The following is a 72089-nucleotide window of genomic DNA, read 5'->3' as shown; positions in this document are numbered from 1 at the left end:
ATTAGCATCTCCAATGTTTTAAACTTCATATGATTCATCCCCAACCATATGTTCATGCTTGTCCATTAAACATTGATGAGGAATCATAGATGTGATACAAAGATACCCATCCAGCATAGACGTGGCACATTGAATAATGATTGACAGTTGAACCTTGTAGTAGTTTTGGAATCCTTGAATATAGGCACAACAAGAAAACCATTGACCATTTGCCACGATTCAATGCATGAGTTTGGTCACAGGTACATAAGTTGTTTCGCAGAATGTCTTGAGAAATCTGGTCTCATCCAAGAGTTGGAAGCGTTTTGAGGAATGAGAGCAAAAACTGATATTCAAAATAACCGCCGACCAAAGTAAGCATTTAAATATTGGTTACATAAATTCTTTCATTGTGTTCATTATGTTATGGACAATTTACAGGAAAGTCCAGTAAATGCAATACTTTTTCAAGCATTTAAGCTACATATAGATGTCTAGAAGAGGAAAATGGAATGAGAGAGGACGACATTATCTTGTATGGGCAGTCTGTAGAAAGGGGTCCAACTGTGGATTTGGCGTCATGGCTTTCTCAACTGAGAGATATAGTTTTGCACAGTCCATTACGTGTGATTGTATCCTATCAAGCATACCTATTGTTTTGAAATCCACAAGAATGTTGATAAAATTGGTCAAGTGAACTGCCCTTGTACTTATCATGCGTGGAATTTCAAATGAGGTTGTCTATGGTGGTGGTCATTGCAATTTGGAGCTCTATCCAGATGAATGGCTTAAACATCACACACTAATGCTTCATTCTTAGAATAAAAGTGTTAAATAGTCAAAGTTTGATTTACTTTTCCAAGCTTAATTTCTTGGTTAGTGTGTGATGTTTAAGGCTGGCCCTATTCAAAATATATAAGGCATCTGAAAAAGTTTATTTCGACAATGGGAAATGAAGTTTAAAATAGTTGATAGAATGAGTTCCTACATGCATCCTCATATGCTTAAGATGACAGTAATCAATTTTATTGTTATAAAATATGGAATGAAAATTGATGAAGAAACTGAATAGCTAAGAGACAGATATTGAATGAACTCCCTATTCCAAGGCATTAATGTAAATGTTAAAGAAACACGTTATTGTTGTATTTTGAAAATGTCATAGAAAAAGGAGCATCATATAATGACACAAGATTGAGAAAGGATTGTCTCATTCAAGTGAATCAAAAGTTGTGTAAGGAAAGGAGATGGAGAAAGGATTACCTCATTCAAGTGAATCAAAGTTTGTGTAAGGAAAGGAGAATCATTCAGTGCATGGGGTAGGTATATAGGGGACTAAATGACCATTTGATTGAGATTGAGAAGACTCACTGGGTGCTTCATCAAGATGAACTATCTAGTTTTTGTCTCAGAAGATATAAGTTTCAATTCATATATTGTAAATCATGACTTCGATTACTTTGGGTTAATTTTTGCAAGGTTAATTAACCTCTCCCAAAAAACATAATTGGGAGGTAGTTAATAACCATGAAGGGGTAGTTCTTAACCTCGGTGTCTTTATAAGGGTCTATTTTGGCTTTGTAAGCGGACTTTTTGGATTTGGAAAGAAGGGGACACTTTTGTTAAAGTTTGATAGCAAAGAAATTTTTGGAAAGTGCGTACAATTCTTCCTCTTGTAATTAGCAAATTTCCTCATTTTCTTGGTGCAAAGAAATAAAAGGAAAAACATTTTGTGTTCTCTTTTCTACAAAATATGAATTGTTTGAGTGTTGATTCTTGTTGTAATTAATATTTTCATGGTATGGTGTAAATGTTAGTGAGCCATCAAATCATCACTGAGTTAATGCTAGTCTTCAAGCGTAGTTCTTGATCATTCTTGTTAGCAATTAAAGTTGATTTAGAAAGGCTTGGAAGTTGTTTGGTGCATTCATTTTCATATATTTCTTCATATCTTCTAAGTTGAAATTGTCTTTATTTTAAAATCCAAATAACATCGTACGAGGGAGCGACCCCTCTAAATGCAAAGGAAGGTCATATACCATGGGCATGTCCAATTGTTGGAGAAGTTGATTTGTCGCACACATTTCCATTGGGTGAAATCATACTTTTCATAGTGACAAATTTGTTTACCAACACAACCCTATCTGGCTAAAAGGTCTGTGTAATGCAGTATTCAACATTAATCATAAAATGGAAATTTCATTTCCAAAATTATATATGGACTGACCCATTGGCAGTCTTAAGTGGGCCAAGGTTGTTATTTTTGGGTCGGGTCCTTTTCCTCTTTTTTGAAAAATAAATCTCCATTCCTGTTAATCTGTCTTATACTATCAATTTTTTTGGTATTGGAAATTCAACGTCAATCATAAAATGGAAATTCTATTTCCAGAATTTGATAAGGGTTGGCCCATTGGCAGTCTTAAGTGGGCCAAGGTTGTTGTTTTTGGGCAGTGCCCTTTTCCTTCTTTTTGAAAAACAAATCTTCGTTTTTATTAATCTATCTCACAATATCAATTCTTTTGGTATTAGAAAGTTTAGATCATTTTATTCTATAATCTAAAAATTACAAATGTCATCATAGAGGAAATCACTTAGTCCTCATGCCTGAATATGTGCATTCCTCAACTACACAAACTTTAATTTCTTATCTCAAGTTTGTTTGTTAAGTTTCATGTAGTCTTTGGTAGGAAGTTGCGATTCAAGGATTGTTCTTGGAGTTCCTGTCCTAAGTAAATTATCCCCTCTCATGGATTCTACTATTGTACTTTTCCACACTCAGGAAAATGGAACAATGGCATTTAAAGGAACTGTTAAACCAGAAAGGTTGAACAATATCTTGCAAACTTAGATGACATGGTTTGGCTTTCCATAGGTAGAACATTAGGTGAAAAACATCTTTGATTATAGCTTCTCCTAGATAACTAACAATGACATTATAGGTTGCATTATCATAACCCCATACATATTCAGCTTGCCCCTATGGATTACTGTGACACTAAAAGCACAAATCACACAATCAAATACAGTGAATATTTGTAAAGGTATTTTCAACCCTACATGGTTGAAAGGTCTGCATAATGTTGTATTCAACATCAATCATAAAATGGAAATTCCATTTCTAGAGTTATATATGAACCAACCATTGGCAGTCTTAAGTGGGCCAAGGTTTCTTTTTTGGGCAGTGCCCTTTTCCTCTATTTTGAAAAACAAACTTCCACCACTGTCAATCGGTGTCAAGATATCAATTTTTTTGGTATTGGAATTTAGAGCATTTAATTCTATAATCTTAAAAGTACAGATGCCATCATAGAGGAAATCACTTAGTCATCATGCATGAGTATGTACATTTCCTTAATTACACAAACTTTAATTGATCATTTCAATCTTGATTGTTAAGTTTTATGTAGAATTTTTGGTAGGAAGTTATAATTTAGGGATTGTTCTTGGAGTTTATGGCTTAAGTAAATTGTGTCCTCTCATGGATTTGGGTATTGTACTTTTCCATACTCAAGAAAACATAACCATGGTGTTTAAATGAAGTGTTAAACCAGAAAGGTGGAATAATATCTTACAAAATTAGGACAACATGGTTTGGTTTTCCAAAGGTAGAGCATTAGGTGAAAAACATTTTGATTGTAGCTTCTCCTGGAGAACTAACAATGACATTATAGGTTTCTTATAGCACATAATATTAATATAGTTGACTAATATGTCAGTTTCTACATATAGATTATTTAATTTTTTTGGTTAATTTACATAGTCACAAGTGGTATATGGCCCACATGCCAAGTGCACATTATACAATGTACTTGTAGTCTACCAATCCATTCATATTCAATCAATAATATGTCATTTTTTATTGCTGGCTTGGTCGTCATCACTTTTCATGTTATCATTTTTATGGTGAAAGGAATTGATTTGGACCATCAATGTAAGATAGATCAATGGCACTGGCTCTATTTTGGGCCTAATTAAAAACGTTATGACATAAAGTCTAATTCTTCCTGAAATTAGGACAGGTGTCCCAAAGCCAAAAATATAAAATAGTAGGCTAAACGAGGGTAACTTTAGAGACATACATCGGTAAAATGGTAGGTGATGCTCAACCCTAGGAAAAATATTATTTTATTCTAAGGGAGTAATAACATTGTCCAATAAGAAAAACATTAGGGAAAGGCTGGCGAAAATTTTGAAATAATTGTCTTAAATGTAGTTTGTGTTGGCAATTGGATGGGGATTTGGGACCAATTATGTGTAAACTAATGAGCAATTAGTGTGGCATTTGGACCCAAATTATTTAATATCTAGGTGACGTGGTTGAACCCATATGTTGGTTTTGTTTGCCAAATTATGATTTCCCAAAGAGATGAAATCACCAATAGGCAATGATTCGCCACTAAAAAGATCATTGTATGTCACACTTTACCACAAGGAATATAACCTTCCTTTATACCATATCCTTAAAATAATTCCTTGAGTCAGTCTTGAGGCTTTCCCAATTAATTATAATTGGACCTCTTTAATATAAACAATTATTTTACAAATACACAACATTGTCAGTTCACAATCTTTATAATTTCTCACATGTGTGTCCTTTGACCTTGCGCACTCACTGACATCATCATCAAGTTGTCTTTTATCACTGTCCAACTTTACATATCAAGATTCTATCTCTATTAGGAGATACAATCCAAGCATGAGAAATGGCTTCTCAGGTACTATGTTTGTATATTGTCTTTTGTAAATCAAGAATATCTCCTTCATGTCTTTGACTCTCTATACGCTCTCTTGCTCACTTCATCAGGACACAATGTACAATACATCCTCAAATTTTCTTGACCTAATCATCAATATGCAATTTGTATGACCTCGCTCTCTATTTGGTACTATGCCAATATAGAAACAATGTTATGTTGACATCAATGACAAACACAATCATGAATGCAACATGTCAATCATAAACAGTCTCTATGATGCTTAGGATACTCCCCCAAAGGAATATCATCAGCATTCATGCTAACAATCTTTCCCTTTGGTATTGATGGCAATATAGATAATAAATCATCCAAGCCCCAAGAATACCAATCAAACTTTACTACTATTTTTTTTGTTCTCTTCTTTTCGAATCTTCTTCATCAATCAAATTTGAAACTCATAGGAACACTACTTTGTCTACGCTTTCTCATTCTTAGGATTAGTTGCTCATGACACTCTAGCTCTCAGGAATAGCTCTCATTCTTTTATGGATGGTCATCAGTTTTCACAGTTCTCTCCTATTCAATATTTCTCCCCATTGACAAATAAATACATGAATAATTCTCCCCCGTGCATACACCTTCCACATACTACCAAAAGATGTTATCACGTACTCTTTATCTCTCCTCCATTGTGCTAGAGGATTTTTTTCATGAATACTTATCCCCCATTGACATCAATGACAAAGGATTCATTATGTCAATCATCTACTCAAAGTCTTTAATCAGCTCAAGTGTTAAAAGACATTGTTTAATACCAACTACCAAGAGTCCTTGATGACTCTGCTCATCTCAGATACTTCCTCATACAGGAAGCATCAACATTCAATCTACATAAATAATATTTCTTTGTACCATTGTACGAATACCCTTTCTACATCATCTACTCAAAAGTAGGCAAAGGCATAACCCCAAGCATACGTAGCAAATACACAAATGTATCTTTAGGAAAAGGCTATGTAAAGATATGTGTAATCTTCTCTTTTGTACTTACATACTCTAATATGATCTCTTTCTCTACAACTTTCTCTCTCAAAACATGATAATGGATATATGCTTAGTCTTAGAATGCAACACGAGATTCTTGGACATACTCATTTTACTTGTGTTATCAGTACAATGTATGATAACAAGTTCTGAAAACTCTATTCCAATGTCCTTCAGCATCTTCTTCATCCACATGATGTGATTGCAATTGTTTGCTGCTACTACATACTTTGATTTCATTGTACTCTATGAAATATGATCTTATTTCTTTCTTAGCCAAGAAATTAGTCTACCTCTAAGAAAAAATGCTCCACCACTAATGCTCTTTCTATCATCCAATTTGCCTAATCAATTTTACATCAATATATGCACACAAAGTAAAATCACTTGATCTATCCTACCATAGTCCAAAATCAAGTGTACCCTTTAGATATCTAAATATTCTCTTTACTGATGCATAATGTGATTCCTTAGGATCAACTTGAAATCTTGCTACTATCTCAACTACATTTTCTATATCTGGTCTGGTGTGAGTGAGATATTGCAATCCTCCAATCATAGATCTATACTTTTTATGTTCAATTATAGGTGTCTCATCTTTGCTAGATAACTAGTGAGTAGTTATCATAGGAGTACCAACAAGCTTACAATTTTTCAAGCCTAATATTTTCAACAATTCTTTCAAATACTCAGCTTGTAATAAGAATATACCATCACTATTCTGTATAATTTCTAGACCCAAGAAAATTTGTATCTCACCAATCATGCTTATCTCAAATTCATTCTTCATCTCATCAATAAACTTATCACTTGCTTCATCATTACCTCCAAATATTATATCATCAAATAATATTACAATGATCAATAATTCAATCTCAATTTCTTTCAAATAGTAGTTCTATTTTTCATACCTTTAGTATATCCCAATTTCCCTAACTATTTGTTCAATCTTGCACACCAGGTTCTAGGTGCTTGCTTAAGACCATACAATGCTTTCTTCAATCTGCATACCATATCCTTTTCTTCTATTGAAGGAAATCCTTCAAGATGCTCAATGTAGATTTCTTCTTCAAGTTCTCCATTCAGAAATGTTGACTTTACATTCATCTGATACACTTTAAACTTCTTACTTGTCATGTAGGCCAAGAATATTCTCGCTACATCAATTCTGGCAACAGGTGCAAATGTTTCATCATAGTCTCTGCCTTCTTGTTGTGAATATCCTTTGCATACAGATATTTCTTTATTCCTCACAACTTCACCTTGTTCATTCATCTTATTTTTGAATACCTATTTAGTTTATATAACATTCTTGTCTTTAGGTCTAGGAACCAATTCCTATGTCTCATTCTTAACAATTTGATCTAGTTCTTCCTTCATTGCTTGAATCCAATGATCATCCTTACATGCCTCGTCTGCACTCTCTGGTTCAACTTGAGAGATCAAACATAATTCCTAATGTATTCAATTTCTTGTCATCGCTCCATTGTCTTTGCTTCCAATAATCTGATCAATAGGGTAATTATTTGTCAAATTCTTGTTCGGTGTAGGAGTTGTTGCTTCAATTCTTATCTCTTCTCTTAGTTCAGATCTTTGTTCTTCTCTTTGTTCAACAATTTGAACATCATTCTACAAATCATTGTTAGTCTTAAAGAAGACTTTAATGTTCTCTCTAACAAGTTTAGGATTATCTTATTCTTCATTAGAAATATAATCCAACATTCTCTCTTTAACTCTAGACTTTGTCGTCCACTTTGACATTTGAACATTCAACAATTGTCTTAGTTCTCTAATTAAAACATCTATAAGCTTTTGTTTTCAATGGATAAACAAGGAATATACCTTCATCACTTCTTGCATCAAAACCAATATCATCATCTCTCTTTATGTAACACTTACTTCCAAAAATTCTGAAATATTCTACTGAAGGTGCATGTCCAAACCATAATTCACGAGTCTTGTTTGTACCTTTTCTGATCTGTACTTAGTTCATGGTGTATATTATTGTGTTGACTGCTTCTCTCTAAAATGTTTTGGATACATCATTCACAAACATCATTGCTCTAGTTGCTTTAGTTATAAACCTATTTCTTCTTTCAGCAATCCCATTTTACTCAGGAGTCTTGGGAAATGATAACAGACTCTTAATTCCATTTTCTTTAGAAAAGATGTTAAACTCTCTAGAAGTAAACTCTCCACCTGTATCTAATCTCAAACATTTTATCTTTACACCTGATTCATTATCAACTCTATTCTTCAACAACTAAAACTTTTCAAATGCTTCAAGCTTTTCTTTAAGAAATGCTACCCACATCAATCTAGTGAAATCATTAACAAAAATCATAAAATACCTTTCACAATAGAATCCTTTTGTTCTAATAGGACCACTCAAATTTGTATGAACAATCTCCAACTTCATTGTGGTAGTGAACTTCTTGTTGAGGAAGAAAACTTTATTCTGCTTAGCCATAACACATTCTTTACAAATAATATTAGTAAGCTTTAAAATTTTAGTTAGATCTCTAATAGCAAATGTACTACTAGCTTTCACAATATTATCAAAGTTTATGTGATAAAATCTTCTATGCCACATCAGCTCTTATCCACCTTTCCAACTAAACAAGTCATCTTTGTGGGGTTCAATTGGAACACATTACCTCTAGATCTTGTACAAATTCCAATCAACTTACCATCGTTATCTTTGATAATGCATGTCTTCTTATGAAATACAACTGATAACCTTTATCACCCAATTGTGTAACACTTAATAGGTTATGTTTTAATGCATCAACAAAATAAAAATCATCAGTGTTAGTCTTTCCATTAAGAGTAATAGACCATATTTCTGTGATATGACAATTTGCATTGTTACCAACTCCAACAATTCCTCCATCATGATTTATAAACTTAACAAACTTATTCATATCTCTAGTCATATGGTCTGAACACCCACTATCTATAATCCAATCAAATTTCTTTTCAACCTACGACACTAGGGTTTTTTGTTCTCTAATTTCTTTTTCAGGATTTTCTTCTTGTATAGCCACAAATTATAATTCATCATCTTCATTGCATACAAACAATCTCTAGGTCTTCTAGGCTTGAAATTCTTCTTATACTTTTTCTCTCTTTTAGGACACTTAGAAGCATAATGACCAAATTCATTACAAGTTTAACATTTAAAAATTATCTTACCATCTAGGTCTCTTCTTACAAGTGGAGTGATTCCTTCTTCAATTCTTCTATCTTCCTTAGATATAGATCTACTACTACTAGTAAAGTCTCCACTAGTGCTTGCACTTCTAGATAAAGGACGAACACTTAAACCACTAAAAGTTGTTTGTACTCTGGGAAATTCTCCAGATTTCTTTAAGCTCATTTCTCTTGCTTCCAATCTTCCAAGTAAAGTATCTCTTATAAACTTTGCAGTGCAAGGTATCACTTGCTCAATCATCTGTGATGTTCGTCCGAATGGTGGTGTCAATATTTTCAAAATTTTCCAAATAATTTCATCTTCATCTTTAGATCCTTGACAAGAGTTAATTCCTGCAACAATTTCTAATATCCTACCAATATAGCTTCTCACAAATTCATCTTCCATAATTTTAGCATTTTGAAACAAACATATCCAATCATGTAGTCTGACTCTTTAGCATGCTTATCACCTTCAAAAGTAGATTATAAGGCTATCCGAATTTCATGAGATGTCTCTAAGGATTTTACCTAATTGTATTCGTTCTCAGGAAGAGTTGACAATAATCCTTCTCTCGCAATCATATTACACATAAACATATATCTTTTAGCTTCACTAGATACCTCAAGTTTTCTTTCTTCCACAATTTCCTTTTTAGTCTTTGTCATCAACCAATACCTTGGACCCATACATAACATATGAGTCTTCATTTTCTCCTTCCAATTGTCATAGTTAACTCCATCAAATTTAGGACTTTCATTTCTGAAGTGACCCGCCATTGATCTCCCAAAGCTGTTAAGTTTTTTCTTCAAAGACCTGATGCTCTGATACCAATTGTTTGAATGTAAAGTCCAAGATAACTAAGAAAGCGGGGGGGAATCATTTATCCAACTATTAAAACATTTATCAACCTTATTAATCTTTAAGCATGTGAACAATATAATCAACAACTATAAGAAGATACTCATACACAATAACACTAGATATGTCAACTAGAGAAACCCTTGATCAGAGGGAAAACCCCGGTGGAGATGGTACCTACAAAATGATATACTAGTATAAAAGTTCCTTGTAAGAGAATGGACTCTATTAGGAGCCAATGAAATACATATCAGTCCATGTTATGAGACTTTGAATCCCTGTTAGGAGATTACAACCATGTTCGGAGTTGTGTCAACCCTATTAGGAGTTGTAGAAGGCAGAAGGACCCACAGTTCAAATAGCTTCAGGGGCAAGACCACTGAACTCACTGTCCAACTAGTCTTTGTATTATTCCTTGCAGAATAATTGAAATGAAATGATCTCAATTCCTTCTCTGTTCTCTTGACTAAACCAAACCTCTTCTGATCTCAATACTAGATCACTAACTTCACATCCAATAATCCTTTGGATCACTTACTCGCATTTTTCAAATAGTTCGCATACCACATACTTGAATGCTTCCTCATATGTCACACTTTACCACAAGAAAAATTACCTTCTTTTATACCATATCCTCAAAATAATTCCTTGAGTCAGCCTTGAGGCTTTCCCAATCAATTATAATTGGACCTCTTTAAAAGAAACAAGTATTTTACAATTACACAACATTGTCGACTCAGTCTATACTTCTCATGCATGCAACCTCTGACATTGCGCACTCGCTGACGTCATCATCAAGTTGTCTTTTATCACTATCTAGCTTTGCATATCAAGATTCTATCTCTGTTAGGAGATACAATTGAAACATCATTAACGACTTCTTAGGTACTCTCTCTGCATACTGTCTTCTATGAATCAAGAATATCTCCTTCATTTATTCGATTCTCTGCATGTGCTCTTGTTCACTTCAATAGGACACAATGTAGAATACATCCTCAACTATGTTTGACCTTATCATCAATATACAATCTGTACAACCTTGTTCTCTGTCTGCTACTCTGTCAATCTTCATAGAAACAATGCTATGTTTACATCAATGACAAACACAGTAATGAATGCAACATGTCAATCATAAACAATCTTTCCAATGATTAGGATACTCCCCCAAAGGAATATCATCAGCATTCATGCTAACAAGAGTATCACCTAGTTCTTCTTGCTTTCTTTGAGTCTAGCAATTGGTATTAGAGCTCATTTCTCTAGAAAAAGTTTAACCGTTTGAAAGAGATTCAGCATGGAAAGTTTGAGGAAAGAGAGTCTGAAGTTTGATGTTACTAATTGTCTTATATGGAAAGATTAGATGGCTACAATTTACTTGATATGAATCGAAGATCAATATTGGAAAATTACAAAAGATAGTAACTATGTTATTGTGATTAATTTTTCACAAGCTATTATAACTAAAAAGAAGAAGTACAAAGATAATATGTTTGCTAGAGAAGCAATTAGTAGTGTCATATTTGATACAGAGTATTCATATATTTATGGATCAAAAATAGCATGTGGTATGGAATAAATTGGAAATTGGTTATAAAGTTGATGATTATGTTAAGCAAGTTAATTTGCTAGGATTGAAGGGAAGTGCTAAGGAAAAATGAGACTATTGCATCCTTTATGCAGAGGATAAATGATATGGTTTGTGGAATCAAATGTGCGATTATAACCCTAAGAGATGGAGAAGTTATAGAGAATATTTTGAGATCTTTGCCAAGGTGTGCAATGAGAAAGTTGATTTAATAAAGAGTTGAGAAAAATAAAATAAAAATCATAGAAGCATTGATTGCAAGACTTAGTGCATCTGAGATGAAACCCTTGACAAGGAACTTCTAAAGGTTGCGACATCATTTAAATCTATAGTCAATGAGAATAGAAGAATGATTGAATTTGAGAACCCTTCTACTATAAATAGAAGAATAGTTGAGTGTGACAATTTTGCAAGTTCAACGAGTTTCGTTGGATTTAGAAGATATGCTAAAGATTAAGAAGGAATTGAAGAAGAACAAAGGAGTTGTATGAGTTGGTAGCATAGATTGCAATAAGAGTACCTAAAGGTCTAGTAAGTATGAAGGAAAACTACCTTTCAAATGATTTAATTATGTTAAGATTGTACATATTGCATCTAGATATCGTAATAAAGTTGCTAGGGATAATAAGTATAAAGGAAATTATAAGATATCAAGCATAAGGGACATTAAAATTGTTATGTTGTCAATGTGGATGATAAGAATGAAAGAAGAAAATACTAATGACAAAAGATCTTTGCTTTTATGAATCATAATGTTGTAATTGATGATAAATTTATTAAGTATGGTTATCATTGCTAGCAAACCATTACATAGGTGAGAAGGTTTAACCAATAGGTAAAATTAAGGAAAGTGCTAAGGTAATAGGGGAACAACACTATCAATGTATAGACCAATAAGTAAAGAACCAATAGGTGACAAGTTGATAGGTAAAGATGAACAGGTGAACTACATGTATAGTTTCAAGTGGTAAATGTACAATGTTTTTTTATTGGTGAACTAGAAGATATTGGTAAATAAGAATACGTCTATCAAGTTAAGAAAAAAGTGAATATCACTAACCGCAAGGCAACTAGCTGGTGAAGTTAACAAATTTCTAAGTAATTGGAAAAAGCAATCACGATGGAGTTAGATTCATTAAATTTGGACAAAAAGGAATGTGTTACATTGATTAAAGAGTCAATTAAAACAGTTTATAGGGATTGGTGAGAGGATTATTTTAATATATAAAGAATTATTTAGAGACTTGAAATGAAGAACCATTTTATGCATAGAATGGCAGAAAGACCCAAATTTGAGATTTTGCTAGTTAGTTATGGATTGTAAGATGTTTTAAAGGGAATTGAAACCCTAATTAGGTTTCCTACTTAGAGGCCTAAGAGGTCTAAAAGGAGATAGTATAATTACAAGTCACTTTTCTTATTGCCTAACAATTTCAACAATCTTTGTTAAAATCCTTTAAGAAAGGTAGTTGTTGACAAGACTTTTATGTAAATCCCTTAGTAGGGTGAACAGTGGAATAAAATCCTTAAATAGTGTAGCCTGTAATAGGACATCAAATAACTCTAACAATATATCAGAAACTTCTAACAGAGTGAATCGCTTAAAAGGTGATTTATAGATCCTAACCAAACAATATTTTGTACCAGCAAAAAGTTGTGGGTCTCATCCCTACCGCAGCTTTTCCCTCTTAATCAAGGATTTTTGCGAGACCATAAATCAATGTGTCATGTGTGGATGGACTACTTATGTGGTTCATTCCTTATTTCCTTCATATTTTAGTTATATGTTTAATTAAGTAATAAAAAGTTAAATATGTTGTGAATTGTCATTATCCCCCCAAGGATTCCAAAGCATCTTTTGTACCAGCAATAAGTTGTGGGTCTCATCCCCGCCCAGGTTTTTCCCTATAACCAAGGATTTTTGCGAGACCATAAATCAACGAGTTATGTGTGGATGGCCTGCTTATGTCGTTTATTTCTTATTTCCTTGATATTATGTTTAATTAAGTATTCAAAAGTAAAATATGTTGTGAATTGTCAATTATCCCCCAAAGGATTCCAAAGCATTGAATTTTATATTGGAATGCGAAAATATCATTAAAGATAAGCTAACCAGGGATGTTGGTTCAGCTAGATCCATTCTCTTCTAGAAGGAATCCTATGGTGGATATACCCCATTGGATACCTTAGTATCTCCTAATATCAAGACCATACTCATTAAGCTTGGGGACACTACCCTTGACAACCATATTGATTTCTCTGCAGGGGATCCCTTCCCTAATTGGAAATGGAGGTCCCTAGATGACACTACTCTATCCCCCTCTGATAAATTGGAACTAGGATTTCGAGTTCCAATCAAATTGCCCCAAAACTCGGAAATGAGAAATTGGTACGGACATGATCCAAAATAGGAATCTACAATGTTAAGAACGGTTATAATGCATTAGTGAGCTCGTGACAACAGAAAGCAGAAATGCTCCTTTGGGCAGATCTGCTAAAAAAAACGTGTGCAGAATGGTTTAAACTAATCTCCCCTCCCCCGTATGCATAAGGGGGAAAGGAGAGAAAAATGGCAAGACAAAATTGTTTATGCGAAACGATCTTATCTATGAAAAAAAGAAGCAGAAATTGCTCACACGAATTACAGTCATATATCTGTTTAATGAGCATGTAGCAGCCACAGTTGACCTTTTTGGAATGATGTGTCGAAGTGCAAACCAAATGGAGATGTCATAAATAGACAACTGGCAATGGAGATGTCATAAATAGACAACTGGCAATGGAGATGTCATAAATAGACAACTTGGCAATTGATTATACACAATCAGATCAGATATGGGACAATTAAAGATGCTAAATAAAGTAGAAAATATAGTTAACATCCTTGATCCGTAATTGGTCCTCAATTACTTATTGGAACATTTTTGTCTACTTTGACAGATGATGTTTAAGAATAAACATAGAGTCGGATAACAGTCATCTGTTAGATAAGGCACTAAAGTTCAAATAGAATTTCAAAACAAATTATATCCTATTATATGGCATTAAATTGCATTGGCATGCCATGAATGCAAAGCCCATTCACAGGGATAGCCAATATGAACAATTTTTTTTAACGTTTAGAGAATAATAAATGCTTACAAAGTGGAGCCCAAATCAATCCACACTACGTGCAGGCACAAATAAATTGCAGCGATCAGCTACTTAAAATTATTAAACCCCATACGTGTCATTCCACAGGGTATGAACCAGACCCTGTGGACAAATACAGACTCCTAGCTAACTAACAATACGAAACTATTGTTTTCATACAGTTCAATAGTAGACATCGAATTTCTAAAACTACAAAAATGCATCCTTCTCAAGAAGCTTCAAAACCTCCTTCTGATCGTTCAGTTTAGCAACATCTATGGGGGTCTTCCCGTCCAAATTTTGAAGTGTCCTGCAGAAGGCACAAAAATAAGCAAAAATCTCTAGTATGTATAAAGGATTCCTCCACAAATATCAATATTTCATGAATTCAAACATACACAGCTGCTCCATTCTTCAATAGAAGTTCAACACACTCCTTGCGCCCATAGCCAGCTGCATAATGAAGGGCAGTATTCTTGTTCTTATCAAGGGCATCCACAGTTGCTCCAGCTTCGAGAAGTACCTCAGCACATTTTACCTGGAGAAAGTTGGTTAACCAAAAATAACTTGATCGTGTACCATCCGGATTCAACTGAAAGGCATGAAATATATAAAATCATCTACTTCCAAAAAAGACGACGAACCACCATACGTATTGTGTCATTATGCTTTTACTAGTGTCTAAAACATGAACTATCAAATTCTCCCAAAAAGTGAATTATCAAGGCTGCCACACAAGTCAGTTTGCAGGATCAAAATTTCAATTTATGGTAGATTAGTGCTCCAACATGTTGTAATGAGTAGAAACTGAATCAAGAAGGCATACAGTTGTCCTACAAAATTACAAATTGAAGCATTAAATTTATTTGCCAAGGATTATAAGAAACTCTTGAATAATGAAAGAGATAAATACGAGACTTCCAAACATTCCTAGACAATGAACTCCACTTCCATTATCAGATACTGAATTCAAATTTATGGTCGAAAAACCTAGTCCTTGCACCAGTATTCTTAATTAAATACCCAAGATCACATGAAGAAAAACAACCTACATGATGTTGTGAATAAAATCATCTTCATCTCATTAAGAAAAGAGAAAGAATCCTGCGAGAGAAGTTCACCTACCTCACCATAACCACAAGCAAAGTGCAGGGCTGTCCGACCTTCTGAGTCGGCTCCATCTTTGTCTGCGCCACTCGAGAGGACATTCTTCAATCCCTGCATTCACCATTCATCAAACAAGACAATTCATTAAACAAATTAGAAAACATAAAGTGATTATAAACAATTGTACAGCACATAAAAAGTAAAAGATAACAATTGTAGTAAACAGATTGACTTGATTTAGTCAAAGATGTAAGGTAAATAATTGAAGTCTAATAGATGCTCAGCTAAGCCAAGTAGAACAGACGTAGTTTGAATCAACACTCGATATTGATATGTAACAGCTATATATAAAAAGCAAACAATCAAAAAAGCGGAAAATTTTAAAATATTTTATAAATCGGGGACTTTGCATGACAACTAGTTCCTCAATTCCTAAACATAAAACCTACAAGCTACCAAGCTCTTTTGGCCAACAAATTAAATACGATTTATGTACTCTCTAGTAGATTATAGATTTTAGGCGGCCCAAAACTAGCCATATGTTCAAAATCTGAGAGCATATGAGACATTGCTTGGATGTTTATTTGCTGTGATGTGGAACCTTAAGGTACTCAGACCTAATGAATCCTTTATCTTCTTCTCTCTTAATGCGTTTTAAGTTATGCATATGATTATATACATTTGATATGTAACTTTAAAATTAGAAAGAAACAATCTCTTCTCTCTTGTGGATGTCCATTACCCTATTCAAAGGAAGCTCCTGACTTAGGTGTTATGTGCATTTGATGTATAACTTCAAAATAAGATGGAAACAATCTCTTCTGTCTTGCAGATACCCATTGCCCTGTGCTCAGGATGCTCCTGCATTGGGTGGCCTTAATTATGATGTGAACTAATAAAGATATCCCAACACCTGTACATATGCCAAACCTCTGGTACACACCTAGCATTTAGAACTGCAGGCAGGCTAATATTGATTCCAAATTAAATGAAAAAACCTAGGCAGCCTCTTGAGGAACCATTTGGATACAACTTATTTTCACGATCATTGAATATTAAGAAATTTCAAATGAAGACAAAAGTGTTGGATAAGACAATTACCATCTTGTGATATTGCTATCAAGATTAAAACTGTGTGATTTTGAGTCAAACTCATTGAAACATGGGTCAATGAATTTGAGTCAAAATCACATAGTTAAATCCTGGTAGCAATATCACAATTTGACTTGCTGTTGAAATTATCTCCTACTTATCAATTACCATCTGTCAGAGTTGCCAGAAACTCCTCTATCCCTCCTTGGGCACGTGTATGCCCGTATCCAATTTGGAAACGTATCCAGAACTGCCCAGATATACATCGAATATTGTACCCATGTCTGCCTAATAAACTTGATCTTCGAACCATACCAAATACTATGGGATTTGTTTTTTATAATAGATTTGACGTAGATCTTCCCTTAAATGTAAAAGAAAACTATATCAAAGCAATTTTTTTTTTTAAAATAGTATAAACAAAACCTCCACCAAATGAGAAAGACAAATAAAATGTTTTTCTATTTTAGCAACCCATTTTTGGGTTATCTTCTAATGCAACTCTTCTATGTTTACATATTGTAAAGCGTTAAATTAACTTATAAATATTTATGTAGCATTTATGTGTCAATTTTACTTTTGAAGTAATAAAAATATCCTACAATAACTTAGAAAACAATGTTAAATATATGTATGTGTTATTTATTAATGTCGTGTTCAGCAGTATCCATATTGGGGGTCTATAGAAAATGGCTGTATCTGTACCCAATACCGTATCTGTATTTTATCCGTAATTGGAAATTATCTCCTACTTATCAATTGACTTGCTGTGGAAATTATCTCCTATTTTATTGAACATTATCAATTTAAAAAGTTAACGCTCACTCCGCAACATTATCATATTGGAGCATCATTTTAAAAAATTAACGCTCACTCTGCATAACTGCAGTACAGGCGTTGTGTCTTGTAGCGAGCTGACAGTTGAGGGGAAAGAGATGATTACATTATAGTGGAATCAAGGAGAAAGTAGAAAGCCAAGGCTTCAAAAATCCAATTACATGTATTTTCAATGTCCAAGTGAGGTTGCAAATTGGCCAGCCCATTCCCAATTTCCAACTCAATTATGGTAATCCTCTCCATGTCACTCAATCTCCTTTCAATACAAAGCTTATCAACAACGTAGGCAAAGCTAGTCTTGGTCATGTCAGTTCTAGCAGGAGACTAGATTAAGAACCACTTTCTTGAGGGAAAAAAAAAATCTACTCCAAGGTTAACCTGTTTATGGAGAAGGCTATATTAATAACATGTGGTTCAAGAAAGATTCAAGCATAATAATGGATAGGTGGATACACTAGACACTACCTACTCATCACCATTTTAGTTTCATTTAGCTTCCTGAGGAGAAGAGATTGCTCAATCAAACATTAGGAAGAAGAATTTCAACATCAAATCCTGTGAGAGTCCATTAAGCCTAAGGCAATCAATCCTCAAAATGCACTACATGTGATTTTTAATGTAGCATCTGTTTACAATGCAACAAACAAGTTCATCCAATTTACATATAGAGAAATCCATCACAGACCATTTAAGTGCATATTATGAAATTTTGAACAACGCACTCAAAGACACTGGAAAGATTGAATGAGCCAAATAAGTTACGGTGGAAGCAACAGACATGTCGATGTTGATTTTCAATGACCATACCTCATTATCATTGTTCAAACCTTTGCAGGGAACAAATTCCCCAAACCAAATCAAACTCAATTCGCTTTCAGCTTTCATTCTACTACAATCCCTTGCAACTTATGATTGCAATACAAGAATGAAATATGTGGAAGAGGTCAAGACTGAGCAAGTTAAAAGGGTGAAGGGCACTGTGTTTAGTGATATGATTTGGTCAAACATGAAATACATCACATCACATATAGAATTTCACTATCATCAGACGTGCGAATTTTGAGATTTTGACAGTTCTAATCTTAGGGAGATGTAAAACTGGATTGATCGCATGCTTTGCTAGACAAAGGTTTGTCATTAAGTGACCCCATCCTTCAATTATGTGTTGATCATATTTACTCATCATCTAGTAAAGATGGGAGAAACTTAGCAACCCTCTACACATGATGCATATACTTTGAATCCAGAGTAATAGGCGGGAAGACCAAGCAGTCCTCTTCCATTGTGTAATGTCCTCTCTTTTTAACTGCACTAGTTTCTGCCCTGAATCATATTCCAAGTGGAACAAAAAGTAGAATAGAATTAGTAACATCATGAACCTTCCTTACTAGAGCAATAAATGTATAGATCTTTCCTACTAGGGTTAGGAACATTAATCTAAGACAAAGCATAAGGTATACTTAATTTATCAATGGAGTCCAACCATAGGAACGCTAGGAAAAGGGCATATCAGGATGCCTTAAACAATCCTCTACCCTAAGCCCAAGAATGGATATAATCCCTCTATTAGAAGATTGGTTGCAAGCATGAATGCTGATGATATTCCTATGGCCGAACTTTGTCGATATGTTACTATGATGGTATGTTACATTCATGACTGAGTTTGTCATTGATGTCAACATAGCAGTTTTCTGACTGAAGAACAGCAGAAAGATCAAGTTGGTACAGACGGCTAGTTGAGTGTTTACACTATCCGAGGTTATGGGAGATACTTATGAGTATCTGGTATATGTAGTTAACATTGGAAGAAGAAAGGGTAAGTCTAGAAGAAGTTATGTAAGTTTTGGTGATGTCTGTTTTGAGATAGAGTTTATAGAGGCATGTTCTGGTGAACTTGTTATATCTCTTAGCAATGTTGTTATTCTAAGAATCAAGGTTGAGAACATGAAGAAGACACGTTGGTGATGATGTGGCTAAGCTCGCTCGTCATAATATTGTGTGTACAAAGAGTTATTCAAGTTGCAAGGCGGAAAATTAATGTTATCGATAAGTGTAACGTGTTTTTAATGTGGTCCTATAATAATTAATTGAGAAGGTCTAGCAGCCAACTCAGGGAATTGTTTTGAGGACTCGGTATAAAGGAAGGACATTTCCTCTACCATGGTATGAATGATATGTTTTTATGATTGATAATAAGCAGCAGAGAGTGTGGAATGCAAAGTTGAGCAGAGCAATGCGGAAGTGAAGGAAACTTCATTGTCGAGGTTTTGCTAAGTGATCCAAAGTTTGATATTTGGATCCCAGGTTAATGACCTAGTCTACAAGGTCTGACAGTGATTGGTTCAATTGACAGAACAAAGGAAAGAGGAAGATAACAGTAAATTACATGTTTGAGCAGTGAGCTCTTCTTGTAGTTGAACTTGCACGTTTGGGCAATGGGCTCATCTTGCATACATTGTACCACAACTCCTAACGGGGTTGGAATCTCCTAACAGGGACTCACTGTACTAAATGTTGAAATAGACTCCTAACAAGGTCCATCCTCTAACAAAGAATATTTATATTAGTACATCATCTTGTGGGCATCATTCCCACTAGGGTTTTCCCTTTGATCAAGAGTTTCCCTAGTCAACATATCTAGTGTAATTGTCTATCTGCATTTTATTATTGTTTTTGTTTACTTTGGTTGAATGGTTAAGTTTGTTTAAAGAAGATAAATGTTTTAGATGTTGGATAACTGATTCACCACCACACCACACCCCCAAGTTATCTTGGTGAACTATTGTTTCTAACACCCTCTTGGTAATAATGTGGCCCTTGTCATCCATATGAGGGCGTTCACCTAGTGAGGAATTCCATAGCCATTCTCTTCTTCTATTGTCACCCCTATCCTCCTCCTTATATTAAAGTTAATGATCAACCATGGTAATGGTTTGGAGAACTACAATTAGGTATCTACAATGTCCTTCCCTTCTAAGCCCAAGGGCAATGATGTAATGCTAGCATGTTTTGCTTCTTTAGTTCTTACTTTCTTGAGCACTTTCTTAGGCTTTCTCCTAGCCTATTAGGGTTCCTTTAGTGCCCTAACTCCCAGAGGATCTCTATCCTATCCTCTAACTACCTACAACCTAGTTATGCCAATGGTTATATCTCCTCCTTTCTCCAAATACCTCTTCAAGCTCACTTGTTAACTTTCTTTAATCTTTCCTGACCATTCTTCTCAACCTTGTAGAGGGAGGGGCTCTTACAAGAGACATCAAACTTCTCTTAGACTTTTGGACATCAATTTTCACAAGTTACCATCAAGTTCCCTACTCCTACCCCAAAACTGTCAAAAACAGGGCTACTCGAACTAGCCCTCCAACTTGAGTTTTTGGACTCTGAACTTAATTTTCCCTAAATAAGGCGGCAAACAAACTTTAGATCAAGTACCCTTTTGGAAAACCTAAAGGATTTTATGGGTCTCAAGTTTCCAAACTGTCTATACACCAGAAAGCAATTTTTATGCCTATCTTTAAGGGTTTCATAATAAGGATAACAGGTCAAACTAGGGCATGATCTTTCCCTCTACAAAACTTGTCATGGAACCTTTTCCTCTAGCATGCGTAGACATTACTCACCCCTCCTCATTCTGCAACACCTAGTTTGAAGTATTACTCACATTCAAACCCCAAATTCTTCCTTTCTCTGTTGTGATCGCCTAACCAAGTATCAAAAACTTGCCTAGGGCATCACAGCTAAAATGCTTCCCACACTTTCCAGGGCCCAAAAGCTTATGTTTATGTACACTGGCTCTACTCCCATGTCCCCTAAAGCCATGAAGAACTCATGGTAGGAAATCATAGGGGAGCCATTCCCCCATTATTGCTCTCAAAGTCAAAACTGGACCAGCACACAAGGTATTTATAAATAAATTTCAAACCCTATTTAAATGAGCACCTACAAACTTGCAACCTTAATAGAAAAGTAATGTAATAAGGTGAACAATAAAGATCCAACACCAAATTGAATGCTTCAATCCATTATTCTATACAAGTGACCAAAAACTCTAAAAACTATTAAAATTGAACTAGAAATCGTGAATCCAATTGCACAAAATTGCTAACTACAACACCCAACACTTGGGATGTGTTTATTTCATGGTTTTATAAGTCCCCAAAGAGGTTGCAGGCAATTGGAGTAACCATCAACCTCTTTCTTGCGTTTTGCAACTTTTTTGCCAAAAAGTAGTCAAACAACTTTTCCAAAAGTTGCACAAGCAACTTTGCATTTCTCCACTCGGGAACTTCCAAACCTATCGAATTTGATCCATTGATGATGTCTAGGCATGATTTAGCCTCTAAGACATCAATTGCCTAATTTATGCCATTTTTGCCTTCTTGTCAACTTTTGCACATTTGTTGCACAATTGACATCTTCTCCCTTTCTTGCTCCAAATGACATGTTAGGAGCTCCAATCCATGCAACAGGATGAAAACACATCATGGAGGACAAAATGGGTTAAACCCACACCTTCCTCATACTTGCATCTTTCTAGACCTATGTCCCCTAACACAAGCTACACTCACCAACACACCAAAATCATCTACCTAGGAACAATTGCAACCAAAAAGATGACCTTGAAAAGGTCCAAACTCCCTCACTCCCCTAACTTGGCTGACTTGGCTGGAGTCTGTACATGCCAAAAATCAAATCCAACTAGAAGCCAAAATGAGCGCTATGACTAGGTGCCCCTAAATCAAGCAGGGCACCTCTTGCGCCCCCTTGGCCTCATAGGACTATCTATTACCATCATGAGATGGCACGCTTGGAAGAGAACCTCATTACTTTTTCCCCTCTTTGTATTCCCCCGATGTCCCTACCATGACTGATTACATAACACATATGAAGAAAAACAAATTATTGCCTATATTCTATATCTAAAAAATCATATAAATGACAATAATACTATTTTCTTAGATTGCAAATAGTATCAATAATTCATACCAAATTAATAATATAATGCACAAGACTGTACAACTTGATCTGAGTCCTTACTTTCCTTTATACCTGTCCTCCCTTGACTACTAATCTTCAATATATATCCCACCCTTGAATCATAGAGTCATATTTCCCTGTAGTCATGTCTCCTCTTTAGGAGTGTCTCCCTTATGGTGACCGTCGACTATTGATGTTTGAACAATCGGTTGCTAACCCCCATGCCTCTTCATTGATAGCCAACAGACGCTCGAGTAATCACACCCCAATTAAACATACTCCTGTCTCTTATCACTGGGTAGAGACTTACTTATAGCAGATAAGAAAGTTTATTGTATGAATTGATGCAGATTATCCCACCCTTGAATAGGAGAGTCATATCTCCCCATAGTCATGTCTCCTCTTTAGTAGTATCTCCCTTATGGTGACCATTGACTATTGATGTTTGAACAGCCATTTGCTAACCCCTATGCCTCTTCATTGATAGCCTACATATGCTCAAGTAATCACACCCCAATTATACATAATACTGTCTCTTGTCACTGGATAGAGACTTACTTATAGCAGATAAGAAAGTTTATTGTATAAATTGATGCAGATTTATAAGGAGATATGCAGATTTACAGGATTGATACATTCATTTCTTGGATCAGATTCATCAGAAAATAGAAAATGAAATTTACTTGAGTGCTCTTTATGTTGGGCCATGACAAATTTGTGACCATGTGGTGAGGAATGGCTTGACTGAAAAACATATACTTTGGAGGAAGGTACATCTATTAGAATAGATTAGGCTATAGAACCGGGTGACTTTGGCAAGGATTGATGGTCAAACTTTGGCACAAGACAGGCAAATTGGTGGCTAAATTATAGTGCTTTGGGATTACTTCACACCCTCGCCATTTGTCTTATCGGACAGATTTTAGTTCTCCTGCTACTGAGAGAAACCTATCAACATATAGTTGTATTTACTCTCTAAAGAAGAGCCTCTTAACTGCATGAGATTGGATAGTTAAGATAGCCTATTTATAGGCAATGCTTAGTGACAAGTTGGAATGAAGAGTGTAAGAAGCCACATAAAGTTGATAGGGAGCAAGTGCAAATAAGATTGGATGTTATTGGAAGCACATTGCATGACAAGGATATACTTTCTTCCAATAGTTACAATGATGAGGACTCTTCCTAGATATCCAATTGATGATGATAACTCTTTTAACTTTTTAGCTTCTTGTACAAAAAAAATACACCTAATGTTATCTTTCTTGACAAAATCGTATCGATGCTCGTCGCTTGCAAACTTTAGTTGGTGCATTCAACTTTCCACTTATTTGTAGTAAATTTTGATCTTTACGTACTATAATCATTGACATTAAAATGACTACAACTTGATTTATGATTTAACAATTGGTTTATTTAATAACTTAATAAAATTAGGATGAATTGTACTCTGTTCTCAGTTCCATATTTATTATTTAATTTTGAGGATTTTTGTAAATTATGGCATAAAGCACCCCACTATTTTGTCCCAAAATCTAAGAGCAACTAAATGTAGGCTATATACAATATGTATGTATATAATTAAAACTAAACAAGAACAACTGGATGTCTCGTGTGTTAAAAATTTATAGCATAATATGAAACTTTTAAAGAATATCTCATGTTAGGAAATCTGATTCTAACAATCCTATTGGTTATATTTGAATTCCTGTTGCAATTACTGTTAGGCAGGTGTTCGTTGTTTATCTTGCAGATTATTCCTTAGACTCCCAGCCTTCCGAATGATCGTGGAGGAGAAAATTAGTCATGCCTTGCATCGATTTCAAAGACAAGCAAACGACAAGAGTTTAAGATAATTGGTGATTCGTGCTTAGGATTTGGTATTCTACCTCGCGTTAAATAATCGATTCATTAGTCAACTGAGTCTCGCCTGTCTAAAGATGGTTGCAGTGGTCATTTGATTTGGCATGTTCATTTATAAGAAAGACTAGATGCGAATGGATGAATTGAACCGCTTTATAATCATGTGTGCGGAATTCCAAAAGGCCTCGCGCATTAGGAATTTCTTGAGTAGTAGTCTTGCCCAACTGCAGGTATTCAAGGTTGAACGGTGGTTATTATTGCAGCGGTGTGTAATTTAACAAAGCTCGACTTTGGAGTTTTGTTGGTCGTTTGGGTCTGAAGTTTTATACTCGACTTTGTTTGAGCATTGTAACAGAGGAATTCTAATCGTTGTATGTTGGGAGATCAGTATTTTGTAAATCTCTTGAAGCATCAATGAATATTGAATAACTTTTATAAGCTCTGTTATTTTTCATTGTTCTCAATAAAATTCACAGGTTTGCTCGGGCTGGGTTGTTTCCCTCTGTTCAGGGGGTTTTTCCCAGGATATATTGCTTGCTGTGTTGATTTATCTTTTTCTGGTTCCAGTTTTAACATGGTATCAGAGCCTGGTTCGTATTTTCAAGCTTGAACCAGAACTTCCATTCTGTTGTATAGTCTGCAAATTTAATTCTTTCAATATGGTTCTCAATCTTAAGGTTGAAGACGGACTGGAGGGAGCCTCAGACTGTGTATCCTGGAAGTCTGGGATTTTATTAATCCTTGAAATGAATGATCTCATTTACTACGTGCAATCTAAAGTCACAAAACCAGCCGATGATCCATCTAAGGCAGTTTGTAAGAAGAACAAAATCATGGCAAAGAGGATCATGATTGATTCTATGAAAGATCCTCTAGTGCCCACTACATCTAATAAGCTGATATCGGCTAAAGAAATGTATGACCATCTTCACAAGTTGTATGAGGTCAACAATACAAGCAGGGCTTTGGCTCTCCACATGCAGCTACTTCATATCAAAATGGGCAGAGGAGACTCCATCAGTTCTTTCTTTCTGAAAATTTCAGAACTGAAAGATCAATTGGATACTATTGGAGAATTTATTAATGAAAAAAAACTTCTCATGTTGGCCATGAATGGTCTCCCACAATCTTGGGAAGCATTCATTCAAGGTATCAATGGAAGAAGCAAGCTTCCAGAGTTTGATAGACTAAGATCTGATTGTATTCAACAAGAGTGCAGGTTGGAGGCCAGAGGAAATTCTAGTAAATCTTTTAATGAGGCATATCAAGTCCTTACTACTCATACTTCCAAGAAAGGAGGGAAGAAAAGAAATCTCAAGAGCTTTGATGATATCCCTCTCCTTCATCTTCTGATTTTGAAAGGAAAAGAGACATGTCCAAAGTGAAATGTTTCATATGTAATAAATATGGTCATTACGCTAGAAAGTGTACAGAGAATTTTAATCATCAAGTGGTTGTTTCTGATGTGAAAGATTCATCTTCTTTCAAGGACCCCAACAATTCTCCAGAAGGATTTCTTTTCATTTCAGCTTTGTCTAGTAATGTTCTAGCAGATTGCAATACTTGGTTGATAGATAGTAGTGCTTATTGTCACATTTCTGGTTATAAACAACATCTCTCAAATTTGGAAGAAAAGGATTCTCACCTGCAAGTAATCAATGGACATGATGCTTCCTAATCCATTGAAGGGGCTGGTAACACTTCTTTCAAGTTAAGTTCTGGTATACCTCTTCATCTTAGCAATGTTTTGTTTGTTCCTGGTATCAAGAGGAATTTAATTTCTATCTCAGCCTTAGAGGATAAAGTTTTTAATGTTGTTTTCACTAATGGAAAAGTGGTTGCTTGGAAGAAAATATCTGATTTTAACTCAGCTCAAGTGATTCAAGTTCATCATGAATGTCTCTACCAGCTTTCAGCTAAACCAATTCAAGTCTTAAATCATGATGCATCTGATGATAATATATTGTGGCATAAAAGATTTCCTCATCTCAACTTCAAATCTCTCTCTTCTATGGATAAACTGGTTGTAGATCTTCCTAAACTTAGTGTTCACTCATGGTATTTGCAAGATTCTCTAAGTAGAGCTAAGCATGTGTTAGAATTGATTCATTCTGATTTGTGTGGACCCATGTCCTCTGCTTCATTAAGTGGATTTTGATATTATGTCATATTTATTGATGAATTCTCTCACACGAGACTTAGATTTTATTTCTCAAATCAAAGGACTCTGATGAAGTGTTTTCTAAGTTTAAGGAATTTTTAGCTTTTGTTGTAAATATAGTAGATAAGAAGATCAAGACTCTCAAATCTGACAATGGGGGTGAATTTATTTCTTATGCATTTTAATCCTTTTGTGTTGAAGCAGGATTTAAGAGGGAGTTTTACATTCCTTACAATTCTCAACAGAATGGTGTTGCTGAAACCAAAAACAGAGCCATAGTTGAGGCTGCTAAAGCCATAATTCATAATCAAGAGCTGCAGATCTTTCTTTGGGTTGAAGCTTGCAGGACAGCAGAATGTGTTCGAAATAGGGGTCCTCATATAATTCTAAACAACATGACTGGAATAAGGCTTTTCTTGTTCCAAACCTGATGTATGTCACTTTAAAGTCTTTGATCATTCAGTTTACATTCATATTCCCAAAGATAAAAGATCTAAATTAGAACCTTCAGGAAAGAAGGGAATTTTTGTTGGTTACAGTGAATCATCTAAGGCATATAGAATTTAAATTCCAAGTCAAAAGATGATTGAGTTAAGTAGAGATGTCTCATTTGAAGAAAATTTGGTAAGTGAAAGATCTTTTGAACCCTATTCAGATATTGATATGGAAGCACCTCTAATCTCTCAAGATCTTCCTCTTTAAATTCCAAGTCAAAAGATGATTGAGTTAAGTAGAGATGTCTCATTTGAAGAAAATTTGGTAAGTGAAAGATCTTTTGAACCCTATTCAGATATTGATATGGAAGCACCTCTAATCTCTCAAGATCTTCCTCTTGCAGCTCCTCCTTCTAGCCTTGCTGAGAGGGAGGACTCCCTCAATGATTGTCCTTCTACTAAAATTCAGCCTGATTCTGATGTTGGTCCTAGTGTTACAGTGAATGAAAAGAAAAGACTTGTGGGCTAGAAATACTGTGCAAGATGCTGAAAAAATTTCAGCTCCTCTCAGAAATTTGATGGTTATGTAGCCTTAATGTGTAATACCATTGACCCTGAACCTTCTTGTTTTGATTAAGAAATACAACAGCAAGTTTGGAAAGATGCCATGTTGGAGGAGTATGACTCTATCATGAAAAATGATTTTTGGGAGATTGTCTCTCGTCCAAAAAGTAGATCAGTTATCTCTTCTAAATGGTTGTTCAAAATTAAGCATGCTGCAGATGGGAGTGTTGAGAAATTCAAAGCTAGATTTGTAGCAAAGGGTTTTTCTCAAAAGTAATAGACCATGATGAGACATTTGCTCCTATAGCTAGATACACTTCCATTAGAACCGTTATAGTTATTGCGGCTGTTACAAAATGGAAACTACACGCAAAGGGTTTTTCTCAAAAGTAATAGACTATGATGAGACATTTGCTGCTGTAGCGAGATACACTTCATTAGAACTGTTATTGTTATTGCGGCTGTTAAAAAATGGAAACTACACCAATGAATGTCAAGACATTCTTAATGGTTTCATTGATGAAGAAGTTTATGTAGAACAGCCTGAAGGTTTTGTAATTCATAACAAAGATGCTCATGTTTGCAAGCTGAAAAAAGGCACTATATGGTCTTAAGCAAGCTCCTCGAGCTTGGTATGACTGTATTGATGGATATCTTCAGAGCTTGGGATTTACAAAAAAAATGAAGCTGCTCCTAATATCTATCTCAAAAGGTATAATAATCTCATACTGATTCGAGTTCTTTATGTTGATGATCTCATTGTTACTGGTGATGATGGGTTGATAGACAAATGTAAGAAAGACATAACTTCTGAATTTGATATGAAAGATCTTGGGTTATTGCACTATTTTCTGCAATTGGAAATTTAGCAAAAGTCTGATGAGATTATTCTCAGCCAAGCCAAGTATGTCGTGGATATTCTTAAAAGATTTGGAATGCTTGATTGCAAACCAAATGTGACTCCTATGGAGGCTAATTTGAAAAGAATTCAGGTAGTTGCAGCTGATTCAGATTTGATTGATTGCACTCTCTATAGACAACTGATTGGTTCTCTCGTGTATCTTGTTAATACTAGGTCTGATATCTGCTATGCAGTTAACACTTTGAGTCAGTACATACGTAAGCCAAGGAAATTTCATCTCATTGCTGCTATGAGCACATTCTCAGATATGTTTGTGGAACTCTAAGTATGGATTGAAGTTTGCTTACACTAATGATCTTCAGGTTCATGGTTTTTCTGATTCAAATTGGACTGGTTGCATTATGGACAGGAAAAGTACAAGTTTTTGTTTCAGCCTTGGGTCTGCTATGATTTCATGGTGCAGTAGGAGGCAAAAATGTGTTGCTCAAAGCACAACTGAGGCTAAATATGTGGCTGCTTGTACAGCAGCTCGAGAAGTTGTATGACTTCGTGAACTCCTTACATAATTTTTTGGAGAATCATTGAACTCTAGCATTATTTTTTGTGGCAAACAGAGTTGTATCAATATTTCTATCAATCCTGTCTTCCATGAGAAGCCCAAACACACAGAAATCAAAATCCATTACTTAAGAGACATGGTGTTGAAAGGATGTGGAGCTGAAATACATTAGCACAGATGAGCAAACAGCTCATATACTCACCAAGCCTTTGTCTAAGGTGAAATTTGCATATTTTAGAAATAAGCTAGGTATGATCAACTTTGAGACTTTAATGGAACTAAGTCTTGTATTTTTGTTATGCCTATTTTATTCTTGTGTGAGTAAATAAGGTTGTAAGGATCGGCTATGATAACTCCTTCACTCTGGGAGTGATCATCAAAGCTGAAATACATTAGCACGGATGAGCAAACAACTGATATACTCACCAAGCCTTTGTCTAAGGTGAAATTTTCATATTTTAGAAATAAGCTAGGTATGATCAACTTTGAGACTTAAATGGAACTAAGTCTTGTATTTTTGTTATGCCTATTTTATTCTTGTGTGAGTAAATGAGGTTGTAAGAATCAGCTATGATAACTCTTTCACTCTGGGAGTGATCATCATGTGGAGTAAATCCACAATGACAACACGTGGGGTAAATCCATGATGGGAGTTGGATGTCATGGTGAATTATTCCATGGCAGTTCACGTGGAGATCATCCGTAATGACATCATGTGGAGTAAATCCATGATGACAACACGTGGGGTAAATCCGTGATGGGAGCTGGATGTCATGGTGAATTACTCCATGACAGTTCACGTGGAGATCATCCGTAATGACATCATGTGGAGTAACTCCATGGTGACATCACATGGAGTAAATCCATGGTGACATCACGTGGGTGAATCCATGATGGGAGTTGGATGTCATGTTGAGTTACTCCATGACAGTTCACGTGGAGATCATTCGTGATTAAAAGTGTCACTGAGATTCTTACTAATTTATCATGTTGAGCGATTCCTTGATCTCTAATTATGAATAAACTCTGTAACAGTTTTTAACTTTTTAGTATTGAGTATTATTATGATTATAAGAAAAAATAATTTTTCAAGATTGAATGGACTCATGAATACTTCGTAAGTTTCATATTTGCTAAGAGGGAGTGTTAAAAATTTATAGCATGATATAGATTTTTTAAAGAATATCCCATATTCAGAAATCTGATTCTAACAATCCTATTGGTTAGAATTCAATTCCTGTTGCTATTACTGTTAGGCAGGTGTTCGTTGTTTATCTTGCAGATTATTCCTTGAACTCCCAGCCTTCCGAATGATCATGGAGGAGAAAACTATTCATGCCCCACATCAGTTTCAAAGACAGGAAAAGAACAAGAGTTTAAGATATATTATCAATTCATTAGTCAACTGATGCTCTCGTGTCAAAGGATGGTTGCAGCGGTAGTTTGATTCGCCATGTTTATTTATAAGAAAGACTATCTGAGAATGTATGAATTGAACCACTCTATAATTATGTGTGTGCAGTTCACGTGGAGATCATCCATAATGACATCATGTGGAGTAAATCCATGGTGACATCACGTGGGTAAATCCGTGATGGGAGTTGGATGTCATGTTGAGTTACTCCATGACAGTTCATGTTTAGACCACTCATGATTAAAGGCTTGCCTGAGATTCTTACTAGTATATCATGTTGAGTGATTCCTTGATCTCTAATTATGAATAAACTCCAGTTTTTAGTATTGAGTATTATTATGACTATGAGAAAAAAAAAAATTAAAGATTGAATGGACTCATGAATACTTAGTAAATTTCATATTTACTAAGAGGGAGTGTTAAAAGTTTATAGCATAATATGGAATTTTTAAAGAAAAATCTCATATTAAGAAATCTGATTCTAACAATCCTAACAATCCTATTGGTTAGAATTCAGTTCCTGTTGCTGTTACTTTTATGCAGGTGTTCATTGTTTATCTTGCAGATTATTCCTTGAACTCCCAGCCTTCCGAACGATCATGGAGGAAGAAACTATTCATGCCCCACTTCGGTTTCAAAGACAGGAAAAGAACAAGAATTTATGATAAATTATCAATTCATCAGTCAATTGATGCTCTCGTGTCAAAGGATGGTTGCAGCAGTAGTTTGATTTGCCATGTTTGTTTATAAGAAAGACTATGTCCGAATGTATGAATTGAACCGCTTTATAATTATGTGTGTGCAGAATTTCAAAAGGCCTCATGCATTAGGAATTTCTGGAGTAATAGTCTTGCCTGACTTTGGGTATTCAAGGTTGAGCAGAGGTTATTATTGCAGCGGTGCGTAATTTAATAATGCTCAACTTTGGAGTTTTGTTGGTCATTCAGTCCTGAAGTTTTATACTCAACTTTGTTTGAGCATTGTAACAAAGGAATTCTAATCATTGTATGCTAGAAGATACTTTAGTATTTTGCTAAGTTGCCGGTTCGGATGCGGATTCGACATTCGGGTTTGAAATTCGATCAAAAAAAAATTGGGCTAGGTTCGGGTTCGTTTTGGGTTCATCCATACAAGAATTTTTTTTTTAAAAAATAAAAAAATATATGTAAAAATATGCTGTAGCATACCAGTTCATACACCACTATGCTAATCTAAAGTAATTTAGCAAATTCAACCACCACATATATTAATGATTTGTTCGATTGGCATGACAAAATGTCAAAATATACCACCATAATACCATACGAATGTTTCAATTCAAAACTTAAGTCTTTAAAACAACAATGTCAATATTACTAATCACTGAATCAGTAATCAATAATCGGTCATAGACTCATATCTGATCAAATGACAAATATCAATGTATCATCAAAAATCATCAAAGAATTCATCATCATTAGGCAGTTGCTGATTAGAAGCACAATTAGTACCACTAGCGTCAACAGTCTCAACCGTAGTCTCAGTCATAGCCTCAAGATCGGGTCTATCAGCACTATGAATCTCAGGATCACCATCTTCAATTGCAACTGCATCAAAGTGGACTTCCAACTCCATGGCCTCTGGTTCGACATCCCATTGTTTTGCCTCCCTCTTTTTGTACGTATTCTCTTTGTGAGTTGTGAGCCTCAAGTTTGAATGCACAAACACCAAGTTATCTGCTTTCTTGGAGTTTAGTCAGTTGCACTTTATCAAGTGGATGAAGGAGTATGTGCTCCAATTCCTCTTAGATGATGATGAATTAGCAACCTATCAAGATTTGCAAATTTACCAACAATAAACTAGAAATTAGAGTTTTGAATATTTAGTATTTACCAACAAGAACCTAGTAATTAGAATGTTAAGATTAAAAAACTAACCTGTGATAAAATTTTGATGGCAATGGGCTGCAAGTGTTGATATTTTTTACCATGGAAGTACCACCATTTATGAGAGCATTGTTCTTGTCTTCAAGAGACTCAATAACACAATCATCGGTGCTCGTGAAAATCATAAATTCAAACCTCACTCCAAGTCGTAGGTGCTCAGGAAAGAGTCTTCGAAGGGCTGCCTTGTACCCTTGAGCAACTTTAAGATCTCTGTATGGGGAAACTCTAGTGGTACACTCCTTGAGGACCAACTGGCTATAGAACCTGGGGCTCAATGCAAAGGCAAGTAGACGAAAAGGGGTAGTCATTTTGTTCCATCTCTCTATCATGATTAACTCTAGCTCCTTGAAGAACTTTTCATCAAGATCTTGCTCTTTCTCATTTATGATATTTCTAATGTCTTCAATCATGGAGTCAATGCCATCATATACCTCACCCAAGCAAGGCCTATCCATGTCAATGTATCGGATCATGCTCAATATAGGCTCGGTGATCTTTAGAAGGTACTCAGCACAATCCCACCAAGATTCATTTAGTATCAATCCCCTTATGGTAGTTACTTTATCACTATTAGATTGCCTCCATACGGTCCAATTAGCACTAGTTACCATTCTAGTCAATGCGTCTTTAACCTTGATAAGGCACCTCAAAACAATGGTGTTGGAGGCGAAGCGGGTCTCAGCAACCTATTTTAAAATCAAAACAATAATAGATTAAAAATTTTAAAACATAGAAAGTTTACTAAAGTGGCTAGATTTATAAAACATGTTTAAATTTTAAACAATTCAACTTACCTTCAAGAGCTCCAATTTCGAGAATTGTTTGAATATGGCTTGTGTCATATGGTGGTTCGTGACAAACATTTGGATCTCTTGTGCCTCTTCATACATTGATTTTATCCACTCAACCTTAGTGCCAATTTTTTTGAGCATTAGGTTGAGTGAGTGCACCGCACAAGGTGTCCAAAAAATGTGTTCGTACCACTCCTCAAACGATAAGCCGACAGCCCTACAATTCTTCGCATTGTCGGTTATTACTTGAACAAAATTCTGAGGGCCAACTTGCTCGATAGCTTGGATGAGAATGTTTGCAATGAAAGCATCATCCTTTACCTCTTCTTCACAATCCACTGCTTTTAGAAACATTGCACCTCTTGTAGACACTGCAAGAACATTCACCAAAGGACAGTTCCTTACATCTTTCCATCTATCTGATACTATTGTCACACCTGTTTCAACCCATGCATCCTTGATGGGCAACATGGCATTCTCTACACCGGCCACCTCATCATCCAATAAAGTAGTGTGTACCTTCTCATACCTAGGGCCCTTGAACCCGTTTGGAGCCACATTAGTTACCCTCACCATGTATTGCCAATACGGTGAACGAACAACATTAAATGACAATCAATTTGCATAAACGCATCTGGCTATGGCTTGATCAGCAATGTCTCCAGCTTCATTTTGGAATGATGATTCTAAGGGTCCCGCAACTCTTTTACTTGCAATCTGTTGTTGAGGAGGACGCAAGAATGGATGGCCTTCTACAAGTGATTCACTAGGAGCAGTAGTTGAAGATATAGATGATGTTTTTCCTTTCTCTAGAGGCCGACCGCTTTCCAATGGATGTGAAGAATTTGCCCTCCCAGCAACTTCCTCTGCTTGCTTCTGTTCTTGAATATATTTGTTTACAATGTGATTTGGAAGGAAAGTTTTAGGTAGCACTCCATTTACTTTTGGCTTCCCGGTACAAAATTTGATGTCTTTTTGAGGAATAAAGCACAAACGTGCTTTTACTCTACTATAAGAGCTACTAAATTCCTCTCTACAGTGGCTACAAATCCACACATAACCTCCTCCACCTGGCATCTGTCGAATCATTTGCACATGTCTCCAAAGTAGGGAACATCTGTCGATTTTGAAGTTGGGGTTGTTGACAACAGATGCAATTGTAGCCATGATGGCATCTACAAAAAAATACACAACAAATAAAACATAAAATTAAATTTTAAAAATTTAAAAAAACTATTGTCAAGTTGTATTGGATTCTTAGCATCTATCAATAACTTCAAAATGAAAAACTAAGACCAGCTCAAATCCAACAATCTTGAAACAAAAACAATGAACAATTTCTCTTATAATTTTACTATCATAGATTCATAGTTAATTTCTCTTAACTTTAATATATATTACATCAATATGCTAAGATTCAAGAACAATTTAAGAGAAATTCAAATAATAAAATTAAATGTCAAATATGAAACTATCATCAATAAACAACTATCAACTATCAACTATCAAACTGAAAGTCTGAAACTATGATGCATAAACAAGTCGTCAGCAATGCCAATATATTATATTTGCTTACCACTAGCAGAAGCATAAGTAATCACGGGTCTTCCTCAAATCATGAGTCTTCCTTAGAAATCGTTGCCTCAATGCTCTCCGCCTCAAATCACGAGTCTTCCTCTTCCTCTTTGTTTCAAAGCATACTCCCTCTCCATTTCAAAGCAAAAATCTCTCCACACTGACGGCGCAAGTAAACACAGGTGTAGCAAATAAACGCTTTAGGGTTGGGTCAATTACGCAAAGAAATGAAGTAAATGCATTTTTTAATTATTAAAATATTTTAAAAAGTCAATGCTTTTTGGCGCCCGCCCAAAGTCGCTTCAAAGTCGTCAACATTCTTCTCGAGCTCCTCCATTGACCACGGCATTCATTATAAATTCTCCAAAATTCGTCCAAGGTTCAAAATACAGAACCCGCAGGGAATTCAACAGGAAAATGACGAATTTGATAAGAATAAGAACCGACTTCGAATTTTGGCAAATCGAATGTCGACTTTTAGGTTTCCTGAGCGAATATGGAAACTTAGGTATTTTGTAAATCTATTGAAGCATCAATGAATATTGAATAACTTTTATAAGCTCTATAATTTTTCATTGTTCTCAATAAAATTCACAGGTTTGCTTGGGATTGTTTCCCTCCATTCATGGATTTTTTCCCATGATATATTGCTGCAGTGTCTATCTCTCTTTTTCTGGTTCTAGTTTTAACATCATGCTCTCAATTTGCTTTGCTCGTAAAATGTCACACAGTGATGTCCTATAGGCTAATGACAACCACTATGGTTCCACAAAAGCTACTAGCACGTTCAGAGGTTTGGAGACAAAAAATGGTCTTATGCAAAACTATTTATAACAATTTAGGCTCTATGCAACAATTATTTTGTCAACTAATATTGTAGACATCTAAAATGACTAATGTATTATCATTTTGTTATGTCATCACCCTCTCACCAATTATTTAATTAAGCTAATTTCCTTTAATATTATATAATTTTGTATTATTTCATTAATCTTTTCCATGTGTAATTAATTAAATGTTTTTCTTCAATTAACTTTACGTTTTGCCAATATTAATTAAATAATTAAATTATTTAATTGATGTCTCTCATTATTGAATAACATTTCAAAAATTATATAATTAGCTAATAATTCCCTCTTAAAATCCTAAAAACAAATTTACTAAGTTTCCAACCTTAAATAAATAAAACTGTTTGTTTTCCTCTATTTGCATTCACCTTACCTTATCCTTCCATCTCATCAATCCATGTGCAACTATGTATTCTACCCCCTGAAAAAATTTCATTTATTGATCTTTCTAATTAATCATGTCTACCATTGATCAACAAAAGCTGCTAGCACGTTCAGAGGTTTAGAGACAAAAAAATGGTCTTATGCAGAACTATTTATAACAATTTAGGCTCTATGCAACAATTATTTTGTCAACTACTACTGTAGACATCTAAAATGACTAATGTATTATCATTTTGTTATGTCATCACCCTCTCACCAATTATTTAATTAAGCTATTTTCCTTTAATATTACATAATTTTGTATTATTTCATTAATCTTTTCCATGTATAATTAATTAAATGTTTTTCTTCAATTAACTTTACATTTTTTCCAATATTAATTAAATAAATAAATTATTTAATTGATGTCTCTCATTATTGAATAACATTTCAAAAATTATATAATTAGCTAATAATTCCCTCTTAAAATCCTAAAAACAAATTTACCAAGTTTCCAACCTTAAATAAATAAATTTGTTTGTTTTTCTCTTTTTGCATTCACCTTACCTTGCATCTCATCAATCCATGTGCAACTATGGATCCTACCCCCTAAAAAAATTTCATTCATTGATCTTTCTAATTAATCATGTCTACCATTGATCAACTATTATGTGAGTTCATTCATTTCTCCCTCGAGGTACAGGTGCAATACTATCACTTTGAGAAAATGTATCAGTATCAAGCATCAAGCAAGCTAGCATCTATCAAGCATCAATTCATACCATCAAGACAATATCCAAGTTACACTACAAAGTATGAGAGCAAATCTTATATCCAGCACTCGAGCATTTGTCAAGAGAAAAGGGAACAATCTAAGGTCTACACTGTTGTAATATTGTTTACCATTTTTATTTACGCATGAATTTCCATCTTATTTGACTCACATTTTCATCATTCACAGTTCACAAATGGTGGTTTATCTTAGTGCCAAACGTATTAATCTAGCAACAGGCTTTTTCCAGGAGCTTTTAAGTTCTCGAAGATGCTACAAATGAGAAAGTTATTTTTAACTACTGATGTTTTTGTGAATTGAGGGCTTTTGGTTTGAACTGTGATTTCTAGTCACCAACATTTCCAATCACACTAGATAATACATCAACAGGACAAAGAAAGCAAATAAAAAGCAGATTGCAAACCTAGGTTTGTTAAATAAAGGAGTGGAGAGGGCGAAAAGATAAATTGGAAAATGGGATAATAGGAGCAAAGTCAAGAAGAAGAATCCTTAAAAACAAGAGCACAAGAAGACATACAAACACACACATGTAAGTATATAAATATGGATATCAGCACATTTCTATATACAAAAATATGTTCATCTATTTGAAAACAGTTATAAGTGTTAAATAATATGCAGACATGTGCCTATAAATATGATGTCCCTTCAGATTAAATGTTGAAAACCAAAAAAGTTTCTTTAGATTTATATATTGGAATTTGAATTGTCTTAAAGATTTTACTGGTCCTTGGTATACATACAAAAATGTGCACAAATATACAGATTTATTTATAAATTAAGGATATTTGTTTTATATATTAAATAAAATATACAAACGCATTTTCATATATTTATAAATATTTATTTTAAATGTTAAAATACAAACACACATGCATAATACATATATATATATATATATATATATATATATATATATATGAAATGTTCTTAAACACTTATACGCAAATGTTCCTTTATGCAGGCAATGCTACTAGGATGATGAGGGGATATTTCATCCCCATACCACCATGGGGAGAAGTCCATACACCTGAAGCGTAGGCCTTAGTGACCTTGAAGTGAGGGTGTGGAGAGCACATCTCCACGGAATACTATATTTTACATAAATCCAGCCACATTTAGATATTCAATAATAATGAGACATTTGTCAACCAAATTTTCTGTACTAATACATCACTTACAATTTACAAATGGTTGCAAACCAGTGACCTTTCTATGCAGCCATTGTGTATGTCGTTATGTCCCCTCCAGGACATCCGAGTAGGATATTCAAATTCCAAATGGATTATATGAAAGCAAACTATATTATATAATTATTAATTAAATTAAATATTAATATTAATAAATTTAAGAATTAAATTTGAATTTTCCCTCAAAGCCAGCCTGTTTTTGCCAGCAGCGGGAATCTACATTGAGTTCACTTTCTTTTGGAGGTATCCAATTTGGATGAAAAAGAATTGTCAGGTTCAAGACTTCCACTGCTTTCTGGGATGAAAACCCCAATCTGCAGCACGTGATAGGACTCAAACCCTGCACTAACTTTGGCAAATTCAGCCAGAAATCAAAGATATCACTGAATGGCCTGTTGGTGACATTTGCAGGTATTGCGGCCTTGATTGAACTTCAAGAGGAAGGGTCTATTGCTGAAGCCACCCTGAATTTCTGAGTGTTAAAAGTGCTGAAGGAAGACAACTATGGGCAAAGTCCATATTCCTGGCCACAAACTGTATAGATGTTGTTCATGCAAGCACACCTCCAAGGGCTAAAAAGGAAAAGGATTCTAACCAGCAGTCCAGCTAAGATCAAACCCTAACACCCATGACTGATACAGCCCAGTTTGGAGCCAGAACTGAGTTACAAGGGTTCGGGATGGTGTCAAAATTGATTGAAGATCAAGTGGAAAGGCGTGTTGCTGAAGGCACCCTGAATTTCTGAGTGTTGAAGTGGAGAAGGCAGACTCCTACAGACAAGGCCCATATTCCTGGCAACCAACAGTAAAGATTGATGGGAGTGGCTGAATTGGACCCACAATAATAATTAAACACAAAATACACAGTACAGGCACTTATAGAAATTATAAAATGATTTCATTGCCTGATCGATGAAAAAACCATTACATTGTGCCTCTTTTATAGAGGTCTTTGATTGTTTCCGGAAACATCTAAATTAGTCGACAAAAGACAAATAGACTTTTCTAGAGCTATCTACACATAAACATCTTCTAGAACTTTACAGAATTAAATATTAATTTTACCTAACCCTATTCGGTAATCGAGCAATTTCTAGAATCCTCTATTATGCCTTTACATTTCATTTGAGGGGAAATTACACATTTCAACAAAGATGCTGTTTGTGCAAGTGAACAACACACCTCCAAGGGCTAGAAGGAAAATGATTCTAACCAACAGTCCAGCTAAGATCAAACCCTAATCGACTGCAACTGATACAGCCCAATTCAGCACCAGAACTGAATTCCAGTACAGGTGCTGTTGAAGCAAGCACCTTGCACACCTCCAAGGGCTAGAAGGAAAATGATTCTAACCAGCAGTCTGGCTAAGATTGAACTCTCACAGACACACGACTGATACAACCCAATTTGGCATCAGAACTGAATTTCTGAGTGTTGAAGTGGAGAAGGCAGACTCCTACAGACAAGGCCCATATTCCTGGCAACCAACAGTAAAGATTGATGGGAGTGGCTGAATTGGATCCACAATAATAATTAAACACAAAATACACAGTACAGGCACTTATAGAAATTATAAAATGATTTCATTGCCTGATCAATGAAAAAACCATTACATTGTGCCTCTTTTATAGAGGTCTTTGATTGTTTCCGGAAACATCTAAATTAGTCAACAAAAGACAAATAGACTTTTCTAGAGCTATCTACACATAGACGTCTTCTAGAACTTTACAGAATTAAATATTAATTTTACCTAACCCTATTCCGTAATCCAGCAATTTCTAGAATCCTCTATTATGCCTTCACATTTCATTTGAGGGGAAATTACACATTCCAACAAAGATGCTGTTTGTGCAAGTGAACAACACACCTCCAAGGACTAGAAGGAAAATGATTCTAACCAACAGTCCAGCTAAGATCAAACCCTAATCGACTGCAACTGATACAGCCCAATTCAGCACCAGAACTGAATTCCAGCACAGGTGCTATTGAAGCAAGCACCTTGCACACCTCCAAGGGCTAGAAGGAAAATGATTCTAACCAGCAGTCTGGCTAAGATTGAACTCTCACAGACACACGACTGATACGACCCAATTTGGCATCAGAACTGAGTCACAAGGGTTCAGGTTAGAATTATAAGGGTAAGCTCAGTAAGCTACAGATTCCTTTGGCAATTGGTTAACTATGCTTACTTGTAGGTGCTGAGCATCTGGTCATTTTTTCTCTCATTTGCAATGAGTTTGCTTATTCAGGAGGACAGAACTGTTATATCCTTGTAGTTTGTGATATGAAATAACACTTACTAGAATAGCTGTTATAAATCTAAGTTTGAAATGAAGTTATCCTATTTATATTCCATTGTATTCATGCAACATTTCCTAGTACAATAGGTCCATCAGACACGTAAACCATGAAGTTGTTTATAAACCAGTCAAGGTAGCACTGTCTTGGTGTAAAATATATGTCAAGAAAGCTGTGCCCCAAGGACATCGGAAGGGTAATTGTAGTTCAGAAGAATTTTTAGAAAGCTAGCATTATGTGATCCAAAAGAAAGACGAGCATGTGAAAATAACTGCCCTATTCATGTAGCAGTGGGCCCACCATCCCACCTAAATAACATACATGAAAATATAGAAGGAACAAGAACAAAAATTTAAGAACTCTGTTTCCTCTCCATTAAATGTAAACCATGAAGTGATGTCCCTCTTTTGAAATAGCATTTAATAATAGACAATTAGTAAATTTGATTAAATATAATTAATATAATCTATTTATTATAAAAGATATTATTGAAATAATATAAAAATATATTATTAAAAATAGCAAAATAATAAATAGATAAATGAAGAGTATATAATATAATATAATTGCACTATTGCAATTTAATAAAATTAATTAAATAAACACTGATTATGCTCTAAAGAATGCAAACCTTCAAAATTGAAGGCATATGAGGCGAAAAAAAGGGAAGAAATCATGAATGCATCACTACTTATCACCTTGGGAAGGTTGCCATGTTTCATCACAGTAATCCATAAGCTTCATAAAGGACTCATGAAACGACAACAGCTCTAAGTTGGGTGTCAAAAATGTAAACCATAAATTTTAACAATGGCAGAAGGAAATAATATTTGTATTGGGCAAATACATTCTTAGAGCCAACGAGGTGTGAGGCCAAACATTTATCTCCTTTAATATTTAGGGCAAAGTATAATGTGCTGGGTTCCATGATACCCGTGACATCGTTTCAGGATCAAAGCTAAACTTTACAGTTCAGACTGGGTATTGTAGAGGTATGGAGGAGGAGTGCACAGTGTTGAACATTGAGTCTAAAACTGTGAGTTTTCTTCTGAGCATTGTGAAGCACTGAAAGTCTGAATAGAGCTACCAAGTTATATCATTGCTTTCAAAGGAATTGATCTCTGTTTCTAGCCCACTATCTTCCATGCTCCAATCCATAACATGGATCAGAACTATGTATGTCTCGTATAGTTTTCTGTTTATTTATTATGTAAACAGATTAACTCTGAATCTGAGACAATACTTAAATTCATGAATTTGTACTCCTTATATGCAAGTAACTGTTCGACGAAATTACTTTGACGATTTGACTGAAAAGGGGTTCAAATGTATTCGGAGACATTACAGAATTGACAGCCTCTAAAGTAGGGAACAATACAAATTTTCATTTCCAAGTGCAATCAAAACCCTAGATGGAGTTTTTGGGTAAAACAAGTAAAGTCCCAATTGGGGTACGCTGCAAATGCCGACTCTAAAACTAGAAAGGAGTTCTAGTCCCCATGCCAGACCACCTATAACCTGGTTATACAAAAAAAAATTTAAAGCCTATCATGATGTTTTGTCATTACCATTTTCCCCTTGTCAGTTCCTTCCCAATTAGTCAGACAATATATACTTATAATTAGGATAGAACCCAAACATAAAATTTTGCACATGAGAACCATTTGCCATTCAAAATGGAGCTTCGGATCTTCGGAAGAGCTCTTCTTCCTTAAAAAAATCAAATGTATTACACCAGATGCACCACTTTTCACATCCTGCACAAATATCATTTCTTTATTCACCATCATTACTAATGCTAAAAGTTATCTTTAAAGAAAAGCTTACCTCAACATCACCAACACTGGCTGCATGATGGACAGTAGTCTCATCTTCATCCTCATAGCCATATTCCTCTTCAATTTCTTCTGCACTAGTTGCCTCATTGGAGGTAGGAATGTCACCTGGAATTCCGACACCCATAGCCTGACCTAACTTGGTCAACACATTTGGATCATTCCAGTACCTGAAAGCAAAAGGAATTATCAGCCAAAAACATAAACAAATCAGCCACATTTTAAGTAAACAGAAAATTTACAACACCATAGCATTTTGGAAATGGTTGTCTTACTTCATCATTGCAGCTGGACCTCCAGTCTCAATCTCCTCCAGTATAGGCTTGAAAGCTGGATCATCCCTAATGTGTGCCATGCGTTCCTCCAACTGCTCTTTGTGAGTAGGATTTGCAAGATTCTCTAACATACTAGACATTGATGGGTCCTGCAATATTGCATAGTCAATAACATATTAGTCACTAGATAAGTTATAATTGCCAATACTGAAAAAAATTCAATCAGGATTAAGTATTTTCTTACTACGTGGCATGATACCATCCATACCTGCATAAGAGCACTACCAAGCCGCTCAGCCATGTTCATGAATTGAGGATTCTGCATAACTTGCTGCATTGTAGAAAAGTACTGCTGTGCATCCAGCTGAGGAACGCCTTCTTGCCCTGCACCATGCACACTATGTTGCAACTGCTCAGCCATCTTATTGAATGCTGGATCCTTTGCAATCTGCTCAGCTAATTCTTTTATGCTTGGATCCTAGAAACAATTGAACCAGTGCCTGGTTTTAGACAACTTTATCAAATAAACAAGATATGGAAATTAAGATTAGAGGAGCAAATAAGCATATAAATTCCACCAGTCAAATCCTGTAAACACAACTGCAGGTAACTTGACTAGGAAATAGGAAACACAAAATCCAAGTTCAAGACAATAACAGACTCGGACACAAAAACAGAATTTCAAAGACTAAAAACAGCTCATCAAAACTAAGTTGCCGGTTCGGATTATGGCATGGATAAAGGTTCGAAATTTATCCAAAAAAAAATGGGTTGGGTTTGGATTCATTTTTTGGGGTTCAGATTCGTCTTTTTGGGTCCGTCCATACAAAACCATAAATTTTGAAAACAAAAAAAAGTGAGTGCGTATATGCAACAACCAATAGTCCCTACACCACTATGCTAATAGTAAAGCAACATAGCAAAATACACCACCATATCTATGTTTCAGTTCAATAAGATATTAATTGCATCATTTAGCCATACATGCAACATGATACACTTGTTTGATCTCATGCATGGGACATATTTCCAAATTGAGGGGACTGCCTGAGAATGAAAGGAGTTGTCAAAAGATGAAAACAGTTATCTGAATTTTTATTTTGTATTGGTTAGAAGATTTCTAACAAGGCTAGATCAAAAGTAAAGATCATTGCTTTTTAAAGGAATTCCTCTAAAATTGTCCATTTGGATTTCACCGATTGTCAATTTGGATTTCCTCCACGAGCAAGTTTTCATTGTCATTCACAAATGCTTAAATGATATGTAAACCATCCTTGTTGGCTGACACTAAATTCTGCCCAGGTTAGTTTGCTGGACAGGAAATTCTTTAAAATTCACTCCAAATTCTGCCCGGGTTCCTCTGATGAGAATTTTCAGCAAATCTGGCTTTGTAGGAGAATTTGACAAGGACCAGACTTTGTACAGAATTGATCCAGACTTTGAAAGTTGCTAGAGAGAATCTGGTAGCTTTGCATCAAAGGAAGACCAAAACTGAGTTTTCAAGAGATCAACAACCGTCATAAACCCCATAGGAGTGCATAAATCCTAAAATCATTACCAACAACATAGCAGAATTCGGATGTTTATGATTGAATTTTTGTAGTATGCCTATATGTAGGTTTACTGAACTAAGCTGTGTAATGTTCAATTTTGCCTATGTTCTGTGTCTCTTTTCTTGACCCATCAATAGGGTAGAAAAGAAAGAAGCCTGACAATATTTGGATTGTAATAGAAAAACTATGATGGCTTGTCAATATTAACATCCCAATACAATTAGAACGACAATACAATCTCCAAATTGCTGAGCAAGTGTGTTGTCTTAGAGAATTTAAATAGCATATTTTATGTGGTAACTTAACGAGTTTTTACTATAAAATATGTAGTTTGTAGCGTATGCAGCAATACTACATCTTTAGGAGAAATAGTGTCATAGGCAAATATGATATAGCACCTGCATAGTAGATGAAGCGTGATGGTATTTCATATGCTCCACATATTATAAATTAGGTTTCTTCCTTATCTTTATGTTTCAATCTAGGTACATGTCAGTTATCACAAGTATCCATTTGGAGATGTGTTTCCTCAATTTTTTGGACTTAAAACCCAAAGGAACAATACTCCTCTTTTGGTTGTACAGAAGCCACCCACTATTATGTTGTGTTCAGTGCCTTCTTTTGCATGCAAGTTAGGTGCTGTTTAAGTGCATGAATTTGATTAAGTTTAATGTGGTGACTGAACCGCAGTCTTAAATCAGATACTACAGTTAAAATGCTTATTTTCAGAGACAAAACAGCAATTCTAATTGAAAATCTCAATGAGTTTTTACATTAAAGATATTAGACTATTCTTAGTATCCTAGGTCCATGCTATCTTTAGCTCTTTAATTTAGAATCTTAGTTAATGGTCATTTTAATTGTCTTAATTAGTTTAAACTTTATTTTAGTCATCTATATTTAGACAGCTTTTTGTTTTTGCTTTGTTGTTAAAAGCTTTCCTAGACTCTATATATTTGGGTATTTAGTTAATACAAATTATTCAGTTTTTTAGAGTTTCATGGTATCAGAGCAAATAAAATAAAACGTTTGCCTGAGTGCTGACTCATCCACCACTGGTGAATTTGATTTGGCTGAGAATTTCAAAAGTGAGCTAAAAACTTCAGATCCTAAAGAAAAGAATATTAGAGTAATAGAATTTTAAAAAGGCACCAATGACAGTGGCAGAGAACATTGAAGTCAATTATTTTTAGATGGCCATGAACTAGTAGCACTCACTGCCAGCTGCAGAGGAGATCTTCCTGATACGCTTAGGTGAGTATGGATTCTATGATTGCTGCCATTCTCTTAGCCACCTATATGGCCTAGCCTAACGTATTTATGCTGATATTACTTCTTAGTCAAATTTCGGTCCAAAAGGTTTCTCATTGGCAGAGAACCTTGAAAATAGCTAATTTTAAATGGTGATAAACGAGAGTTATTCAACATCAGATACGTCAGAAGGATGTTCTTCCAACTTTTCCTAGGTGAATCTGGATTCATTACATTGTTGCCATTCATTTCTCCTTTCATATGTCATAGCCGATCCTATTTGTGCCAGCTACTTCTGCCAGGTCAAAAACTGCTCCAAAAAGATGCTCATTTGACAGTGTCCTCATATTCAATTGATTCTTCTTGTTCTCCTCATATCTAAATTTTCTTTGCAGGGTAAAACAACATGTAATGTGAACATTTATTTTGGACTCTCAATAACTTTGGGGAATGAATAGTAAATCCTCAAAGATCCTCAAAGGCAGATCATAGTTTGTGCTTTGTTGTCTTGGATTCAAAAGTTCTCTTCAGAACTGCCATTAATTGTAAAATTTAATACAAATGAAGGCAAAACTTCTTGAACTCTCCATCCAATCTTGAGAAGCTCTGAAATAAAGTCAACAAAATCTGGCTCCCTGATTTACATATTTAGATGAAAATTAAGAAAAAGTACTCCAAAAGCAAAATTTATAGGCTGCAAATGTCTTATACAGCATTAAGCAATTAAGCTAAGCACCTCAAAATATACCCAAGATCAAAATTTAAAGCCTTATCAAGTAAACATTTATCTAAGACACGTTATTTTAGAGGCCAGAATTGTCATAAATGGCATTACACTTAGAAGATAAGAGCTTCAAATGGACCTACTATTGATAGACCTTAATAGTGCAACCTTTATCGGAGGAAAGAGCATTTTAAAGATTTCAATAGGAAAAAGGGCATATGAAAAGCAAGCTAAAGAGTCTTCTAGCTTTTGTTTCGTTTGCAAGAGGAAAGGACATATTGCACAAGAATGCGTGTCTCTAATTCCTTGCACTATTTGTAGGAGGTGTGACCATCATTTGATGAGAAAGTGAGTTAATGCCACTAAGGAGCCTAGTTTCAAACTTTTTGTGGTGGAAATTAAATATCAAACATACTTAACTGTTCAATATACAACAATATAATTTTTCTCATTTGTTAGTAAGAAAAATCTCTTGATGTAGGAGAAAACAAGGTGTCAAGCAATCCTGCATCCCCAAAAGAATTAATTTTAATATTTGATTTGTTTGATTTTTGGTTTCCTGTAAGCAATTTTGGGCGCCTATTTCTTGCACTTTCTAAGCACAAAATTATAGAAATTATCTTGGCCAGCAGTTTAATGCTCTAAATGTTTTGAACACATATGGGGCATAGAAATATTTAATTGAGGTCCGGATTATTTTTCTTGGGGTCCAAAATGCTTGTAATTGACGAATTGTAGAAAGAAATAGCTTAAATCAAATCGCCAAAAGACAGGAGTTGTAAAACGAAAACACATCACAATGTTAGATAAATAATGATATTGTAAAATTTTCCTCCAAGCACAAAATCCAACGCCATTTGCAGCTGCAAAAGTTTATTGGGTGCCAAACTTGTTGCAGAGCAGGTTACAGGCAGAAGGAAATTACATTCATGCACTGTTTTAATAATTTGCAGATAGTGTGTTGCAAAGGTTCCAAACACCATATAGGAGTGATTTAAATTCGAAAATGGCAGCTCCAAGTAAAGAGCAATCCAACACATAGGTGCAGAGTAGGAAAAAAAATAAAGTAAAGGCAGAGCATGCTGTTTTCAGGCAACATCTGTATAGAAGGAAACAAACAGCCAGTTTGAGTAGAATAGAATGTTTAAGCCATCATTGAAATTTATATCAGATCTCATTTGTAATGCCAAAATCCATTAATGACATTCAATATTTTGATTGAGCATAATTGCCAACAAGCATTTGTTGCTTGGCACAAATTCATAAGTTCAAGAAAAAATTAAATTAAAATCATTTAAAATAGCCTGCAGTTTGCTGTATGAGGTTGTATAATATAGACTTGTATATTTCATTCTGGTTACCTAGATGGGTGGTTCATAAAACCACCCATCTAGGTAACCATATAGGAGTAAATTAAATTCTAAAATGGCAGCTCCAAGCAAAGAGCAATCCAACACGTAGGTGCAGAGTAGAAAAAGAATAAGTAAAGGCAGAGCATGCTGTTTTCAGGCAACATCTGTAGAGAAGAAACGAACAGCCAATTTGAGTGAAATAGAATGTTTAAGTCATCATTGAAATTTATATCAGATCTCATTTGTAATGCCAAAATCCATTAATGACATTCTATATTTTGATCGAGCGTAATTGCCAACAAGCATTTGTTGCTTGGCACAAATTCGTAAGTTCAAGATTAAATTAAATTAAAATCATTTAAAATAGCCTTCAATTTGCTGTATGAGGTTGTATAATATAAACTTGTATGTTTCGTTATGGTTACCTAGATGGGTAGTTCATAACATAGTTTGCAAACTCTCCGAGTACTGTCAGAGTTGTCGAGTACTCTCAAGTTTTTCTGCTGGGTGAGTACTCTCAAGTTTAACTCCCGCATATTTATAGATGTTAAAAAACGTCGGTAAACATGTTGATGCAGGGAAAACATTGGATTAGATGCATTTTTCAAATCAATTTAGTGCAATAAAACTATACAATTTCTCTATTGAAATGTCAATTGCTAATTTAATACATTTTATAATTGTATTCTACAAAAAAAAATATGTTTCTTTAAGAGATTTTATATTTTAGTACTTTCTAAGTTGCCGAGTTTTCCCCGAGTTTTTGTCAAGAATATGCCGAATTTTTCCCGAGTTGAAAATTTTGGGCTTGCCGAGTACTCTCCGAGTCCAAGTCTGCAAACTATGGTTCATAAGACCTCCCATCCTTGTACTGCATCTAAATGGTATCAAAGAAGTATGACTGAATGTGTGAAGAACAATGAATGAATGATATATTAAAGCAAAGATTTTTGTTCGAAATATTAGAAATCAAGTAGATTGCTTCCCTGATAGTAAATTTATTTTGTTTGAATTGGAAAGTCATTTATTTTGTTTGAATTGGAAAGTCAGTGGTCTGAAATGTGTGAACTTGCTGCATGTGGAAATTCGCACCTGCAGAAGGACTTCTTAGTCTTTAAAGATAACCTTAAAGAATAGGGTGAGATGGGTCATGTAAATACCAATAAGAATTTTATTTGGAAGGAATGACAAGGGACTTTAAACTAGAATGGATGCACTTAAGAAAAGAAAGACAAAAAAAGTGGGAAGAAATTTGTGATGTCCCCTTTTTGAAACAGGATTTACCAATAAATAATAATAAAATTCAAAAAATATAAAAGAATAAAAACAAAATTTAACTTTAAAAATATAAAATAATAAAACTAATATGTAGCATAGTTAAATTTAGTTAGGTTAATGAAATGGAAAGTTGCAACTCCCTCAAACATAAGATATTATAAGGGAGAAGAGAATTACATTTGAAAGGGGGAGAGAGAAAAGAAGAGAAAGGGGAAGGTGTGAAGCACGGAAGAACTAATAGAAGAAAATAAAAAAATGAGAATAAAATAAAGATGTGACTTCTTCAAAAGGCAAAAGTTATGAAGGGCTGCGACTCTTTGAAAAGGTGGTACTAAGTTTGTGACACTTTCAAAGAGGTACAATTATGAAGGGATGTGACTTTTTCAAAGGGCATATGAAGGGCTGCGACTCTTTGAAAAGGTGGTACTAAGTTTGTGACACTTTCAAAGAGGTACAATTATGAAGGGATGTGACTTTTTCAAAGGGCATAAATGATGAAGTGTTTTGACTCATCCAAAGGGTGGTAATTCAGAAGGTTGTGATCTTTGCAATGGGTGGCCATGATGAAGAGGTGTGTTTCTTCCCTACATTAGAAGATGTTAAGAGGAGAATAATTCATTTGAAAAGAACATTCAAGGGAGAGCAATTTGGGTAACTATATACTTCTCTTTAAGGCAACAATGAAAAAAGGTGACTCAATTTTAATGAGAGGCAGTGACCCTTTCACCAATAAAGGAGATTTCATTCCAAGTCAACAAGGAGGAGCAATAACAAACGAGCATTATTCAGATAAGAGTAGACGTTGCAGAAGAATTCCATTTGATAAAGGGAATCAATCTAAGAGATCAACCTCATATGAGAATTCAAACTTTGGATATTTATATAGCTTAGATCAACTTGTTCGAGTAAGAATTACATCTCTAACTACATTTTTGCCCGTTTCATTTTGGATTTGTGAATTTAGAGCAAAGTACAACATTACAAGATCATAAGGAAAGAGATTGTGTGAAGTGGCAAGAAGGAAAATGAAAAGTGGAAAATTGAAATGGATAAAGCCGAGATAAAATGCCATCCTGAAGAAGGAGAACAATTGGGTATCTCTTATGAACAAGAGTGATTTGAGAAGAACATCCTCTTGAAAGAGATGTATGAAGAGAAGAAAGAAAAAACAGGGACTTCGCAAAGAGGACAACAAAGAGTATTAGAATATTTTAGATTCTTCTACTATTTAGTTACTTGCTATTTTTAGCTACCTCTACAGAATCTATTATTAATGGTGTTTGACTTGCTATTTTATTTAAGCCTGCTATTTTTAGAATACTTTAGCTTCATTTTGAAGTTCTTGTAAGTTGCTGTATGTACCCAACAAATCTGTTAATTCAAGTATGCAATTTCAAGTTTCATGAATCAGAGCATGTCCGACTCCCCCACTAGGAGAGTTCAAGATTTTGGGAAGGCCCTTTTCTGCAGATTCAAGGGTTCTGTGTTTGGTTCAAAGAGGGTTTTTTATTATTAAAAAAAAAACCTATAATTTTATTTGATGGATTTTGTAATTTATCACTATGAAAATTAGTGATGGGTTTTGATCGATTTTTCACCTCAAGATTTTATTACAATAATAGATAAGACGTCTATTATTAGTTAATGGTTATCTTGTAAATATCTTTAGCTTTAGTTTGCTTTCGTTTTTTGCTTTCTCTGGAATAGAATGTTTCTATTCTTTACGATCGTTTCCTAAGGAAACATCGTCTCTTCCTTTTGTATAAATTGACCTTTCGGTCTCTGTTATTAACAAGCAAGTATTTACCAATTACCTCGTAATATGGTATCAAAGCTAAATACTTAAATTTTTTCGGAAAAATTTATAATTTCTTCTTGAAATTATTTGTTTAAATTTTTCCAAAATTATTTCAGTTAAATTCTCCAAAACCCACCTAGGGTTTTCTGCTTGGAGAAATTCCCGAATTACGGGTCTGCAAATTGCATGAAAATTGTGGTCATTTTGTACCATTCTTAGCTGGTATCTAAAAATCGCAATTTCTTTTGCCTAACATCTTCTGCAAATCGCGTTTTTTTATTGGTATTTTTTACCACGGATTGTCTGGTCCTTCAGACTCACGGCTCTATGTTTGGTGAAAATCGTGGCTTCTCTCTTCAGCAAGCTCACGTGGTATCAATCGCGGCTCTGCGTTTTTTTTTACAAACCTTTGCAAATCCGCCATCATTTGGAGGTCACACTCTGTCTTGCAATGTCTCAGTCTCTAATCATTTGCTGGGAAGCAGATTCGACCATTTTTCATCAAGAAATCTGAAGTTTTTTCAACTTTTTTCAAGTTTTTTTCAGCTAGGGCCGTTTTTTTTCAAAACCCTAATTTTTGGGGTCGAAAAAAAATTTTGTTTGCAGATTCTTGGTGGGTTTTTCGAGAGCGCAACTGGGTTGTTGTCCGTTTTTTCTGGCTGCCTCGATTTTTGTGCCTCAATTTCCGAGCCAGCGGATTCAGAAAATGACAGGAGATTCCTTCTGGGTTTTTCGAGCTCTCTTCTGGGTCATTCTCTGATTCTTCTGGGTCTTCCGTATTTTTGCCTTGAAGAACGTGCCTTCACAGATTTTCACAGTTTTTCATTGAAAAAACGTGCCATGGCATCTCTAACAAATATTCTGCTCGAGCATAATTCCAAATTCAATGGTCGCAATTATGGAACCTGGAAGCAGCGCATCATCGCAATCTTCGAATATCGAAACACCGATCAACTTGTTCTAGGTGTTACGCAGCGTCCGACTTCTCCGGGTCCTGATCAAGATACATGGGATCTGAATAATCGAGAGGCAGTAATGCTTCTCAAACTATCCATAGCTGATGACCAGCTTTCTCAGATTCCATCCGGCAAGACAGCGGCCGAAATCTGGACACATCTAAAAGGTCTTCATGAGACTTCCGACAAGAGCAGAGCCTTCTTTCTGAAAAACACTCTGTTTTCTATTGTCATGGATGAGCGCACCTCGCTCCAGGCACACCTGAATCGGATTCAGGAAATCCGTGATCAGTTACTTGCCATCAATCGCAAGATGGAGGAAGAGGATATTATGGTAATCACTATTCGGAGTTTACCAAATTCCTATGAGCATTTTATCGAGACTCTCAACATCACATCTACTGGTGTTGATCTAAGATTCACTGATCTCTGCACCCTGCTACTTCAGCAAGATCGGTGGAAACAACAGTTCGGTAGTAGCTCCAGTTCCACCTCCACTGAGCAAGCCTTTGCTGCAAAATCCTTTCAGAAGGATAAGGGCAAGTTTCAGCAACCATCTCAGCAGTCTTCTGCTCCAGCATCTGATGGTACCAAAAAGAAGAACATTCAATGCAACTATTGCCACAAGTATGGTCACATGTCGGAAACGCTTAGCTGCCCAGTCTAAGCAATCAGGTTCGCAACCCAAAGCGAACAGTGCAGAGCACACTGAGCAGGCGAAATCTGCCTTTTACGCCTTCATGGCTAAAAGACTCGCAGATCATGTGCAGTCATCTGCCTGGTACATTGATTCAGGTGCCTCTCGACATTTCACTTACCGTAGAGACTGGTTTACTGACTACCAGCCTTATTCAGATTCTGTTATCTTTGGTGGTGGAGAAGAGTACACGGTTGTTGGTAAAGGCAACATTCAAATTCAGTCTGTTGGGAGGAAGCTCGTATTCCTTGATGTGTACTACATTCCAGGGATGGAACTAAATCTCCTCTCGGTCAGTCAGTTGCTACGACATTCTCCACACTCGGCAGTCACCTTCAGTTCACATCAGTGCACCATCATTGATCGGGCGACTAAGTCTACTGTTGCAGTTGGTCTTGAGGATCATGGTCTTTTCAGACTTACTGATTCTGGTGATTCTCAGGACTTAGCTATGGCTGCTCGGCGATCTTCCATCAGCACACTTTGGCATCAAAGATATGGGCACTTAAATGTGCATTATCTCTCACAACTTGCTCGGGATGAGCTTGTTCTTGGTTTGCCAGAGATTCAAACCCAACACCTTGGAGTTTGTGACGCATGTCAGGCTGGGAAGCAACATCGCACACCTTTCCCCAGTGGCGATTCTTGGCGAGCTTCTCAAGTACTTCAGCTTGTTCATGCTAATATCTGCGGCCCTATGGCCACTCCTTCTGTTCTTGGGTACAGGTATTTTCTGTTGTTTGTAGATGATTTCAATAGAAAAATGTGGGTGTATTTCCTTAAAAAGAATCCAATGCATTTATTGTATTTCAGAAGTTTAAACCCTTAGTTGAAAAAGAGTCTGAGAAATCTATTATTACTCTTAGATCAGACAATGGGGGGGAATTTTGTTCTAATGTTTTCTCCAGCTTCTTGGATACACATGGCATCCAACGCCAGTTCACCACACCCCACACGCCACAACAGAACAATGTAGTTGAACGTCGGAACAGGACAATCACCGAGATGGCTCGTTCCATGCTCGAACACAGACATGTTCCGAAGCGTTTTTGGGCAAAAGCTGTTAACACTGCAGTTTATCTGTTGAACCGGTCACCCACAGTGGCGGTCAAAGCTAAAACTCCGAAAGAGGCCTGGTCAGGTCGCAAGCCCAGAATCAGTCACCTGAAGGTTTTTGGCTCTCTTGCTTTTGTTTGGATCCCTGATGCTTCACACACCAAGTTGGATGCCAAGAGTCAAAAACTGATGCTTGCTGGATATAGCAGTCTTCACAAAGCCTACCGCCTTATTGATGTTGAGACATCTCGTATCATATACAGCCGCGATGTAGTCTTTGATGAGCAGCGAGGACCATTCATGCCTGTTTCTCCTGTTCCTGATCCAGCAGACCAGCCTATGCAGGTTCATGATTTGGGAGTTCGGCTTCCATTAGGTCCACCTGATGGGAGGGCTCCAGTAGCTCCTACAGCTCCAGTCCTGCCAGTGATACCTGTACAGACACCTCCGGCTTCTCCTGCAGGATCACCTCGTTTTAAAGATGCTTCACCTGAGTTTGATCCAGATTCTTCTGATCAGGATCCTGCTGATCAAGCATCTCCTAGTACTACTGTTGGTCATTCTCCTCTCTGGCCTAAGTGGTGGGCTAAGACACTTGCTGATCTTCATGATGATGAGCTCATTGATGGGAGAACTACTCAGAAAAAGAGCAAAACTATAGATTCTGTTAACTTTGCTCTTATGGCCAACATTCACAGTGTGTTTGAACCTCAAACATATTCCGAGGCTAAAGGAATTCCAGAGTGGGAACAGGCCATGCAATCTGAACACCAGAGCCTGCTGAAGAACAACACTTGGGTCCTTTCTGATCTTCCCCCAGGGAAGAAACCCATTAGCTGCAAATGGGTCTACAAAATCAAATACAAATCAGATGGTACTTTGGATAAGTACAAAGCTCGTTTAGTGGCAAAGGGCTTTTCTCAGCGTCAGGGCATTGATTATGAGGAGACCTTTGCTCCTACTGCAAAGATGAGCACCATCATATTAGTCCTAGCCATGGCAGCACAGTTTGGCTGGAAGGTCCATCAGATGGACGTAAAGAGTGCTTTCCTAAATGGTGATCTCCATGAAGAGGTCTACATGACGCAGCCTCCTGGTTTCAAGGTTGCTGGTAAAGACCATCAGGTTCTCAGATTGGTAAAAGCTCTCTATGGTTTGAAGCAGGCCCCTCGGGCATGGTACATCAAGATTGATACGTACCTCAGTGATCAAGGCTTCAAGAGGAGTTCTTCAGACTCAAATCTGTACATCAAGACTACTGACAGTGACATCATCCTTCTGGTTATCTATGTGGATGATCTGATCATCACTGGCAGTTCGGCATCTTTGATTCAGGGAATCAAACAACACTTATGCCAGTCTTTTGATATGACTGACCTTGGGCTCATGCATTATTGCTTAGGTGTTGAAGTTTGGCAACACTCTTCTGGTATATTCATCTCTCAGTCCAAATATGCCAAGGCTTTGTTAGACAAATTCCGAATGCAGGATTGCAAACTTGCATCTACACCTATGGAGAAAGGTCTCAAGTTATCAGCCAAGTATGATTCTCCTTCCGTTGATGATACTACGTATAGGCAACTAGTAGGCAGCCTCATCTACCTATCTGCTACTAGGCCTGATATCAGCGTCGCAGTCAGCTATATTTCACGCTTTATGACAGCTCCTAAGGCTGATCATTGGATGGCAGCAAAGCGTGTGCTTCGTTATGTGAAGGGCACTTCTGATTATGGACTTCTGTATTCTCGGAGTTCTAATCCTAAACTCAGTGGGTTCACAAATTCAGATTGGGCAGGCTCTGTTGATGATAAAAAGTCAACATCTGGATATGTGTTCAGTTTGGGATCCGGTGTAGTCACATGGACTAGCAAGAAGCAACAGGCAGTTTCTCTCTCTTCTACAGAGGCTGAATACAGAGGGACTGTTAAGGCAGGATGTGAAGCTGTCTGGCTTCGTCGGATGCTTGGGGATATGCAGATGTCACCAGCAAGACCGACTACTCTGTTTGTTGATAACGAAGGCATTATCAAGTTAGCACGAAATCCAATCTTCCATGAATGAACCAAGCATGTGGATGTTCATTGTCATTACATACGACAGCTGGTTGAAGACGGGACTATAGATCTGCAGTATGTTCCTACCTCAGATCAGACTGCAGACATTCTCACCAAGCCTCTTGGTCCTGATAAGTTTGTCAAATTCAGAGGACAGCTTGGTGTGTTAGATAGATTAACCATTAAGGGAGGGTATTACAATAATAGATAAGACGTCTATTATTAGTTAATGGTTATCTTGTAAATATCTTTAGCTTTAGTTTGCTTTCGTTTTTTGCTTTCTCTGGAATAGAATGTTTCTATTCTTTACGATCGTTTCCTAAGGAAACATCGTCTCTTTCTTTTGTATAAATTGACCTTTCGGTCTCTGTTATTAACAAGCAAGTATTTACTATGAAAATTAGTGATGGGTTTTGATTGATTTTTCGCCTCAAGATTTGCGTTTGGTTTTTTTCAAATTTTTTCCTTAAAAATCATTTCTAGGTTATCTAATTCACGAAGTTGCTTGTTCACATAGGATTTTGTTTGTTGAGTTTTTATTTTAAAAAATCACACAAAATTTACTTTGGGGTTTTCATTGCTCTTCCAAAAAAAAAAACAATACTTTGTAAACTTCAGTTTCAAAGTTTTGTTGATTTCTTCTACAAAAATCGTGGCTTCTTGCAGATTGTTTTGAGTCATCATGCTTATCTACAAAAGGGTTTGGTGATTTTTCTCATAATCATGCTTTCAATTTCATCTCGGTGTCTCTAGCTTAAGGGAGTGATACCTTTGTTTCCAGCATCAGGTTGGCAAGTTTTTGGTCATTTATATAAGTTTTGTGAAATCAAGGAGGGTCTCAGTAGCAGGCTTATGATACAAAATGTTCTAACGAGAGGGGGCAGCCTTGTGTATGGATCCATCGCCAAAAGTGGGCATCATTGATCCTTTGCCTCTAATACCAAGGTTATGTGCAATTTTCTTCATGGTCTTCAACCCACATTCAAGGCTTGCAATCAAGGTGTTAAGCTGCAATTTTTTCTTTAACGTGACAGGGGCATGCCTTTAAAGGCTGACCAATTGAAGCAAACGATGGAAGAAACACAGGCTTGAGAACAACAGTGTACACATTGATTTAGTATCAATTGAAAATATGCATAGGCGAAAAGTAGATGAAGCAAATAAATGACCCATAGTGCCACAAAGAACAGAAACTGTTTGATTTGTTTTCCTACTCATCTAACTGCTTTCTCATAGCAACTGGACAGTTGCAAAGACTGGACAGCATATAAATATCCATAAATAAATATTACAGTGATATCAAATTACCAACTCAAAGAAATATGCAGATACAACTGCAGACCACATTTTTTTTGCATAAAGGATTAGTTCATCTTTCAGGATGCACTTCGGACATGTAGATATAAAAGTTAACACCACTAGGGAAACAGTTCATAGAAAATCATCTGTATTGCTTAGCGTTTTTCATTCATATAGTAAAACTATGACATGTATCTTAGAGATCACTGATTATTCACACTAATAGAGAAAAGCAACCAGAAAATCAGAGATGAGTTCATGAATATAACATTAGTAGGTTGACAAATGTATTTGCTTCTTTTTCAACAAGCCTTCACTCCAATTAATTAAATCGTTGCTACAGTAATTATCTTTAATTTTAATGTTCCGTCCATAAACAAAAAGTGACTCCAGATTTTGGAAGCATGAAAAATGGAATATTCTGGTCACTTCCTGATACTTTAAAATGCATTATAAAGAACAGAGATAGTGTGCATAAAAATAGAATTTACATATTCATACATAAATGAAAACTCAGAATGCCTAAAATATAAAAATAACAGTGAGTGCAATGGTTATTGTGAAAGGAATTACATACATTCAGCAGGCCAGACATTGCAGAGAAATCAAATGCATTTGATGGCATTCCCTTTTCTGGCTCTGATGTGGCTGTTCCATGTCCACTACTTGAAGCAGATTTTGGTGTCTGTGCCTTCGCCTTTTTGTTATCAGATGCATTTGACTTCTCTACAGTATATGGAATCCAATAACAACATATCATTAAGGTATAGTTAGAAATGTTATGCCTCTAAAAATTAAACTAAAAGCATTAAATTGCTTCAAGATAAATGCAAACAAAAGAACACCTCAGAGAACCCAAAGAAATAAGTTCACAATTATTTAATAGAGTAGGGACATTATTTTTTGATCAAAAACAAATTGCAAGTACTTGTTACATGCTTATGGCAGTAACAAAAAGACCGCATGCACAACCAAACCACACAAGATTCATTTTTGTAGAGAGATCTTGTTCAAATGCCTTGAAAACTTTAAAAATTATTGAATTGGATGATCCTGCAGTCCTTGTAAAAATGAGCTTGAAGAGTGTTGTAGATTCTTTGTTCTGGTCTTTGTAACTTTGTATAAAAGTTATTGAAAATTGAAAAGCTGTTACTTATCCTGTTAGTAAAGATGCAGGATACAAAGTCTAGTTTTGCAACATGTAAAACAGAGAATTACTGTAGACTATACTTGCTTTGTCATGTGCATGAATTGTGTTTTGATTTCAATAACATATTAATATTGGAGCAAATAGATGAACAAATGTCAAGAATGATCTCAATCTAACTCCTCAAGAACCACCATGATCAACTAAGACAGATGCACTTTGTAAATATGTGTGCAATCATGTGTAAGCATACTAGAAAGCACGAATGACATGGGTAGGAGCAGAAATTGTGAAGAATTATAATTTGAAAACGTCAATCCTTAATTTAAAGATGAAAATAAGGCTAAAACATATTTTAGGCATGCCAGACAAATTTGCAATTATGTGAGTGAACACAATTGTATATTTAACATCACTTCATTTCAACCACTTGACGTCCAACTGTTCTTGAAACTAACAGTTTACCATTCCCATGCAGAACAAATTAATATGAGCAAAATACACCAGACACATACATTGACATCCGCCTTTACAGCAAATGGATCCAGATCAACAAGCCAAATGAAATTTAGCAACCAAAAACTCGTAGTTGTCTAAATCAATGTTTAAAGGCTCATGCAAAGGATTGGCCGAAAATGATTTCCAGACTATAAGACACATTAAAGCATAAATTAGACAGACACAAATAACCTATGTTAGATTGATAGCACAATTGTAAGGTCATAAAAACTGGCGATAACACTATGGCACAAACTATCAAGTTGAACACCGCATGGATGTCCAACCTCATTCAAAAAATAAAAATACAAACTGATATTTAACAACAATGAAATGGCAATCAAACTGTAAACACTATAAACGAAAAAAAATTATGCAAAACATAACTCAAGGTAAAGCACCTAATTTTAAAATTACTAGTTAACCTAAGACAATCGCATAATTTCAGATTTTAAAATCTCTTGTCCTAAAAACTCACGTAATTATTCTCAGCAAATAAGAGATCCAACAAGAATTGATTGCACTTGAACAATACCTCGAAAAAAACAGTCCCGCAAGACAAACATTATGACAACAACACCCATAGCATGCATTTATAATAGACCCTAAAATCAGGCTAGTATTGAAACACGATATTAACCCTCTTCTCCCGAATGTCAAAACCTTGAAACCTCATTTCACACAGGAAGGAACACTGGCGTACAATCCAATCGAAGCACACACCCGGTTGAAATATGCTAGCAACATTTGGACTAAAAGCTATTTAAAATGGTCATAAACCCAATATGCATTAATTCTACACATTAAAACTATAATGAAAAACATAAAAAATACCCTCCCTCAAAAATTGCCAGCAGCTAAGCATTGCGTTGAAGGAGACTGATAAGCTCTCAAAAACCTCAATACAAACCAAAAAAGAAGAAGAAGAAGAAGCAACTGCGATCAAAGAAAATTGAATATCGTAGACTTGAATCGTCAAACATACAACCCTAAAAGAAGCACGAAAGTTCAGTAAGGAATCATTGCACAAGCCATTGTGATTGCACAAAGACTCACACCTCTCTGAAACCTGAATCCGTCAATTAGTGAAAACCAAAATCTCAAACCTTAAAAACATCAAATCTTTCAAAAAACCCACCATGCAAAAAATCAATAGGATATTACGAACACGCGCCGTTGTGAATGAAAAAATCTAATGAACTTTCCTAAACCTCAATTCATACAGATTCATCCAGCAACTCAGATCAATGAAACTAACATACATAAGCATTGAAACGTCAAATATTAAGCCAAAGCCCACTCTGAAAACTCCACTGGATAAATAGCTACAGATGCAATTGTGATTAAAACTAATTGTTAACCTCTCCAAACCCTCAATCCAGACAGAGCCACCGAACCAATCAATGAAAACGACTACTAGAAACCTTAAATCATCAAAATTAAAATACCCACGATTAGAAACCAATAAAACATTCACCTGCAGAGGACATTGTGATCTAAATTTTTCAGATAAGCCCTCCAAGAAGTTGCAGAAGAGTCTAACCGCAGGCAGTTTCGTGGCCTGCTTCCTTACACGAGCTATAACAATGTTTAATAACCTCCACTCCGGACGGATCTTATGACGATACGTCGCTTATACCCAAAGTTTCTGAAGCCCTACACGCTCCGTTTTATGTGCTGATTCTCTCTCTTTATCTTTTCTCCCTTCGCTTCCGAAAGGTTTTCCTTTAATATGGTTTTAAAGAAATAATAGGACAAAAGATTAATTGTGAAGACTATTATGCCACTAGAAAATCAATCTCTTGGGATGATTCCCAAAGTCGATGACATGGATGTATAGAGACCATGATATAAAAATCTTATCTCCATATGCTGCCTCCCTCACTCTCTCGGCTCCTTTATAGAGAGAGCATTGTGATGCCACTTGTTGCTATCCCAATGCCACCTCTTCTTCTCCCATTCTTACTATTGATTTGAGTTAAAGAGTAGGTATGCATACTTAGCTAGGACATTATTCCTCTGAAGAGAGTAGGTACCTTTCTAAATGCATTGTATAAGGGATGTTCAATTATTTCTTCATAGAGATCTTGCTTTGTATCAAGGAGATTATGCTCAAATTCTTATTTAAATTTGATGTAATATCTAAGATATTAATTTGATTTGAGTTAAAGAGTAAGTATGCATACTTAGCTAGGACATTATTCCTCCGAAGAGAGTAGGTACCTTTCTAAATGCATTGTATAAGAGATGCTCAATTATTTCTTCAAAGAGATCTTGCTTTGTATCAAGGAGATTATGCTCAAATTCTTATTTAAATTTGATGTAATATCTAAGATATTAATTTGACTGGGGTATGCCCCTTTTATGATGTAATAATAAAGAATCGTGGTTCTGGGCTAGACTGGAGGTTTTATTTCTCTATTCTTTCCTACTAGTGCCCGTTTGAATGTTGGATCACTATTGTACTTATTTTTTATTTTTATTAATAAAATTATCATAGCCATTGGTCGTTTACTGATCAAAAAATAAAATAAAATAAAATAATAATTAAAAGTAATGAAAAAAATTCAATTTTCTTCAACAAAAATATAAATATTTTCTACCAACTCTATTAATGAATGCATTAATTACAACTTTATCTTTTTCACATTTGTAACAAGTGGATTAACTTTTTTTTTAAACAATCATTTTTATCTTCCACCTCACAAATCAATGTCAAATCAAATATTAATTGTCCCTATCTATTTTCCTTACCAAGTTCAACTATAGAGTTAAATGTTTTATATTTCTTATTTTAAATATATTTATTATTAGTTTTACATTGATGTTTATTTTTATAATTTGTAAAATGTTATTCAAATATAGATATTTTAATCAAATTTAGAGTTAAATGTTTTATATTTTTTATTTTAAATACATTTATTATTTAAGATAGTTTATGGAGAAGAAGTCATATGAATTTATAGAGTTAAATATTTTTTAAGTTATATAATTTAGATATTTTAATCAAATATAAAGTTAAATATTTTATATTTCTTATTTTAAATATATTTATTATTAGTTTTACATTGATGTTTATTTTTGAGCCATAAGTTTCCATTAGTATAACATAGAGGCATTGACAAGATAGAGATCATTACAAAAGCTACTTCAGTCAACTATAAAAACATGACGGCAGGAACTTTGGCACATGCACCCCTTGTTTATTTTCATTTTGAAAAATAAGAGTCAAATGGATATTGAGAGCGTTGGATACATAGATATTGGTGTGATAAAGGAATATTATTGTTATGAAAATTTACATAATAATATTGTGTTTATTTTGATACCTAGAGTTGGTTTATAATTTGATTTTTATTTATATTTTTATTATTATTAGTTCTCGTTGTCTAAGGCAGGGACTATAGTTTTCATGTTGTTATTTTGTAATAGTTTCGGTTTTGATTTCTGTAAAAATTGTGTAACATTCATTATGTACTCTACTTGTTGAATTTTTATCTATTAAAATGAATTTTCACTTACAAATTTTGTATTTTTCTATTGTTTCGTTTGCTTTTTCCCAATGATCTTTTAAATTTCTTTCTTTAAAATTTCCATATAAAACTCAGCTTGGGGAGTTACTGTAAGTGGCAATAATGGTGGAACATGGTAGCAAGTGGGGAGGAGTCTTGTGCAAAGTGGCATGGTGTAGGCTACTACATGTGTCATTTGCATGTGGGTTCCCTCCAAAGCATCGATTTGGTTTTCCCTATTTATTAAAAATGTTGATTGCTTTCTAAATAGAAGGCAGTAGCAAAAATGTAGATTATATACTCTGGAAAGGGATGGGAGTGATGAGATTTTCTATTTGGAGTCACCACTTCCGTCCATCTAACTCCTTCGTTGTGCTTCATTTCAAGTGCTTTCTCTAAAAGGAATATGGAATTTGGAAAAATGAAGGAACTTTGTTTTCTTATATTTCTAATTATCCAATTCTATTACAATAGAGGTAGAAATATAATTTCATTTTTCCCCCTACATCTTCTACTAAATGAAGGGTTGATGTTATGAATTGCAGTATGTTGGTTTTTATAATGCTTTACCATGTTGTAAAGCTTCTTTATGTTTCTTGTTTTGAAAAATCATTAAGCCTATTTGGCTTTGGCTTTCTTGAGTTATTGTAATGGTCATGGCTTTATATGTCTTAGTTTTTTTATTTTAATTCCAAGAGCTTAGTTTATTTATCAATGGGATTAATTTTGTAGAAGCTACTCCTTGAATATTATTGTCGAAAATTGTTTAATTAAATTTGTAATGGTGGTGACTTTTATTTTGTGTTAATAATCTCAAGTTACTTGTTAATGGGAAATTATTGCACAGAAGTTGCTACCTGTGTCTTATTTTGAAAATTGTACAACCTTACTTGGATTTCATCACTTAGTTGTAGTGGTCATAACTTAACATTTCTCATAATTTTATTTAATCCAAAAGTTCAAGCAAGGGTTTATTTAGGAGAAGCTACTACATGTATCTCTTTTGAAAATTCTCCAAACTAATTTTAGAGCTCATGAATTATTTGTAATGGTGACAACTTTATTTTTTGCAAAATTTAATTTTGTATTGAAAAGATCAAACCATTTATTAATAGGGTTTATTTTGTAGAAGCTACAATAGGTGCTCAAATAGCAATTGTGTAGTAAAGAAGAGGGTAGAAAGAGATCCTACATATGATGAACTAATCTATTGTGTTAGAAAGACCATTATGCTCCAACACCCTATTTCACAACTTGCTATTATTTGCATTCATTCTTTGTACATTTGCCTCCACAAGCCATGTATTGTTATTGTTTTTAGCTAGCCCCGTACATCTTTTTTTGTGGTCAAAAAAACACAATCCCATTCTCCATCATTGTTTCTTCTTAATGTAAAGAAATTTCATGATTGACTTATAGTTCCAACAATGTTACATGTTAAATCTCTCTGAAATGCCCCATTAGCATTATAATGATATCCATCTTGAGCATAGTTACTTCCTTGAACATCTTTTTTCCCTTTTCTGCATTGTCACTCTCTCACTGTTAGTTGTAAACCCCATGAAATATGATCTATTATCTAAGTACTCAGGCATATCATTAGACCCTGCCAGCATAAAGGATGATGCTTCAATCAAATTGTGCAACTACATGGAAAGGATGTATAGCAAAATATGGAAAATTGAAAAATGAATTCCATCATCATCATCTATTTTCATATTACTTGTTTGAACCCTAAAAAGTACTTTTAAATTTATAACCCTGAAAAATTTTGTCTTAAAGTTAGTTTTCTAAATTTTTTCAAATCTAATGAATTGAGAGTTATATTGTATCCCAATTGATAGTTGTATTATCTTCATTTAAACATTTATGATTGGAATTACATATTTATTGCACAATATTTAAGAGATTTCATTTAGAATATTTAGAGAGAGGTAGAAATAAAAAAATGTTTCTATAAATTCTAATATATATTTTAATTTTATGGGCAAATTTGTTTCTTATATTCTTTATATGCATATTTAATTGGAGGTGAGAAAATAAGTAGATTTCTATATTCTTATTTGAAGATAATTTAAATAATTTATATTTTAAATAAACATGAGTTCTAATCTCTTTTTCCAACAAACAAAATCAACTTAAATTATACTGATTATATGAAATTAGATTTACAATAATCAATTATTATATATATCTTTAAAAAAAAATTACAACTTAATCTTTTAAAATGTCTTATTTTATACTTTTGACAATTCAATTTCAATTATACTAACTATATTAAATTAGATTTACAATAATTAATTATTATATATCTTAATAAAATTTATTTACAAGTTAATGTTTTAGAATGTCTTAGTGTACTTGTCGTAGGCAAAAACTATTGCATTCACTTGTGTGAACTATTCAATTAACATGAACCAATCAAAATGCATTTTTATTTTCATTTTAAAAATGATCATAGTTTTTCATATGTTATAATTTATATTTTTTAATTCTATTAAATAAAAATATTATATTCACACAAATTTGTGTTATAGGGACACTTTTCTTAGACAATCTCCAATTTTTTTGCCTCAATATTAGTGCATTTTAACATTTATAATTATTTATATTTTAATGATTATTTTAGTTTGTTGAAAATATTTATAACATTTAAATAACTCGCATAAATTGTATATTTCCAAATTTTCCTTTATTTTTTATTAATTTAACATGATTATCAACATGATCTAAAAATATATAATAAAAGTTTTGTTATGTAAAATTTGAGTGCTTATAATATAAATATAAATATATAAAATTAAATACAAATTTTAACATTTAGACTTTATTTTAACATTTGTTATTTTTTAATTAATATATTTATTTTAATGTTGTTTAAGTTGAAGTTATTAAAATTGGAAGTATATTAGTATAAGTAAAAGTGGAGCATAAATTAGGTAAGAGCCTACAACGCATTGGTAAATTGCGAGCCTCTCATCACGGAGGTCTTGGGTTTGAATCTACTCGTGATTAACATATAATAAATAATAATAATCAATCTTAATAATAATAAATAAACTAGGCTTCGATCATTTACCTATAAAAAAATTTTAAAAAAGTGGAGCATAAATTTGTTTCTTTTCTTAATTAAATTCAGTTAAAAAAAATTATATTACGATATTCCTTTATTTATGCACCTATAAACTTAGTTGTGTCTCTTCTAATACAAAGTTTTTATTCATTTCTTATTACTATTGCTTGACATTATTAGGGATACTAAATAAAGCTATCTATATTTTGTATTCATTTCTTGGTTCTAATGCTCGACATAATTGGGTATGATAGTTAATTTGTTTCTATTACTAATCTTACATCTCTATTTGTATTATAATTTACTATAACGGCAAGTACATGTCGTATGTATTATAATTTACTATACGGCAAGTACATGTCATATGTATTATAATTTACTATAACGGCAAGTACATGTCACTATGTGGCACTTGTTTTATACAACAATTCTATTTTTTACATGAATACAAATAACAAAAAATAATGTTTATTCACAATGTATATTAATAGATTTAAAAAAATGTTAATAACTATAGTACTAAATTAATTATTATTTAAAAAATAATTTTCTTAAATTCATTTAATTTTTAACAATTAGTTTGAGTAGCGGTCATCCTATTTTTTTAACAAAACAAATTTTAAAAACTAGCATATCTAAAAATTTAATTCAATTTTTTTTTTAAAAAAAGCTAACAGGTATCTAATTTTCAAAAGAATTAATATAAATTTAGTAAATATTGTATTCAAATGAACACAAAAATTCCATGAATAAACTATTGTATTTGTTTTTATATATATTGTGCCTTGATATTATGTATATTGTGCCTTGATATTAATACATAGAAGTTTTATGAGACTGGAAATTTTAGCAAATCAAATTTAGACAATGATTTATTTCACCATGTACAAAATTTTAAAAAATCATAGCAATAAAAAAAATGCATATTTCTATTTTGTTTTTCTGGCATGTAAATGAACATCATTTTTTTTTCAAAATGAAAAATGTTTAGATTGAATATTGATGCCACTATAGAAAGCCTCTCGGCTTAACTATCATATCTAAAAATTTAATTCAATTTTTTTTTAAAATAAGCCAAAAGGTATCTAATTTTCAAAAGAATTAATATAAATTTAGTAAATATTGTATTCAAATGAACATAAAAATTCCATAAATAAACTATTCTATTTATATATATATATATTATGCCTTGATATTAATACATAGAAGTTTTATGAGTCTGAAAAATTTAGCAAATCAAATTTAGACAATGATTTATTTCACCATGTACAATTTTTTTAAAAATCATAGCAATAAAAAAATGCATATTTCTATTTTATTTTTGTAACATGTAAATGAACGTCGAATTTTTTTCAAAATGGAAAATGTTTACATTGAAGATTGTTGCCACTGTAGAAAGCCTCTTGGCTTAAAAATGTTTACATTGAAGATTGTTGCCACTGTAGAAAGCCTCTTGGCTTAATAAAAAAGTCATATTCCATAAAAATCATGGCAATAAAAAAATCATATTCTATAAAAATTATAGCAATAAAAAAATGCATATTTCTATTTTATTTTTCTGAAATGTAAATGAATGTCAAATTTTTTTCAAAATCAAAAATATTTACATTGAAGATTGTTGTCATTGTAGAAAGCCTCTCGGCTCAATTAGTTTTCTAATATTTGATTGGCTAAAAACTTTTAGCGATATGAGCCCTTTGAAATTTTATAATATTTATACATTTTAACATATGACTTTGTAATGTTACATATTTATTATTACTAGTCTATATATATATATATATATATATATATATATATATATATATATATATATATATATATATATATATATATATATATATATATATATATAAACTTTTTATATTTTTTTTATTTAATATATTATGAAAATTATAGTTTATTTAATTTTTTACTATTTTAGTTTTAGTTTCTTATTTTATATATTTTTAATTTATTTCTATATACTAAAATGATTAAATATTATGTAATATTGATGTAAAATTAATCATTTTAATTTTTTTATATAAATTAATTTACTCCAAAATTAATTATTTATTTTAAATTTGTATTATTTATTAAAATATTAAGAATTTTTAAAAAAATCTTATTATAAAAATCATTGAATTGGAAAGTTTTTGAATTAATATAAAAAAATTATATAACACACACAAAATTGTATATGTTAAATCTAAATGAAAATAGGTCAAAACTTTAGCATTCATTTTTTCATTTTCTTTGTAAGAATTATCCTATTAAATATCATATGAATTTGATAGTACAATTACGATATGTAATGGAAATGCAAAATATGTAAAGGCTAAATACATTAAGATGTAAGATAGTGTAAGAGGGACATAACTCTAATTTGATCAAACTAGTGCAACATTTCTTATAGAATATTTTAATTTGTTTCCCCATCAATGATTGAGTATTCTCATACTAAAAGCAACAATCTTATGGCAAATGTTACAATTGATAACATTTAATCTACATTTACAATATTTCATTTAAACTTTCCAATTCATTTGCAAAGTTTACACAACTCTTCCACATTTTAGGCAAGAAGATGAATATGTTTTGGCAAAGTGAAATTTAAAGCTAATCTCTTTTTGTGAAGTGAAATTTTAAAGTTAAGTCAAATCTATGATTAAAATTAAAATTAAATAGAATTTGATAAGAAATTAAAATTTAAATATAAAATTATTTTTTTAAATAGAAATAGATGTAATAGCAAGTATTGAAATACTTATTATTCCATATGAATTTAAATTTATCTTAAATAAATTTAAATCAATTATTTTATACAAATTAAAAATTTAAAAGTTCATCTTAAATAAATTTAAATCAATTGTTAAACTACTTTTTAAGCGAAACAAATTATTTGTATTTTCTTTAGTTAGATTACTAGCTTACTAGCTTTTACAAGGAATTTGATTTTTTTATTTTTTAAATTAATAAATACTATAATCTAAAAATTATAATTTAATTTTAATTTTAATAAATACAAATAAATAAATACAATTGAACTTAAAATTTAAAATAAATAAATAAATAACTCATAATATGATAGATTTGAGATCAACTATTATCTTCTTTTGTTCTTCCATCTACATTTTGTTCCACTATATTAAAGAAGCATCTTTTAAATACAAATATAGTAATGACTCATATAAAATCATATTACTATTTTTTTAAAAAAATTATCAGTAAATGGTTGAAGCCTTTGTATTATATTATAAATAAGAAGTAACAAAGTACTCCATTCAAATAGACACTGGTAGGAAAGAGCAGAAGAAAAAAAAACCTCTAGTCTAGCTCGAGACCAAAGACCTATATTATACAAATTTAAAAGGGGCATTCCCTAGTAAGTATAAAGCTCTATTCATCAAAATTTTACATGGTGTTATAACCATTTATTACAAAGAAATTCCATTAATAAGAATAATTGAGAGTTGCAAGGGCAAGACTATGTCTAAGTGTTCTTCAAGTCCGGCCATGAGAATACTAGATCAGATATTTGCATCACAAAAAGTTGCTAACTTCCCACATGGGGTTAGTGATTAAATCATAAGAAAGGAAAAGGAGGGGGAATCAATATAAAGAACTATCTATTAACCTCTTCACATCAAAGTTCTTAGTAAATGACTCTTATTCCTATTTAGTTAAATTTTAATTGTTCTACATAGTTCACTTTTAAGGCATAAGTGTATATAGGCAAATCTCATTTGGTGTTAATCATTAATGGACTATATAAATATTACTATTTATTAATATCAATTATGAATTGTAATTAAAAATTAATATAAAAATTATTTTAAAAAATTATGACTAATTATACCAATAAAATATCTAAACATAATTATTTTTACATTTTATATTTACATTTTATATTTCTAATTATTTTATTTACTTCTATATTTCTAATATCTAAATGTCTTGTATCTTACAAAAATGAATATATATTTAATAAAGGTAAAAAAATTGTTTGAGTTTTTCTTCTACTAAACTTATATATGATTCAATTCATCCTATGTTGTTAATTTCTACATATGAATTATTAGCAGGGATCAAGCTCTCTTTGAGCTCTTGTTATTTATATTTATCATCATGTAATTGTCATTTATTTAGTATTTATATATTTACATTTGCAATTTTTATTTGATTTGATTTGAGTTTGATCTTGTTTAATTTTCTTATTTTTATTGGTAGAAGGTTGAAGTCATATATTTTATATACATTTATTAAAGACTGCAAAAGTCTCCATTCAAATAGGCACTTGTAGAAAAGAATGGAGAAGAAAATCTCCAATTTTGCCCAAGACATAAATCCTTTACAAAAATAAAGAAATAAAAGGAGCATACCCCAACTTTAAGATCTTAAAGAAGGGTTTTTCCTTCTTTATATTATATTTTTCTTGAATAAATTTACTATTTATGTCTTAATGAGTTAGCTTACATGTGCCCCTTTTACCAATAGGGTCTCAAGAAGGCATTCCTTCCTTTATATCTTCTATTATATTTGTAAAGTCCTTTATCTGAGTTGAACTGTGCTTACAAATATTTTGGCATCAATTATTGATTCCTTCACGAGTCTCTACATCTTACTTGATCTTGTTTAATCTTAAAGTAAATGAGAATGAATGAAAAATTCAATCATTAAAATTAAAATTTTAAATTGTTACAATTTTCTATTAATTGATATGTATGTTAACTTTAGTATTTGAAGATATTCATATGTCTTTAATTACTTCATATATAATAAATTTTGGGGAATAAATAGAATATCTAGAGTAAACTTTAATTTTTTTTTAAATGAAGAATCATATGCATGCCAATTATATGCAAGTGAATGAGCTCATTTACATCACTCATTACTATTGATCTAACCTAAAAAATAAAGTTTTGTATTAATTATTAGTGGTAAACTGGTACATCCATATCATATTGTTGTTCAAAACATGTACATTAGAGAGTTTTCTAGTACAAACCTAATATCACAAGTTTACATTACATTTTATAAAAATATATTAAAAATGGATAAAACCATCTAAAATATACCCATGCACATCACCAGGTCTACTCATGGCATGTGGTTCTATTGTTGTCTATCCATTCTTATCAACCCAAGTTGTCCATCCTAAGGGATCTTCCATCTACCACATAGCTTTGTCCTCTTGTATATGAACATTATATAGAAGTGGCATAGCTTTTAGAGTAGGGATATTTGGACCTAGGATCACTTCTAATGGTACAACAACCACTAGTTCATATACATCTTGTAGAACAACATTTGGAAACGGGACATTTGGGATATTCACATTTTACTCTTTCTCACTATTCAAATTTGTCATGAAGTTTTGTAAAGCATACTTCCTTTGCCCTTTTGGTCCAAGTGTGACCATGCAAGATCTCCTCACTAAAGAGCATAAATGTATCATCCTATAAAGGGTCTCTAAACGTATGCTTGTTTAATATAATGGAAAATGAGACATGCATGTCAATGTTATGGAATACATAATCTTCTTAAAGACTCAATGTATAGTGGGAATGGAGAGAAATATCAAGATGTAGATTTCTCACCAAATCATCATGTATATGTGTTACATGTGATGGGATACTTCATTATATGTTGGAATCACAAAAGCCTTTCCTACAAGGTAGATTTGGTAAGTACAACCTAGTGGGAAAGGGTGCAAGAGTTGGGCCTTCTAGGGTTGGATTTCAGTTTTGATTCCAAAATTAGATATGAGGGTGGGGGGGTACGACTATAGAAGTAGATGCAAGATGTGGGAATAAGAATGTGTGTACTTGACAATGAGAGAAGAAGAATGTATCTGAAGGTTGGTTTTTGAATTGGTAGAGTCTTGAAATGACCTTATTTATGGATCTAATAGTTTGTAACCTACAACTCTACAAAGTGTAACTTTTTATTTTGCACCAAGTATATGTCAAATTGAGTTAACCTATACCTAAAATTTTCAAAAGCAAGATTAGAAAAGTGGATCTAGGAAGGTCCTCTGATCGGCTTCTTGGATGTATCTACACTCTAAAACCTACAAATATGAAAAACATGTGTGTGTGGGTGTGGCTATGTAGGGGTTTTCTTTAGTCAAAATGTTGATTTTTAGTGCTTGTTTACCATAGGAAATGACTTGTCCTCCCAACCATAGAAATCCACAATTGTCATCCTCCAACATTGCAACTTCTTTATATGATAGATTATGTATATCCAATTTATCTATTTTAAAGAGAGGAAGATTAATCTTTATTTATACTTTAATCCAATAGTATTCATGAATGGATGCCACACTTCCAAAGTTTGGGCCCCCAATATAATATAATAATAATTATATTATTATAATATTATAATTATAAACTAAATTGAACAAAGAAGAAGCTAAAGCATAAAACAAAAAAATGGGATTTCGGAAAGTTGAATGGGTCAAATCACATCAAGCATCAGGAAGTCTTGTTATCATATGGGACCCCAAGAAAGTTGTATATGAACAGTTAGTTATGAAAAACATTGGATGGGGGGATTAATTCACAGTATTAAGGCTCACTTTGCTTCTTGTCTTTAAATGTTTATGGATCGACCAACTATCATAGTTGTATGCCAAAAATATGACACGCATCTCAAAGACATTCTATCCAAAGGATCCAATTAATTAGGAACCTTGAATGGTGAATTAGAGTTTTCTATCTATGGTGTGCAAGGGAAAATAAGCAAATAGTAGTAATGGTGGCTCTCAAATGAACCTGAAAAAGAGACCCTTGCAAGATGCACCATAGAATGAAAGATTCAAAGATAAGAGCAAGAGTGCTAGTATCCAAGAATCAAGAGAGTATACAAATGAAAATATAGCTAGATGAAAGTGCAAGTTAATCTAAGATGCAATGACATAACATTAAAGAAAGCTAAATGAAAAGGGAAATATTACTTTCCTTATATTTAAAGTAGGTGATGTAAGCTAAAGCAAAAAGGAAACTAAGCTACCATGCAAGATTTAAGCTACAATGAAAGTAAACTGGTATGCTTGAATATGAACTAAATGAGAATGCAACAAGAGTGTTCAAGTGCTCCAATAGCTCTAGAATAAAACCTGCATCATAACAATACCATGAGAGTCTAAGAGATGAAAGAATGAGGAGAGAGACTCCCTTTAAATAACAATGAATTGTAGGAGATTAAAAGGCAAAATCTATGGTGGAGAAATATTTGTTAGTGTCAATAATTAATTATTATTACACTTTACTTAAGTTTACTTAGGTTAATGCATTGTTATATTAGTTGTCATGTAGACACCTAGGAGTATGCGTACTCATATGAGTTGTATTGTTGACAACACAGGAGTTAGCAACTTGTTTTAGCACATGGTGTCTACAACACAAGAGTTTGCATATTCAACCGAGTTGTCATGTAGACAACATAGTTGTTTGCACTCTAATTGAGCACATGGTGCCTACAACATCTTTTTACGTGACACACCTATGTAAGCTTATCCTCTCATCATTGCACAAACTCCTATGCTCAATGGAGGATAATCCACTCTCGATGGACATGTGCTTAGTTGTGAGGCTTATCACTT

The 72089-nt window shown here is 33.9% G+C and overlaps 2 protein-coding genes across 2 annotated transcripts; both read right to left on the bottom strand.

Annotated features, from left to right (window-relative positions):
* Positions 1 to 14371: 14371 nt before the first annotated feature.
* On the bottom strand, positions 14372 to 59616 carry LOC149560847 (ankyrin repeat domain-containing protein 2B-like). The gene is made up of 8 exons (XM_089824845.1): positions 59391 to 59616; positions 56846 to 56994; positions 42519 to 42728; positions 42251 to 42399; positions 41968 to 42145; positions 15617 to 15709; positions 14890 to 15029; positions 14372 to 14801 (listed from the first exon to the last, which is right to left on the bottom strand). The coding sequence occupies exons 1-8, from the start codon at positions 59401 to 59403 to the stop codon at positions 14702 to 14704; spliced, it is 1032 nt and encodes a 343-aa protein (XP_089680971.1). The 5' UTR covers positions 59404 to 59616; the 3' UTR covers positions 14372 to 14701.
* LOC149560848 (uncharacterized) lies at positions 32034 to 33774 on the bottom strand. The gene is made up of 3 exons (XM_089824844.1): positions 33078 to 33774; positions 32275 to 32969; positions 32034 to 32164 (listed from the first exon to the last, which is right to left on the bottom strand). The coding sequence occupies exons 1-3, from the start codon at positions 33648 to 33650 to the stop codon at positions 32107 to 32109; spliced, it is 1326 nt and encodes a 441-aa protein (XP_089680970.1). The 5' UTR covers positions 33651 to 33774; the 3' UTR covers positions 32034 to 32106.
* Positions 59617 to 72089: the final 12473 nt, after the last annotated feature.

Source organism: Cupressus sempervirens, chromosome 4, assembly GCF_028749045.1.
Source record: "Cupressus sempervirens isolate cs-2001-9-10 chromosome 4, ASM2874904v1, whole genome shotgun sequence".
Classification (NCBI taxonomy): Eukaryota; Viridiplantae; Streptophyta; class Pinopsida; order Cupressales; family Cupressaceae; genus Cupressus; species Cupressus sempervirens.
The sequence above is the reverse complement of the archived record's forward strand: the minus strand, read 5'-3'. Positions and strand labels throughout refer to the sequence as shown.

Excerpts from the sequence above, each read along its gene's own strand:
- LOC149560847 (XM_089824845.1), bottom strand. Across the intron at positions 42,146-42,250 it reads GGTCCAGCTGCAATGATGAA|GTACTGGAATGATCCAAATG; the intron begins GTAAGACAACCA and ends TTTTGCTTTCAG. Across the intron at positions 15,030-15,616 it reads TTGCTTGTGGTTATGGTGAG|GTAAAATGTGCTGAGGTACT; the intron begins GTAGGTGAACTT and ends AACTTTCTCCAG.
- LOC149560848 (XM_089824844.1), bottom strand. The coding sequence starts at position 33,650 with ATGGTGAGGGTAACTAATGTGGCTCCAAACGGGTTCAAGGGCCCTAGG. Across the intron at positions 32,970-33,077 it reads CGAAATTGGAGCTCTTGAAG|GTTGCTGAGACCCGCTTCGC; the intron begins GTAAGTTGAATT and ends ATTTTAAAATAG. Across the intron at positions 32,165-32,274 it reads CCATCAAAATTTTATCACAG|GTTGCTAATTCATCATCATC; the intron begins GTTAGTTTTTTA and ends AAATCTTGATAG.